General features: G+C 38.7%; 1 protein-coding gene, 1 long non-coding RNA gene and 2 other non-coding genes across 5 annotated transcripts; 3 read left to right on the forward strand and 1 right to left on the reverse strand.

Moving 5' to 3' along the window:
* The first annotated feature begins 23,206 nt into the window (after positions 1–23,206).
* LOC118484620 lies at positions 23,207–23,295 on the forward strand. The gene has a single exon (XR_004873726.1). It is a non-coding gene; the product is annotated as a small nucleolar RNA snoR14 (small nucleolar RNA).
* A 72-nt stretch (positions 23,296–23,367) lies between these two features.
* LOC118484617 lies at positions 23,368–23,462 on the forward strand. The gene has a single exon (XR_004873723.1). It is a non-coding gene; the product is annotated as a small nucleolar RNA Z101 (small nucleolar RNA).
* A 756-nt stretch (positions 23,463–24,218) lies between these two features.
* LOC110890723 lies at positions 24,219–25,795 on the forward strand. The gene is made up of 2 exons (XR_002564734.2): positions 24,219–24,537; positions 25,288–25,795. It is a non-coding gene; the product is annotated as an uncharacterized LOC110890723 (long non-coding RNA).
* Positions 25,796–27,245: 1,450 nt separating this feature from the next.
* LOC110890721 (purple acid phosphatase 23) lies at positions 27,246–32,849 on the reverse strand. Of its 2 annotated transcripts, none has more exons than XM_022138347.2 (8): positions 32,563–32,849; positions 31,879–32,070; positions 31,191–31,527; positions 30,022–30,239; positions 29,738–29,928; positions 29,295–29,576; positions 27,481–27,603; positions 27,246–27,402 (listed from the first exon to the last, which is right to left on the reverse strand). In XM_022138347.2, exons 1-8 carry the CDS (start codon positions 32,822–32,824, stop codon positions 27,379–27,381), a joined length of 1,629 nt encoding a protein of 542 aa, XP_021994039.1. In that variant the 5' UTR covers positions 32,825–32,849; the 3' UTR covers positions 27,246–27,378. The 2 variants fall into 2 exon arrangements, with proteins under 2 accessions (XP_021994039.1, XP_021994037.1); XM_022138345.2 differs by having other exon boundaries at positions 27,246–27,410.
* Positions 32,850–72,089: the final 39,240 nt, after the last annotated feature.

Below are 72,089 nucleotides of genomic sequence, written 5' to 3' on the forward strand. Positions count from 1 at the left end.
TAAGACAAAAACACACTTTTTCCAACATTAGTACTAAAAAAGGGTTAGTTTTATGCCTCATTTGATGTAATTTATATGTTACATTTTGCACACATCAAATACCCCCACACTTGAATCTTTACTTGTCCTAAAGCAAAACTCTTTAATATGTGGCTTACACACCCAAATGGAATAGTTAGGAGAGAAGTTTTGGGACTTATCTAGAGTGTCGGGAATCCAAGATCTTTATTGGGTTTTATTTTTATTCTACTTACAATCTTGTTCGTTATGATTTATTGAGAACGTTTTATGAGAGAAATTACTTATTTGGGCATAACATGCCTCTTTAAAATTCCATTTATATACAAGCTCACATACCTCATGAGAGATCACTCAATACTCGGCCGAAGATTTATTTTTGTGAAACACTCGAGACCGGCATGGAACTTACTTCTGCCATATGCTTGCATAGCAATCAAACCTCCCTCTTTTTAACTATAAACCTTCGTAAATATTAAGAGGACTTTGGAAAGGGTTAGGCTTGGGCTAAGGGTAGGTGGTTTTGGTTAGTGGTTAGTGAAAAGGGCTAAAAGCGTAAAAAACATCGGTTGTCGTAAAACTTTTTGTTTTTGTGACTTTTATTCGAACTACGCATTTTCAAACAAAGTTTCTTTGAGGAACTTGTTTGTTTATTGCTAGATTTTCATTTTTTTTATAAAGAACGTCACAAGATAACCGGGCTTTTTACTAAAATAAAAGGGTTGAAAAGAAAAAGGTTTTGGTGGGTGAAGGGTGTTTGTTTTGTGAGTTTTAAAATGAAAATGTTTAGACTCAAAGGGGTTAAACAGTGGGATTTTGGGTAGGTGATAAAAAAAATGAAAAATAATGGTGTTGAAAGGAAAATGGGTTAGTCCTAATGCCTCCATCATTTACTTACTTGGGTTTAAGTTGGTAAGGACCAGGAATGTAGTGTCGTGGCAAGTTCTAGAGTTGTAAGAACTAAGCGGCTATTCACACAAGAAACGAAAAAATGAGCATTTAGTTTAAAGATATATGCTTGTATGCTCAATAAAGGCTCAAAAATCACATGTGTTGGGAATGGGTTTATAATGTGATCAAGTATATATAATCAAAATTTAATTAGATTTGTCATGCCTTTTCATAATTTTCTTATGTTGGTTCTTTTTATCACGACGCTATCGGTTATAAATTTGTAAAAATATAACCTTTTTAGAACTTGTTATTCCCAAATTAAACCAAGGCAAGTAAAAAAATGAATTTTTTTTGAAAAAAAATTGGGGTGATTAGCGGTTCCAATAGAGTTTTGTGTAAGGCTTGTTGTCAGGACTTGCAAAATTCAAGGTTTTAGCATCCCCCCACATTTACATTACACATTGTCCTGAATGTGTCCCAAAAATAAGTTTTTAGATTGATTGAATGTGTAAAAAGGTGTTGAAAAACAAGGTTTGGTGTTACTGGGCGTCTGGCCACGGCCCCGTGTTGGTCCAGGCACGGCCCCGTGGTCAGGTCGCCAGTACCAAAATTTAACAGAAGGCTGGGCACGGGGTGTGTTCAGTGAGCACGACCCGTGTCCAGTTACCTGAACTGGACAACTTTTTGCAGAGACTTGGGCACGGGGCGTGTTGGGCTGAGCACGGCCCCTTGCTGAACACGCTGTAATGATGGAAAATTATCGGGAGGCTCTGTTTTCGTGCATGGGGTGTGGTTTTAAAGTTCCCTTGGTAACCTCCACCTTTTTGAGTGTGTTTAACCATTACAACATCACCAAACACCATTCATTAGTTTAAACCATCATTCATTAAAAAAGTGCTTAGTACATAGATCATAATAATTTAAAAATAAAGTAGCTAAAAATGAAAAACTACAAAGATTCTAAGATAGATAGGTCATAAAAAGCAGGAAATCACTAAGGATTTCTACCCTAAACGTTGTAGGAATGACAAAAACCCGGAAATGACTTTCCAGTACTTAAGGGATTTGTAGAACTCGAAGCCGGAGGATGTCCTTCAAATGTCATTAAGCCATTCCTCTATGTCCCTATAGAGAAAGAATGCGGGCTCATTTTCCACAATATCTTGTTGAGGAGGCGCAACGGCTACCGGAACCCCGTGTAGTATGTCTAGAGGAGGTTCCGGAGGCATGACATTCCATCCGGCCGGAATAATGACTTCCGGCATGACATTCCACCCTCTTTGTGTGACGATTGGCAACATAGGAGGTGAAGCAAGAATATTCAACCTTTGGTGCAAAAGGTTGACTTCTTGAAGGCAACCCTCTAACCCCACCGACAAATGGTTAATACGGTCAATTAAGGCTTCTTCCACTGATGTCATCTCATCAATAGCTTCTCGCAAGGCGTACACATAGTTAACCAGGGAGTCTTCCACCGATGTTCTTCTTCCCCTTCGATCGTTTCTTGAGTGAGCTGAGGATGTTCCGCTGTTCCGGCTCGACATTCTAAGAAAACAAGTCGAAAAGTTTAAAACAATGAAACAGTAACTCCGACCACGACCCCGTGTTCGCTGGGCACGGCCTTGTGGCCACCATTCTGCAGATTTTTGAAACAAAGAATCTTAGTGCTTTAAATTATTTTTCTGACTTTTGAGACATTTCTGAGCAAAAATAACTTAAAACAGTGTTATAAAACTTATTTTTTTAAAAGATTCCTTGGTTAAAAACCTAGCAAATATCACAATAAAGCTTGAAATCATGGAAGTTTCAAGCTTTAATGGAGGTTTTGAGGAGTTTTTGAAGAAGAAGGTAAGAGACAAAAGTGGTAAAGACAAGATGGTTGTTAAGAACCTTCTTTAGAATATACCTTGTAGGGTATATGTGAAGATCCCGCCAGATCTTTGTCTTTAGAATGGGTCCAAATGTGCAGGAATCATGCTGACTTTATAGAAAACGACAGCATGCTGACCACGGCCCCGTGGTCGGACATGACTCTGACCCATTTTGTCCGTATTCTGAACACGGGGCGTGTTGGCCTGGACACGACCCCGTGGTCAATTTTTAGGTGGGCACGGGGCGTGTTGACCTGGACACGACCCCGTGGCTAGAGAGCTTTATGAAGTTTCGTCTTATTTTAACGAATTTGTCCGGATTAGGCGGTTCCTTACTGGAGGGAACAACACCGAAGTGCCTAAGGTACCTATATTGCTCTTGATTTAAACATGAATGCAAGAGGTTATCGGAAAGGGTAAAACCTATGCTAAATACCGGTGGGCAAAACCGACCTTTATTCACCTTATCTGGGCTCTTGTTAAAGAAGGTGTACGTCGAATCACTCAGGTCTATGAGCGCACCGGTAGAGACCGATGGAGAGTCCTTCACGGCACAATCAACACAGGGACGACTATCTCTCATGTCCTCACAAGAGTTAGAGGTGTTTTCGGTATCGACGACGTTGTTAGAATCCGAATGCGACCCCAATAATTCTCCTTGATTGTCGTCTTGTGACGAATAACCTGTTTCCATCTCAAGCTCTTTTATTAATTGGAGAATTACTTCTTCGAGCTGACATTATTCTTCAAGAATCATGTCATCTAAAAATGATTGAGAGCATTCGGGGGAGAGATAGGGATCGTTTGTACTTTCGCCCATCTTAAGGTTATAGGGAAACGATGGGCCTAAACAGTGGGGAATGTAATTTAGAAAATCACATTCTAAATCCTTGTGAGATCCACCACATATTTGACACCATTCACTGTAAGAGGAGAGAAAGTAAAAATAATCAATATCACTCATAGTTTTGTCAGAAATTATCAACCGTCAGGATCTTACGGTTCTGTTTTCAGTAACTGGAGGGCGGACACGGGGGCGTGTTCGGTGGGCACGGCCCTGTGTTCAGCTACTGTCTGACTTAAAACAGGATTGCCAGTAACAAAGATTGGGCACGGGGGCGTGTTCAGTGGGCACGGCCCCGTGCTGAAGTCTGCAAAAGCTGAAAATTTAAGAAAAATCCTAAAAAAATAGAAAAAAAAATAAAAATGACTCAGCCGTTGATTCCTAACTTTCTTAAAATCCTTATGTCCCTGGCAACGGCGCCAAAAACTTGGTGTGTGCGAGGTGTGTTATGATTTTATTGATATTTTTAGCCCATTTTACGCATTAGTCAAGTTTTAAATTTATAAAACACGATATTCTACTAACACTAAACACACACATGGGCAAGTGCACCCATCGTGAGCGTAGTATAGCGTTGGTAAGATACCGAGGTCGTCCAAGGACATAAGAGCTTTTAGTACCGGTTTATCCTCAACGTCTAATCAATCTAAAATTTTTGAGAAAAGATTTTAAAACATGAAAATAAAAACAAAAAATGCAGAAATAAAAATAATCACTTGGATCTGACTCGCCTTTAATGTATCCTTTGATGATTTTCGCACTTTTGCACTTTTTAAGAGATTATCTTAGTTATAGTAGTAGGCTCCTCTTTTGAAGGTGACGTTACCCTCGATCCAGTGGTTTGAGTCAGCAAGGATACAATCCCAAAGGGTCGGAATATTAAAAGATAATTAATTAAATTATTAATGCGAAAAGTGGTAGGCCCATCATTTGAAGGTGACGTTACCCTCGGCTAAGTGGTTTGAGTCAGCAGGGATACAATCCCAAGTAGCCGGTTTAATGTATTAATAGTAGTTTACATATGAGGGGATCAAGCCATTCGCACCCCCGCCATCCAATACCAGTGGGTATTAAAGGAGGTCCTAGTAAGATTGACCAAGGTCCTTGCAGGATCCATACACTAAACAAGGCAAGAACCTTACTAAACCATTCCCTTAACCCCCGACCAGGTAGCCAACGTATCTCTATATAGACCGTAGAGATATGAATGGTGTAAATCTTTTACTTTATATAGATAGTAAAGTAATGCCAAGACACCACAGACAAATGATAAAGAAGTTTCACCTTCAACATAAGAAACTAGTTATTAAAGTCATTAATACAAAACCAAATAAAAGGTGACGAAAAGATTAAAAATCAAAAGTAATACATTAAAGACTTGTCTTCACCAAGTGATGTAAGAGACTTAGGCAAACATGGCCTTTGATTAACAAGAACTCTTACTATCAATCTTGGATCCCGAGACTACTACACACACTCTAAGGTGGATGATGGATGATGGTGGTGGATGTGGGTGTTGTAGTGGTGGTGAAGTGGTGGTGAAGTGGGAGAGTGGTGGTTTGCCAAGGGATGCCTTTGAAGTGAGCCAAGCACCTCTATTTATAGCCTGAACAGAAGTCCGGCCACGGCCCCGTGTCCGCTGGACACGCCCCCGTGGCAATCCTTTTCTCTTCCTTCATTAATTGCATTTGTCAGCATAAGGCTCAACACGGACCGTGTCCAGCGGGCACGTCCCCGTGTGCAGAAGCGTATCTGTACTACAAAGATTTTGCAAGATTCTGCGTATCTTAGCGTTGACCACGCCCCGTGCTGAGTTGGGTACACCCCCGTGGTGGGCGTAGAAGCTTCCACAGCTTTCTCTTTTCTGCAGGTAGCTGACCACGCCCCCGTGTCCAGTGGGCACGGCCCCGTGGTCAGTCTTCTGTTTCTTTTTTTTTGCCTTTGGGGATGCTGCTGAGGGGTCGGGCATGTCACGTTTATCCCCTTTCTTCGTATTTATGTTGGTTTTGGCTGTATATTTGTTCCTTTTGCTCGTTTAAGCTCATTTGGTCCTGTAAATTCAAAAGGAAGACAAAAACACACTTTTTCCAACATTAGTACTAAAAAAGGGTTAGTTTTATGCCTCATTTGATGTAATTTATATGTTACATTTTGCACACATCAATATCATCTATGAAGAAAATTACAAATTTATCCAGATACGGTTTACATATCTATTCATCATGTCCATAAATGTTGTTGGAGCATTTGTTAGGCCAAATGGCATAACTGTAAACTCGTAATGACCATATTTAGATCTGAAAGCAATTTTAGGAATGTCCTCTTCCTGTACTTGCAGTTGATGATATCCTGAGCGTAAATCAATCTTGGAGAAATATCGAGCTCTTTAGAGTTGATCAAATAGATCATCAATCCTTGGTAATTGGTACCGATTCTTAATTGTGACCTTATTCAATTCCCTATAATCGATACACATACGCATCGAACCATCCTTTTTCTTGACAAACAACACAGATTCTCCTCAGGGAGATGAACTTGGTTGTATGAAACCTTTTTCTAGCAATTCATCTAATTGCTTCTTTAATTATAGCATCTCCGTCGGTGCTAAATGATATGGTGCTTTAGCAATCGCTGCAGTTCCAAGTAACAGATGAATTCTGAACTCTACTTCTCGGTCTGGTGGTAGTCCAACTAGATCTTCTGGGAAAATGTCGGGGTATTCGGATACTACCGGAATTTCTTTCGGTTACTTGCCTCTAGTGTTAATGATTACTGAAATTATATACATTATGCCTTGCTTCCGTGCATAACTTGCAGCTTTCATCACAGAGATGAATTTCGTTGGCTTGGTTGGCTTGTCTCATCGGATCATAATCATTTATCCTGTTGGCATACGAACCTCAACAGTATTTTGATCACATAGGATTCGAGCAAGATTGGCTACCAGCCAATCCATTCCTAATACTACATCGAATTTGGCTAAGTTCATTGGTAGCAGGTTTGCGGCAAACTTATGTCCTAGTAATTCTATCTTCCCTCTTTGAAGTACTTCACGTATGTTGGTGGAGTTTCCTTCTGTTGTTTCTACCGTACAAGCTTGACTAAGCTTAGTTAATGGTTGATTAAGCGCTTGACAGAATGCAGTATTTATAAAACTTTGATTTGCACCAGACTCAAATAATACTTTGGCATAGACGTCATGAACAAGAAACGTAGCGACGATTACATCGGGAGTCATTGCTGCCTCCTACGCAGAAAGTACGAATGCTCGAGTGTTCTTATTGGCTTCGTCTGTTGTTTTTGCCTTGTTATTAATTGTGTTAATAAGTTTCGGGCAATTTGGCTTAATGTAACATGTCACTCCGCAGTTGAAACAGACAATAGTTTTCTTTCTACATTGTTCCTCTTTATGCCCAGGTGTTTTTAAGAAATTACAGTACCAAACACACTTTCCTGAGTGTTTCCTTTTACAGAATTTACAAAAAGATTGAGCAGAAAACTGCCCAACTCCTCTCCTTCTGTAGGTATTACCCAAGCTAAACTCTTGGGTAATTTTCTTGGCTAATTCTTTCTTCTTGTTTTCCTCTCTTGTGCGGATCAATCAGCCAGTCAAAGTGTTGGCCAGCTCAATGGTTTCCTCAGTAGTCTGAGGTCTAGCTGCCTTGACTATATCACAAATTTCACTAATTAATCCCCAAATATAATGAGAAATTGGTACAGGTTCTGGCGAAGCCAGAGTTGGTACCATTCTTGCATATTCGAAGAATTTTGTCGTATACTCACGACAATTCACATCGGCCATTCTATGATTTAGAAACTTATTAGCCATTTGTTCCTTTTCATGGGGAGGACAAAATTTCCTTTCTGTCATTTCCTTAAATTTCTTCCAATTCATGGCATAGGCCATGTCACATCCTTTTGCCTAAAGAATCGTGTTCCACCATTCTAATGCCTCATCTCTAAATATATTAGAAGCATACATTACCTTATCTTCTTCAGCACATTTGCTGATCTTAAGAACAACTTCAGTCTTTACCAACCATTGTAGAGCAACCATGGCTCCTTCACTGCCTGCGAATTCATTTGGCTTACAGGCTAGAAAATCTTTTTAAGTGCATTCGGAAGTCATTGCCTTCATTTTCTTTGGAAATGAAGCTTTGATAACCATATCGTTATCTCCATTGACACTATGGCTAAAATCATGACTACGGTTACATTTACTACTCACAACTTTATTATTTTCTATAGGCACAGGGTTTCTAACAACTTCAATAATTAGGGGTATGGCATCAGCTACTCCCTGAGCTATTATATTTTCTATGGCACTTTTATCCATAGAATTTTCATGATTGTTCTGAACAGATTGATTAACTTCATTCGACATCTGTATTATAAACATTTTCCAAATATTAATATCACAAAATAAATAATAGAATAATCAAAATATCATAAACGCAATAAGTTAGAGCAAATTGTCAAAATCGTCGATCATTGCGACTTTTACTATTTTTATATATATATTATGCTTCATATATTACATATACTACCACATGTATATTTATGTATATATATAATAGATTAGTTTTTTTTAATCCTGTACACAAAAACACAGAAATTACATTATACATATATATATTATAAGGTTATTATGGCTTCAAAAGTGATGTTCCCTCTCGTCGTACATCCAGACGAGATTCTCTCCCATAGTGCGAATCCGGTTGCCAGTGTCCATCAGCTCCTCTCCATAGTGACGAAGTTCTGCCACATTCTCGGGGTTCATTGGGTGATAAGCTAGGGGTTCAGGTTGGTAGTTTGGTTAAAATTGAAAAGGATCAGTCATTAGGTCTTGGAAAGCCCAGTCATTGGTCCACCACTCTTCAACTGGGTTTTGAAGTGGTTGTTGTGGCATCATGGGTTCAAGATTCATAGGTTCTAGTCTCCTGGGTATTGGTGAGTGAGGTGGCATATTAAGGTCGATTTCATTGGTTATTGGCCTGAACATTTCATAGTTTTCTAGGGTTGGTCTAATTCTTCCCATGTTAGTGGCATGGGAGCTGGGTTTGAACTTTCTCCTATAGTTGGGTTCCCGGCTGGTTCTCCAATTCGTTTGGCTTTTGTTGTTGTTGGGTTTTTCTTCTTCTTTTTGTCCCTTTTTACTTTCCAATCTAATCTTCTCTTTTTTGGAGGTGCTCTATTTATCGGCTAAGCCTGAAATATCATTGGTTCGTCTTTATCAACTTCGTATCCGGTTTGGGTACTGGCTTGATCTTCATCCCTATATGAGTTATTAACATATACGTGTTCGAAAGCTTCAGCCAAATCTCTATCGCTCATACCGTTAGCCAAAAATAATAAAGACAACGAACTCCGAAAATCGTATATATAATATTTTCTTAGCATCACAGTGGTCACAGAAGTTATATTCGTTTATTCCCTGACTAATAATTTGAAGTATTTTCACAATACCTAATTAGCTTAAACCAGTGGCTCTAATACCACATTCTGTCACAACCCTCGACCCCACCCTGGGCGGGAGCCGTGAGCAGATATAGTGGTACCGGTGTTTATTAAAACTTTCGCAGCGGAATTATCTTCAGGATCGGGTGTCAGGAAAAATATTAGAGTTTTCAAAACACCGTAGTTTTTATTTCATAAAATGTGGGATGAAACCCATATTTACATAAAGAATTTTCATAGGGATAAACCATTGATTGCAAAGCACATTTTATTCAGGTTTACATAACCACTTATTTAAGCCTTGTGTGCCTCCTAGCACTTTTCCTTTTCTTCACAGTAAATCACCTGAAACGCGTTTTTAAAACATTTTGTCAGCGAAAAATACTTGTGAGTTCATTCAATTTTGTACAAGAACATATTGTTATAATTTACAACAGTAAGAGTTTTTACATTTGTTTATAACTGACAATTACTCAAATCAATATTTGTCACTCGATGGCACTTCTTGTGACTGTGGTCATATCACTCATTGGCTAACCTGTTGTCCAATAGTGAAGATTATCAAGTACTGTATACAAAACCCCACATACCGGCAGTAATTTCAGAATACAAAAACTTAATCACTGTAAATACAACTTGGAAAAACATTTAGGGTTTTGCAAATCATTTGAGAAAAAGAGAATGACTCATATTGCAGATTTAAGGTTTACGGTAATAGCTTCCTGGTCTAATTCTTGGGTTCCTAATTAAACACACAATCCCACATGTATTAGTGTATTAACCCAATTCAAACTTTAACGATAATCACGAGATCAAAACCACAACGTGATGACAAAGTATAGCCTTATTCAGGCAACACTCAAACATCCGTTGAATTGTTTATAGATCGATCGGACAAGGTATCGTACCAGTGATTCGGGTTAGCACGCTGGCTATGGGCAGAGTTTTAGAACATCGGGTATAATAGCGGTATTACACAAGAATATTGAGAGAGAAAGAAAAGAAGTAAGCGAGTTGAACTGTGCAGGTCTTGCCCCTTAAATAGCTGATTTTAGGGCGCCTCGCTCCCTGCGACGGGTCAGGGATTCCCTGTCGCGGCCCTCGAGGGGGTCTAGCTAGGGCATAGGTGGCATGACTCATGGGGTAGGCTTGAAATGTGGACGACATGTTGCCCACACGTGTCTCCGGCGGCCATACCTCTCTTGCCCCGCGACGGGTTAGGGCAACCCTGTCGCGGCCCGCGAGAAGCAATAAAACCTTTTATTTTTGATTTTTCATGCTGGTTCTCGTCGTTCGCGTTTGGGGTTTCGATTACGAATGATTGTGGGACCTTTTTGAGGGTTGTTACATAGGTATTTGTAAAAAAAACTTTAAATAGAGAATTGTAGATAATTTTGGAGTTGAGAGGTAAGTTGGAGTCTATAAAATGGGTAAATGTTGGTTTATTTATAGGTTTTTTTTAAGTGCCACCCCTCCCCCTCAAGATCTATATTCTTTAAACGATGCCTCCATCACACCACGATACCCATCACCAAACCCATCCCCATCACGCACCCACCCCGAGCACCCTTAGGCCATGTGTAGTGAAGGTGTTAAAGCTTCCATGTTACATATTTTAGGAGGGAAAGGGCACTACTCTAAGATACCCTGATCCCTTCTAATCAGAGACATATTACTCCCTTCATCCCCTGCCCTAAAACAACCAGGTTGATGCCATCATTACTCTAAAATCTTATTTTCTTTTTTTTTTTTAATTTAAAAATAAATTAGGGATTTATACTTAAAATAAATAAAATATTTTAAATAAAAATAATTTAAACATTTAACTAAACTTTCATTAAAATAAAACAAAAGATACATAAATTCAACTCAAACATAAAAAATGTGATATTTTAAATAAAAAATAAAACAACTACGATTATTCTTCCTTGGTTTCCCAATAACATTCCAAACCATATTTCATAGCTAATTCACATTTTTGTTGTAGAATTACTTGCAACATTTTCCACAAACTTGGTCGTGCGGTTTCATAAACACTAACAAGTCATGGTCAAATTGCCTTTGCCTCATCACCTCGTGTCGTTCATCCAACAACGCTATAACTTTTTCTCCTTGTTATGTTTGTAGTTTCACCAACTTGTGAAGCATGACATATGAACAAGTTAGTTTAAAGTTTTTTTGTGTGTACACAACAAACACATTATGAAAGAAGTAACTTTTTCCTTGTTAAGTTTGTAGTTTCACAAACTTCTGATGAACAAGTTAGTTTAAAGTTAATTTTGTGTACATAACAAACGCATCATGAAAGATTAACTTTTTATTTAAATACGAGCGATTTAAAAAAGTTGAATGATTCAGTTTTGTTGAGTTTACTCAACAAATTAGTGTTCGAATAAACTTACCCTAGCTTTACATGTTATCAAATATTATTAAAGGAAAAAGGGCGCTCATACGTGTCCGTGAAGTGACATTGAGTCGCGTGTTGGAAGGGTTGCTTGGAGGAGGGCGTATGTGAAGGGAAAATCCTTTTGCAACAGCAGGGAGGGGAGGGAAGGAGAGATGGAGCGTCGTCCATGAAAAAGAGGAGAGAAAGAGGAGGAGAGAAAGAGAGAGAGGCGGTTAACAGACGTGAAGGGTGGTTAGGATACAAATCCCCCTATTCATTGTAAGATATTCATTGTTTAGTTTACTCTGGTTTATTATTATATTTTGTTTTCATTTTAACTTGTTATTGAAAACCAGTATCCACCGTAAGATACACATACACGAAGTTTGTGAGTGCTTTCGTTTTCTTGTCATGTTATCAACACTTATCACTTTATGTTTTTTTTTTTTCAACTATCCCGCATTAATTCAGTCTATGAACTTTTACGGAGTGTAAACTATTAAGTTATTTAACACAAAGGGCCCTTGTCCATTGCTATCAAAATGTGTAAAATAATATTCTTTTTTATTTGATTGAAAGTTTGAGTCTCGGGGTAAAGAAATGGTATATATTTTGGGTAGGATTAGATTGCATTTAATTAATTTTGTTTTGTTTTGGCGTGTGGTCATGAGCCAACGCAATATGGCTAGCAGTCTCGAACCCAAGCTTTAATCACTTTGAAGTTTAAACCTACCCACGTTTTATTGTAATTATAACTAGGTTTAAAGAATTCCGTCACTACGAGCGTGTTGCGAACGGAACTGCTGACAAGAATAAAAAGAAAATGTAGAAAAAAACGCTAAAAGATAACCGAAAGAAAATCAACAAAAAAAGTTGTATGGTAACGATGTTGTTCGTATGAAACTCATGGTCAGAGATGAGCAAATTGTTCTGGGTACCGGTACCAAATTTGCCGAACCGAAAGATCTTAAGTACCAATTCGGTACCGACTTTTGGCGTTCCTGATACCGGTTCACTACCGTTTTTTACCTTCATATACCGGTACCGTAACCGGTATTTTCGATATCGGTACCAATTCTGTATCGTTTGCCCCCGAGCTCATCCCTACCCCCAAAACTAAAAAAAGAAAAAATTAAAAGTTGAAGAAAATCAACAAAAAAAAAATTGTACGATACCGTTGTTCGTACGATAACCTGATCAGGGATGAGCAAATGGTACCGGGTAGCAGCACTGAATTTCCCGAACCAAAAGATTTTCAGTATCAATTCGGCACCAACTTTTGGCGTTTTCTGTATTAGTGGCGGTTTTTACCTTCATGTATTAATACCGAACAGGATCGTCCCGGTATTTTCGATACCAGTACTGGTTCGATATCGGTTGACACCAAGCTTATCACAACTCCTGATATAAAAAAAGATTAAAGTTAAAAAGGAAAGAAAATAACTATTATTATAATATTAAAATAATGAAAGTATTAAAAAAAACTATATACTATTATAATATTAAAATCACTATTTATTTCAATTCGTTTAGTAATATATAGTAATAATATATAGTAATAATAATAAAGTAATAATATATAATAATAATAATTCATACAAACCTACTTGCTAGTGGCCACCAGCTATAATTTATTTATTTATTATTTTTTTTGAAAAGTAAACTTCATTCACAAACCAACCGATCCAAACCGGGTCGACCAAAAAACTACAACTAAAACGAAATTACATATTTACAAAAGCACACCAATCTCTCCACTCAATCCTTTTGTGTTTTGATCTATTCGACCACCAAAGAAACCCCAAAGCCTTGGTCTCGCTAACTAAACTATCTATTCTCCCAGCTTTATTAGAAAACACCAAATTGTTTCTCGTCCTCCAAATGCACCAGCACGCAATCCTTAGAATACCTTTAACCGCAAGCTTCTTCTTCTCCGACCCGTTAATATTTAAATGAAAATCCAGTAAATCTTTAATAGAGAATGCAAAGATGCTAGGTATATTACACCACGTACTAATACCGTTCCACACATTAGACGCAACGAAGCAACCAATGAACAAATGTTCAGTTGTTTCTTCATCTGATCCGCACAGTCGACACAATGAGTCACCCACCTGAATGTTTCTTCTTCTCAAAGCTACACTCATAGCGATACTATCTAATTCCAATCTCCATGCGTGAATGTTGATTTTGGAAGGAATCCATTTACACCATTCCATTTTATAACCATTTAAACTAGGCGAATCCGCTCGAATAAGCTTTTTAACAGCTTTGACTGAAAACATACCTGCAGAATCCGAAACCCACTTCCATTTATCACAGCTGGCCGAGACCTGCATGTTGTTCAGAATTGACTCCAGCTGCGAAACGTCATTCTGCAGCCCAGAATTAACCAGCGCCGATTTCCATTTCCACGTGAATCTCTGATCAGCGTTAAGCTGAGAGAACCGGTCCGACACACGACATCTTTTCTCCGACTCCAATCTGAAAAGCTCCGGGTATAACAGTTTAAGAGGCTCCGGCGATGCCCAGCAATCTAACCAAAAGGCTATATCGTTACCATCTCCTAACTCTCCCATCATAAAACTACGAAGATTGGAGTCCCCAACTTTAGTTTTAATAAACACTTTCACAATTTTATTCCATACACCAAAAAAGGTCTTCTTAATTGGGAGGCATTCCCATCCAACCCGACTGAAATGAAACGCACCAATTACTCGTTTCCAAAGATTATTTTTTCCGTTTTGTATCGCCAACCCCATTTCGAAAGAAGCGAGATATTGACCTCATAAAGTTTATTCAGACCTAACCCTCCTTCTTTAACGTGACGAGACACCCGATCCCAATTAACCCAATGCATTTTCCTTCCGTCGGAAGAACCTCCCTATAGGAATTTTTTAATCACGCTCTCCAAATCCGAAATTACCTTTTTGGGGGCTTTATAAAGCGAAAAATAATAGCAGGGGAGACTTTCCAAAACCGCTCTAATGACAACCACCCTTCCACCAATAGATAAAAGATGGGACTTCCAACTCGCAAGTCTAGCTCGAAAGGCATCATAAACCGGTTTCCAATTGCTTATATGGTTCATATTAGCTCCCACCATAAGACCAAGGTACTTAAAAGGCGTAGAATCCGGCTTACATCCCACTTCGATAGCCATGTCTCCGATTTCCTCGTTACCAACTCCAATGCCGTAGAGATTAGATTTGTCGATATTAATTTTAAGGCCCGAACAAACGTAGAAACACCAGAGAATTCTTAATAAGTTAACCACTTCAGTTTTAGACCAATCACCCATAACGATGGCGTCGTTCGCGTACAAAAGGTGAGAAATAACCGGACCGTTATTAGGTAAAGCAATACCTTTTAACAATCCCGATCCTTTAGCCCGATTAATCATACAAGAAAGAGATTCCATCACTACTAAGAATAAAACAGGAGATAACGGATCCCCTTGTCTCATACCTTTTTCGCATCTGAATTTAAAAGTAGGAGCCCCATTAACCAATACGGACGAGCTAGCCGATTCTAGAATTCTCAAAATCCAATTGCACCATCTATTCGGAAAACCCATTTGATCGAGCACGTTAATCACAAAACTATTAATTCCATTGAACCATGTTAAAATCTTGTCTCAAGTGAGACTCTCAACCATAGTAGTCCTTTAAACTACATAAATGTGATAAATTCCTAACTAAGAAATAAGGTTATTAATGTTTTTTTTAAATAATAAAATGATATGTTATGGTGTATTTTGAAGTAAAATAGAGCGTTAAACTTTTTGATTTTGGACTCAAGTGGTTAAAACCACTAAAACACAGGAACTCAAAAAGTAATTTACTCTAAATATAAATATAAATTTTTTCTGGACGATGATAGGGGGGAAGGGGGGGGGGGTTAGAGGTGCACAAACCGGTTAATTTCCGTAACCGGTTATAGTTACTTTTGCTTTCTTTGTTTTAACCGGGCCGTTAATCACTTTAAGGGTGAGCGGAGTGGGAGGTAAACTCTATCGGCAAACGTGTTTACCGATCAGCAACACCACCGCCGATGGAGGTTACCGATCGGTGAGGGGAGTGGCCCAGTGAAGGTTTACCGATGAGAGGAAGGCACTTTGTCAGGTTTTGCCTCCTATTTTCATTTATTATGTTTAATAAAAATAATAGTTTACCTAATCCAAAATAGGTAAACCATCGCCAACGTTTTTGAGCATTAGGTAAACAAAATAGGTAAATCGACGTGGCACTGTTTGATTGGGTGAATGGAAAGTTTACCTATTCCAAATAGGTAACCGCTCCCTTCACCCTATCTGATTCGATTAATAACCAGATATTCTCGGTTAATTAATTGGTTTTTGTCTTTTATTTTTATTTTTTCGGTTAACCGGTCTACCGATTAATAACCGGTTCCTATATTAAATATCTATAATCGGTTACGAACGGGAAACTATGCACCTTTTTTTTGTTGTATTGCAATTTTTACACTTATTTTTTATACGTTACAATGTATGAGTCTGGTTAAATATAATACACTTTGATTACACAACATAAATTCAATTTACTTTACGCTTTGATCCAATCCCAATGTTTTTACAGGTTATATTGAGTTAGATCGGATATGTCAAACACACGTTTTCATATGGTTAACACATCATATAACGCTTAGACTAAACTATTCGATATTTGCAACCGGCCAACGATGCATCGCCCGTGGGTCATATTACTAGTTTCTCTAAAGAATTTGGGCATGTTTCTAAAATCTTTTCAAACGTCATATAAATTATGTGGAAAATCCCCCCACTTGTGGCCTACTGGTAGGAGACTTGGGTTTTTCAACGGAGACTCAAGTTCAATTCCCACTTGTGTCATATTGGGGTGAATATTGGGCAATGATGGTGACAAACCCACCGAGGGGGGTTCGATCCTGAGCCGCACCCCGGTTTTCATCCGGCTGTTACTTCAGCCAATGTTTTAAAAACCGGTAAATACCGGCCGGTATTACCGTTTCCAGATGTAAATCCGGTACGAAACAACCCGGTAAATAAGTGAAACGACATAAGGTTTGTACCGGCGGTAAAATCCGGTATACCGGTTTGAAACATAATACCGGTACCGGCCCAAGGTTATTTTAGTTTGGGTTGTTACTTATTTTTACTATATATATTACTTATCTTACGTAATTTTTATATATTATGATTATTTGTAACTAAAGGTTCTTATTTAACATTGTATGAAACGAAAATAGTTATCCTCTAGTTGATGAGGATGGTGATAATAGTGAATTTCATCTTTTATGCGATCGTGAACTTGATGTATTCAACTCTCAAATGGCTTAAACATATCGTACACTTTCATTTAAAAGAGCTTGTTGGAAAATTGAATGATTTTCGATTATCTTTTGGATAATTTTTATTGTAGATTTACTTTTGGATCATCTTTTAATATGTAATCATGCATTTTTTTATTAACTTTTGACGGTCTTATGAAAAAACCTCTTAATTTTCGTTAGTTTATTTAAACTCATTAACTATGATGTTATAATTTATGAAATTATAGAGTTAGGTAGTCAACCCGATTGAAACGCTCGATACAACCTGGTTTAACCGGTTGAACCATTTTTTAGACTATTCCGGTTTGATTTAAAAACCGGTTTTTAAAACATTGACTTCAGCGAGGCTTCTCGTGTGGAGGCAGTACGGTTTCCGGGGGAACGCCGTAACCAAGTCTGGCCAACCCAGCACGGGCCCAGTTAAGAGAATGTAAGTCTGGGTAGACTTAGCTAGGGCCGCCGATTAGACGGTGTGACATTGGTTCACTCAAAAAGAAAGTCACGGTTCAAAAAAAATTATGTGGAAACGGGTAACATATATATATTTTGTAAAGGGATGAAATGTCAACATAATATTTTAGAAGTTTAAAAGTCACAAAGAGAAATGGTAGTTATATTCAAGGAAGTATAAACTCCATATAATTTTATTCAACTACAATAAACTAAGAGAATTTAAAAATGAACACTCTTACTTTATTATTAACTAGATGTAAGATCCGTCGCGTTGCGGCTAGGGTCTTACATATTATGATACAATAAATCTACTTTATACGGCTAGGCTCTTACAAATTACGGCACAATGAATCTATATTATGTTTCTCTATCGACCCGCTCGTTGCGTTTTAAAACCACAAACCTAAGGATCAACTACACATCTTTGTATCAAGTTAGATATCCAAACGATCACATTGTGTTTTCAAATGTCTTGTGAAGGAAAATACAAATACTTGATGTTGATTAGAGATGAGCACGGTACATGTTCAGTATTGAACCGTACCGGTATCGAAAAACGGGAAAAGTGGGTACCGGTACCGAATATACCGGTTCGGTACCAGTACCGGTATTTTATCTGTAAATAACGGTACTGTTCCGATATTGGTACCAAAAAACCGGGATAATGGGTACCCGCACAATTAAAGAGAGTTGGCCCAAAACAATAACCCACACCACCTAGTTGTTTTGTAAAAAAAAAAAAAAAAAAACAATGTCCAAAAATATATGCTTAAAATACAACTTCTGATGCACCATAATGTTAAAAATTAAAGATTAACAAGCCTTAAATACCCACAAAATGAAAATAACTTCTAAAGCCAAATGTACAAAAATACCATGCACATTAAAACAATATTGCATGAGGTACAAACAACAATAGCAAAAGTCTATTGCAAATTGATAGTATATAAATGTGTAAATCCATAAGCTTTTGTAACATAGACTAAATATATATTACCATATTTCGTAGTGTGTTAGGAACGCTACCCATTTCTTTGTTTACGTATATTTATAAAACTGAACGGCTTTTTGAAAACCAACTTAAAAAATAACCAGTGGTGGTCCCACATTTACATATATTGTAAACCAATGGACCTTTACTAACATAACATTAATTTCTTTTTGTCCCTGTTCCTTTTCTGTTAACAAAGGTCCATTGGTTTACAATATGTGAAAAGGTGGGACCACCACTACTTATTTTTTGAGTTAGGATCATTGTCGGCCAACGGCTAATAGTTGGGATTATTAAATTTCATTATTCCTTATTTATTTTATCTAAACTTTTTATATTGTTTAAAACTTATTTATCTCATTACCCAAACAAATAAATCTGGAAACCTTGTATCTACCTTGTTTATGCACTGTTTTACTTTCTTTCTCATTATTCATACCGAAAATATACTACCGACTTTCGTTCGTTGATAAAGGCTTCAAGGTCTATCGTCGCTCCCTCTCACCATCCACCTCTAGCCAACACCATCCTTCCTATTTTATTAGTGTTTGTGAAAACATTCCATTCCTTAATGAACGAACACGAACAAGGTCTTGTTCGTGTTTATTCAATTCGTTTACAACCCTACTGGAAAGGTATTTCTTTTATTTAAATAATAATAATAATAATAATAATAATAATAATCACATGACTTCACAATTCACATAATTAGTTTACTAGGTTAGAACCCCGTGTAATACACGGGTTGGATAAATGTAATTTTTTATACCAAATAATAAAACAATATATCTTTAAAAATCCCGTTTATTACATGGGAAATAAATGTATTTTTTATATTAAATAATAGAAAAGTTATATCTTTAAGAACCCCGTGTATTGTACGGGTTGAGTAAATTTATTTTTCTATATTAAATAATGAAAAAAGTTACATTTTTAAGAACCTCGGGCTGAGTACATGTAATTTTATATACCAATCAATAAAAAATTTATATCTTGTTATATCTTTATATACCCTGTGTATTATACGGACTGAATAAATCTAATTTTAGATAGCACATAATAAAAAAAGTTATATTTTTAAAAACCCGGTGTATTACACGAGTTGTATAAAATGTGATTTTGTATAGTAAATAATAAAATATTATATTTTTAAAAAACCTCATTTATTACACGGGTTGAATGAATCTAATAAAAAAATATATATCTTTAAAAAAACTAACGGATATACTCAATATATGATGGATTGGGTGATTGTGGTGATGGGTCTTATAAATGTCACGTAAACATGGTGAATACCGCATTTGAGTTGAGAGTTGAACACGAAAATAAAAATATAGAACCAATAAACATTGATTAATGTTTTTGTTTACCCCTTATAAACATTTTTAAAATATGTTCTACCTTAACTACTTTAGTTTAATAAAATAAATAAATCATTTACATTATATTAATTTATATTTAGTGTACGTCTTTTGTTAGTTTCAGGATAAATAATTTTGAAATCTAATAATATTTCAAAATATTATATTATCTCCTATATGAATTGTTTAAATTTATATTAAATTAAATTTTATAATTATCTTTTAATTAATATTAATTATTTATAATTAAGTAGGATAGAGAGAAAAAAACTAAAAAATAGATGGCTTGACATGTGTCCACTCATTGGTTTCTTTATTATATAGTCAGTTGCGAAGTATAGAAGGGGCGGGGAGGGGCGGCCGACCCCCCGAACTTTTCGTTCAGTAGTGTTATATATACGGTTTTCGTATATAAATTTTTGGAGATATATGTTTTCGACCCCCCGGTTCTATAATTTTTTTTGGTTTATACATTTTCGACCCCCGTCATTCAGGTCAAGCTTCGCCACTGTATATAGTATAGGTATAGATGATCTTCTATACAAAACAATAATATTATTTTTTATATTATCTTATACAATATAATTTTTTATCATACAAAATATATTTAAGCTATACTACGTATTTATCTATTTATTTATATATTTTTTTTTTTGAAAAATTATCAGGGATTATCATTCACTCATAATTTAAGTGGTTACGGACTGAAAATTTGAAGTAAAAAATAAGCCTTTAACAACCTATTGTATTAATATTTTAAATAATAAATAATTATTGATCATAATAAGATTTTAATCCTATAGGAATTGTTTAAATTTATATTAAATTTAATTTTATAGTTATCTTTGAATTAATATTAATTATTTATAGTTAAGTAGGATAAAGAGAAAAAAAAACTAAAAAATAGATGGCTTCAATGAATGACATGTGTCCCAAAGTTGGTTTCTTTTATTATATAGTATAGATAGATATAGATGTACACTTCTACATCACTAGTTGTGTATATTCGGAGTCCTTATGGGCATTTAAGATTAGTTTACCACATGTGACGTTCACTAAATGTTTTAGTTTGTAGTAGTTGGTAATATATAATGGCAAACGTGAAAAGTAAACTGAAGTTAATGTGAAAACATTATGAATAAAAGTTTAATTGTTGAACAGTGACGGATTCAGGAATTATTTTTTGGGGGTGTGAACGAATGGTTCAACCAAATTTTCAAGGGGTACAGTCGGGACTTTTACCTCGAAAATACACTAAACTTTTTTTTTTTTCAAAGGGGGCGCCCACCCACCCAAGCCAAAGCTTGGGTCCTCCCTTGTTGTTGAACCACCAATGAGTTAAAAGTTTAAACTAAACCATAGTTAACCCTTTTAACATTATGCATAACGTTGCTCTTGACAATATGTACAAAATAAAGTTTGATGAGAAGAGACAAAGAGATACAAATGCGAATACATGTCATCATCATTATCATATTATTATTCTTGGAATGATAGTAAGATATAGGGGTGGACCTAGCATAGAACGTTGTCCCTTGACGCTCCAGCGGTAGTGTAAAATTAGTATAAATTTTAGAAAAAATTGACGTTTTTTTTATTTCGTTGTCTCTTTTTATAGAACCGTTGCCCCTTTAGGTTTTTTCTAGATCCGCCACTAGTAAGATATACATAATTACTCTAAAATATTATATAAAATAAAATTATTATTGGGACTAATCTTGTCATAACTCAAAAGTTGGAGGGTGATAAGTGGTTTAGTTTATTTTTGGTGGAAGATTAATTATTTATGGTAGTTTTATTTTATTATTACTTAGGTTTCGTAATTTTAGTCTAGATATGTTTCTTGGGCATCAAGGTTGTTTAGTATAAATAGGGGTTATATGTTTAGGGTTTATGTACCTTCAATCTTAATCAAAGTATTCTTTCTTGTTAAATCTTTTGTTGATTATATTGAAGAAGGCCTGATTTCCAACAATTATTAGGTTAGGACATTCTAGTTTCTTACTTCCTTTAATTGGTCGAAATAGTAAAAACAACATAAATGGTAGAAATCACTTGGGAGCAATGATGTGTGTGAAGCCATGGAGGAGGAGATTGTTATACAAAAGGCTTTTGTATCTGAATTTATGTTACATTGGAATAACATAAATCGTTTGACACCCTCTCTCACATAATATCCATTCGAAACAAATTCTCACTCCCACACAACAAATATACGAAGATAGTGAAGCATAGCGCTACAAATTTAGGCCATAGCGACACACTCTAGTTCTAGGCTAGTAGGCCGGTTTGACCTATCCGTTTGTGTCGAGAACAATTAGCATTGAGATATTATAACACACACTTGTTTTCGAAAAATAACTTGTTGATGGGGACTATATCAGATTCTATTGTCTAGTAGCACTTCACCATTCCTGGTTGACATAAACAGTGCCGACCATCAATTGGTCCAAGATACACGAAGTTTCTTAATAAACTGGGTTCGTTATCTAAAAAAATGTAAAAACATCAGTTACGTTTAATTTTTTTACAACATTTTAATACGAATATTTACTAAATACAGAGTTGTGTTCAAAATATCTATACCGAGTACTGGTACCGTACCGTATCGAAGTAGTAGCAACCAAACAACATCGTTACCGATACTAGTACTCGTTTTTATAGTTTTCGACTGACATGAAACACATCAATATCCTTTTGAGCAAATCACGACTTTGTACTTTGGGTTTTCTCTTTTGATTGCTATAACTAGTGCCGATATCATACCATTTGATATCCTTTTAAGTCTACCATGACTTTATCTTTTGGGTTTTTTTTTTATTTTTTTATCAGTTGCTATACCAAGTGTCAGTATCATAACAAATGTAACGAACTGAACATAGCGACTGAATTCACACTGCACAAACTGGTTAATTTCAATAACCAGTTCGGTTAACTTGTTATACCGGTTAATTTGACCTTTTGACTTTAACCGGTTAATGCTTTAACCGATTATTACTTTAATCGGTTCGGTCAATTAACCGGTTATTTTGCCTTTTTTTTGAATTTTTCGGTTAACCGGTTTACAAGTTACGAAACCCGGTTAATAACCGGTTCATATACTGAATATCTATAACCGATTATTAACCTACGATTAAAAATACCACTAACCAGCTACAATTTTAGTTAATAACTGATTATGATTAATTAACCGGTTATTTTGTGCACCTTACACTAGTAACCGAAGAATACCACTACTTTAATACCATAAGCACTAAAGAGTTTGAATGGGCCGTGGGCCATAATACGGCCCGACCAACATCTTTTAGACAAAAGGGTTTAAACTTTAAAGCGCGGCAACTCAACCAATCTCTTGCCTCTATTTATATCTCAGTATCTACAATTCACTCATTCATCTCTACACTCCACTTCTACAATTCAACTTTGTTTTTCCATCCGATTCTAATTGCTTTTTTTTTAACTAAAATTTTATCTTTTTTGATTTATTTCAATTTAGTTTTAACATATGTAGTCTGGGCTTCATTTTGTTTTATTTCAATTAGTTTATATCTCTACTCTTAGTTATTAGTTAATTTTTTTCAAACTTGAAAAAAAAAGAAGGCGAGGTGACGATAAAATTCAATGGTCTGTCAATCCACTGACAAATTTTGATTGATGTTAAACATTGAATCCCGACAGGTTCCGATCGCTTTTCTTTTTATCCAAAATTTTAGTTTCTTTTTTACAATTTTTTTTATTATGAAGTTGATTTTTATTTTTTAACCTGGCGTGTGATGAATCTCTAATAACAAATGGGTAATTTGCGTCTGAAAGTTTTTCATTGATGCTACATCACCTTGGAGAACTGATGCCTGCTACTCTGATCTAACTTTCAGTGTTAAACTGAATTGAGTTGTGTTTTTTTTTAAACTTTAAATATTTGAAATATGTATTGTTTCCTTGAATTATAAAGGTAAAGATAAGAAATCAAACATGGATGCTAACAAACTCAGTTGATTTATTTTTTAATTACTTGTTAAATTAACCTTGTAAACTTGTATGTGTTGAGTGGCACGTGAAACACTTGCGTATGTGGAACTTGCTATCTAGCTAAAAGGGACTTTTTATATACACGAGTTTTAAATATATCTTTTAAAACAACTAATTTCATTAGAAAAAAGTCAAAAACAACTAGCAAGAAGCGCCAATTTTTCCAAGTTAAAGACAACCCAATGTTCTAATATCTTATCCACAATCTGCGAAGTACTAGCATCTTGTTTGAGAAAACAATATCATTTCTAGCCTTCCAAATGCACCAACATGCCATAAGAATGATCCTATAAACAATGTTCTAATATCTCATCCACAATCTGCGAAGTACAAACATCTTGTTTGAGAAAACAATATTATTTCTAGCCTTCCAAATGCACCAACATGCTATAAGAATGATTCTATAAATAAACTTGGCCTTATAATGGCCCAATATTAACAAGCTATGAATCATCGTTAATTCCTAACCGAGAAAATATATGGAGGGGTGGTGTCACTAGCTACCAACTCCAAGCCACACTACATAAGGTATATTTATATAATATGAAAGTGAAAGGTCGGTGCTAATAAGACAAAACTCTTTCTCTTTTAACTCTTTTGGCACCTACCTTTTTTCTTTTGCTCAACTCCTTTCTTCCATCTTTCTACTCCTCTAACCCCTGAAGACCCACCTACCATCGACTCACCAGACACCGGGAGCTTCGAAGACCGTCTCTCACAGGTCTGCCTTCGTTACCGGAAATAAAACCAAAGAGATCAAACACAAGTCAAACTGAAAGTCATATCCGATAAAGATCGAAACTTCCGACGTAACTTTGGGACGACGGGTTTGATTGCAGATCAGATCGATTCTTTGGAGTCGCTAAAAGTCAGACAAGACTTAGAGCAAGTCATCACTCTGGGTACGATCATCTTTTAATCTTTATATATATATATATATATATTCACAATTCAATCCATTTATTTCATGAATCTTCAATCTTCCGTCTTCAAGCTTCTGATCATATGTTTGTGCTTCTTAATTTCTTGATCCAATGTAGCAATTTGTTTATGGATTAGGGTTTTTGTTATTACAGTACCCAATGTTTGAAACCCTAATTTAAAAAAATTTAGCCCATTTGTGTGTGCGTGTGTGTGTTAAATCAGATCTGTTTCAGCAAGATTCCGGTGAGCACGATCAGGTTAGCTTCCGACCGTCATTGTTGCTTATGTCTTTTGTTTTCGTCTTGATTTACGTTTTTGGAGAATGTTGATTTGTGTGTCAAATACCACTTACCAATGTAAATTCGGTTTTTATTTTTCATATAATTAACTTGCATAAACATATTTATATATTCTCAGTTGGGAATTTTCAAGGAACGAATAATTGGGTTGAAATGGATTATAAAATACATTGGTAATATAAATACTTAAATGATTTTACTTGACACAGGATGTATCTTTTTGACTTCTAAATTGTAGTGATGATTTGGGTCTGTATATATGCCATTTACATTGTCTAAGCCTGCGAGTCATCTGGTCCGAATCAGTTTGATGTTATGTGTGAATTTGTTACTAATTATATTTGTTATGTCAAGCTTAGTGTCGAATTGCATTACTGTTATTCAATGTTAAAGTTTATTCTAATTGGAAAGACGTAACTGTGTTTTTAGCTTATAGAAGAAGCATTAGTAAAGACCGGAAATGATATAGATTCTTCCATTAAGAGTCTCAATGACTTTACAAATAGGATGAAGCGGTGACAGAGTGTGGTGGTGACAATTATTCGAATTGCTCGCCGTCTACTGTGGTGGTGGAATTGACTTCTGTTAAAGATTTTGGGACATAGGGCCAGGTTGATGCGTGTAAGAAGTCCGTGTGGAATAGGTTTTGCTAATGGAGTCGTGGATGCGGTTAGTCCAGTTATAGGTGCGGCTTGGCCTGCGCTCAATAAGTCGACTGAACTGGCACTTAAGTTGTCATCGTCAGAGTCATCAAAAGTGCTTTCTGATGGTTCATTACCCGTTGCATTACATGTGGCAGTTTTACATGGTTGCATATGTATAAGTTTAAGATGTTTATGAATTACATTGTTCATATCTTGGTTAATAGATTGCTTACTAAGTGAATTGGCCGATTTTTAGGGGTTTACACCTTTATTTTAGATATGATGGTTGTAAACATGTTTTGTGTGTGCCTTTGTTACATTGTAGGTTCCAGGGAGTACCTCTCCATCACATAAACATGCAAACCATGTTTGTAGCTAACATTAGCTATACCTAATAGAAATGAAATATCCCGCCCCACCGCGACGGGTCAACCTCTGCAGGTGTCACTTCAAGGTATTTTTTGGTTTATTTCTTTCAAAGGTAAATTCACACGTCACGTGTGGCGCGCCACACATCAGTGTCATCATCGTTACGCGTGTGACGTGATGTCACCGCCGCAACGCGCGGCGCGGACAAAAATCTAGTATAGCATGAAGTAAAAAGGTTGTCGGTTATCTCCACATTCTCACTACAAAGCTTCTAAGGTGGGGAGCCTATTCATTTTTACCGTCCACATAAAAATATTGATTTTCTTTGGCACCAAACAATCCCATTTTGTCACAAACGTATCTAGTGAGTTAGGATCATTATGCTAATAATAATTATCTAGACCCAATAAATAGATAAGAGTAAATTACTTTTTTTAGTTCTTGTGTTTTAGTGATTTTAACCATTTGAGTCCAAAATCAAAATGTTTAACGTTCTGAATCCCTAGACGCTTTTTTTTTATAACCATTTGAGTCCAAATTTTAACTTTTTGAGTCCATTTTTTTCAACAAATTTGGACTCAAAACGTTATAAAATGAACAAAATTGGACTCAAATCATTACAAAATGAACGGTCAGAGACTCAGGGCGTTAAACTTTTTTACTTTGGACTCAACTGGTTAAAACCATTAAAACACATAGACTCAAAAAGTAATTTACTCAGTAAATAATAATAGATAAACCGATCACAATTCATCTCCAATTAGGATTAACCAATGCATAGCCATAATGTTAGCATCCCTTAGAGGCGTGAGGCGCAATCCACCCGCCTCCTTGTGAAACAAATACGTATGTGGAGTTTCCGATGGGTACAAATTTAAATTGTAAAGTTGCTGATCCGTCACACACGTTGATCTTGTGAAACAAATACTTGGGTTTTAAACATTTGACATGACTCGTTACGCTAAGTGAACTTTTAAAAATGAATCACATGGTTATGTTGTTTCTATTCAGTCATGTCACCTTCTTAGTGAAATTAAGTTCTATCAAAATAAGACACACGAATATCTTTACTATCCACATAATCATGCCACTTTCTCTAAGTATTTTCAAATTTTGAAATTACAGGACACAATTATGTCATTCTTATGCCCGGTCGTGACATAATACGTCCCATCTTGAAAGAAAAGGACACCACCATGTGAAGCATGATCAAATAGCCGTGTGATATTCAAATTTTCTAAAGATGTGACCCAAATATTGTTTTGGAATATTCAATCCCCTTTAGCATCGTCTAGACGTGAATCGTGTGTTAACGTGTGAAGCTTCATCCCGAGATAAAGACAAAGCGACGATAATGGATTAGAGTTTGGTGGAAACTTGTCAAAGCTTTTGTGTGTATTAAATTCACACTTCTTACATCAACAAATTTTGGGACAGTTGTTACAAAATATGAAGCCATATAAAGGCAGTGACAAACATCAAGAAACAACAAGTCGAACAATGCGACTCAAATCCAGCTGCAGTCGTGTGACTATGTTGCTACATCAAATTTCAACATCATTTGTTTGGGATCAAATATTTAGAAACAAGAACAGGGTTAAGGTATTACCTGTGGAGAAACCACACACAATTCAGGTTGTCGAACGATGTATATTTGATCACCCGTGCTGTTTTCCTTGTATATATCTTGGTTTCTGTGCCATGTCCATAGTGCATGTGTAGAATTCACAACCTGAAAACACGGTTTGATAGTGAGTTTTGTCGCGATCTGACTATCCGAAACCGATTATTTGATCCCTAAACAATAACACAGAATCTATTTACTATTAAAAAACTTGTCATTGTGACATCAACTTACAATAACAAAAAATTAAACAAGCCAAGCCGAAGCTTGTAGTTGTTGGTCGACCTGACATGACGTGTTACCTAGGAAAGTAAACGAGCCAAGCCGAAGCTTGAGATCGCCTCATTTATTATACAAATTAAATGATTATTTTATTTATATACGTAGATAATATAATTATTTACTGCATATTTTTAAATTATAGTTTTATATATAACAAAACTAGGTTAGAACCCTTGTATTACACGGGTTGAATAAATGTAATTTTATATATAAAATAAAAAACATTATATTTTTAAAAAAACTCATTTATTACACTTGTTGAGTAAATATAATTTTATATATTAAATAATAAAAACTATATCTTTAAGAACCTCGTTTATTGTGCGTTGAATAAATGTAATTTTATATACCACGCAATAAAAAAGTTATATTTTAAAAAAACCATGTGTATTCACGGGTGGAATTTGTTGTAGCGAATTTTGTTAACGAAGTCTCAATAAATTTAACCCATTATTTAAAACTCCGTAAATTTATAAATGATAAATAATATTAGTTAGAGTAAATTACGGTTTTGGCCCCTGTGGTTATATCACTTTTACCCTTTTAGCCAAAAAACAATTTTAACATCTGAGTCCTCAACGTCTTTTTTTCTAACCCTTTTGGCCCATAACACTAACCCATCCATTAAATGTTAGGGGCCAAAAGGGTTAGAAAAAGACGTTAGGGGCCAAAAAAATTAGAAAAAAAGACGTTGGGGGGCTCAGATGTTAAAAATTCTTTTGGGCTAAAAGAGTAAAAGTTATATAACTACAGGGGCCAAAATCGTAATTTACTCTATTAGTTAAATAAATAATATTATAATGAGAAGGAGATTAAACTAAATAATAATTATCTATAAGAAATTAAACTAAATAATATTTAGTAGGGGATTATCTATAATTAATTATAAAAGATTAAACAAAAATAATACTTATCTATAAAACATGGCCTAATATAATGACAAGTGTCCCCAACATGGTTTCTTTTATTATATAGTATAGATATAGATATATATTATGTAGTTATTTTTTCATAATTATACATGTAATAATACTTGCTACATAATATATATTTATTATACTAAATAAAATTTATTATATTTATAGAAATAATAGCCTACTTTAGGCTCGCAAGCCTAGTCAAGTTCGGGCTCGTATATTAAATGAGCTTCAATATAGGCTTGTGCTTGTTTAAGCTCAACTAGCGTGCCAATCTCAAGTAGCTCACGAGAGGCTCAACTCGTTTACGCCTCTACTATTTCCCAACCAGCCCATCTTGTCACCTCTAACTCTAGCTCCATGTCTCCATCCCTCAGTCAGTAGCCTATAAGTTGTGTTTGTAACAATATTTTTTTGCCCATTTTGTATTTTGCAAACTAACTAATGTGTTACGTTATGAAAATAATTTGACCCATTCGACCCGTTCAATTTTAAGTTAACTTTAACATTTGACCCGGTTGACCCATTATCAATATAATACAAATGGATTAAAATTTCTTAAGGTAATACATGGAGTTTTGTGGTTTTTGTATTTCTTACCTCGAGAATGCCATGTCCGAAGCTGCTTTCTCTATAAGCACTCCATTCGGGCTGTTTATCCCAGCAAAACTTGCCCTTTGCAGGGCCCGAGGTAAAATTTGTATGACATACCCCTCCAAATTCGGGTACATTATCACCAGGAGAAGGACATTTTCCGGGTTCATCTGCATGATCCACATCAATCTTCTCAATGTTACCACCGTCTCCAATCGTTATATACACGGGCCCACACGGGTCCAAACTGTAATTGTACACTCTATTCATCCGCTCATAGGCATGCACCTGAAAGACACAAAGATTGTAATTATTATTATAAATCTAATATGGTTTCGTGAATTTCTCCAAATAAATTTAATTTTTTTTTGGACAAAGGGTGTCACGGGTCGACCCTCGTTTTGACCCAACACGTCCATTTTGTCACCTCTAGTTCATATTAAACTTACATGACCAGAGAATACGATGTCAACCCGATATTGATACAAAAGTTGTTCCATTTCTAGCCTCATACACTCAAACTCCTGATAATGTGACGAGTAGCTATTATACCAAGGGGAATGCCACGCGGCTACTAACCAAGGTGTCACACTGCGGTTTAATCGACTCAAGTCCTTTTGAAGCCAATAATATTGTGCACCTAATAAAATCCATATACAGTTATATACTTATATTCCTATCGATTACAAGCATAGTAAACCGATTACAATATATACAAGTGTTGGTTATTTACCGGTTTTGTTGTAATCAACATATGCACCTAACATGATGAAATGCACGCCCCCAGCATCAAACGAGTAGTAGAAATTGGTGTTGGAGCCCGACTCGTTAGAGGGGACTGCAAACCGTTTTAGATATGATTCAAAAGTGACTCCGGCTGCCTGTGGCTCGATCTCATGGTTACCTTCAATGACCATCATAGGTACTCTAGAGATTAAAGGCTCCATGAACCTGGACTATTGTAGAAAAAAAATGTCAAAATATCATTCTTGTAATTTAATCAAATGTTATGATTCTGGTGACAATTATGTCACTTGTTTATAGATGCAATCCCGAGTTTATGTAAATAAACGGGCCAGTTGGATTATGTTTCATTGTTGATGGGTCGATTTGAGTTATATTTTATTGTTAACGAGTTAGATAGGTAAAATATAAAGTTTAATAATTTTATTAGTTTGAAAGTCGCCCAACGTATAATCAAGGTAAAAAAACATCTGAATTTGTTTATTAAAAATGGATAATAGTAATATGAAACTTTAAACAATGGATTAGAAAATCATTAGTGGGCCCACAGCCCACTCAGCCTGTTTTGACTTTGACTTGTCTCAAAACTAAACTCGTTTTGACTCGAACCGTTTAGGACCGAGCAGAGATGGTAATTTCAATTGGGTTATCTTTTATCTCTAACGGGTTATGGATCAAATGGTCAAATCAAAAAAATAATTAAAACGTCAACCATGTTGAAAGTCGCTCTCAAAGTCTATTTTTAATCCATAAATCCTCCTAACTCATTTTATTCAACGATTAAAATTATCATCATGATATTGTTTCTGCAATCATAAATAGAACATAAATTATTTATAAAAACTCTAAATCACGGAGGAACATATTTACGAGTCAACCCGACCCATTCGACATGCACTAATAAGTGTCATGTTTTAACCCTAACCCGTCATGACCCAACCCGCCCATCTTGCCACTTGATCAAGTTTAAGTTTAACCAGAGGTGTAAATCGTGTCGGGTTGGCGGGTTGAAATGTTCAACCCGAACCCGACGCATATTATTATTCATGTCACATATTTCAACCCTAACCCGCACACACATAAATTCAGGCCAACCCGAACACGACCCGTTTAACCCGTTTTTTTAATAGGTCACACATGTTGACAAGTTATATGTACCTTCCCCATCCATCCCAACGGGGTTGATAAGTTTCACGAATCGGGGCATCCGGGAATGCACAAGAGTAACAGGATGCACCTTCACCACCGGTTGTAAGGTACTGATTGGCGTAACTTAGATCACCAACCATTAGAACCAAATCGGGGTCGTTAATTATCAGATGATCAATTGTGGTGGTTGTGTTTGCTGTGAGGCCAAGATCCCCTACAACCGCAATTCTATGAGGGTATGAATCCGGGCCGGGCAACGGTAACACTTGAAAAACATGCTCGTTGCTCATAGCTGGAATGGAACTGTCTCCACATTTGTAGTAATATGTTGAACCAGGTTCAAGACCTTCATTACCACAAACAGTTTAAACAATAGGTGTAACCAAACACGATCCCTTAAACTCATTTATCTGAACGATTTTAATCAAGTTGTAAACATGTTAGACGGGTCATAAACAGGTTCACGCGTTGTAATAAGTTGGTCAAACAAATATTAAAAGGGTCAACCTGTTTAGTTAAATGGGCTGACATCTGTTTATTAAACAGGTCAACCCAAACACAGCCCGTTTAATTAAACTAAACAGGTCAGATATAACAACCAGCCCAATTCTAGATAAATTAACAACTCCCAATGTCAATAACACCAAATTAAATATTAAAGTAAGGAATAATGTTAGATTTGAATATAAATTCTTACCATCAATCTTAACATGATGAATGATTCCGGAACTGTAATTAAGCAATCCCTCAAACGGATACAACTGATTATAAACCATCGAAACCCCTTTTCGTTTCTTTGAATACTTCCCGCTTTTTTTCCCATACCACACCTCACTACCAACACTAGATGGATCAAGTGGAGTCACATTCTTTCCAATCTGTGCATCCCCTTCACAACACCACCAATATTAACCTCAATAACACCAATATTAACCTTAAAAACACCAAACAACACACCATTTTTTAGCTGTTGAAATCATACCAATTATCCATGAATTAACCTCAAAAACACCAAACAAATCAGGGAAAATTAATAATAAATATAAAATCCTACCTTTTTTAACGGTTGATATCATACCAGTTATCTATGAATTAAATTAACCTCAAAGACACCAAACAAATTGAGGAATCTTTTTTTTTTTTTTTTTTTTTTTTTTTTTTTTTTTTTTTTGAAGGGTTGAAATCATACCAGCTATTCATTAATAAACCTCAAAAATAACAAAATTAACCTAAAAACAGCAAACAAATTGGGGAAAATTAATAAATATATAAAATCAAACCAGTTTTTTTTTATTATTTTTAAATCATACTAGTTATCCATGAATTAACCTCAAAAACACCAAACAAACTGGGAAAATTAATAAAAATGTAAAAATCATACCAGTGATCCATGAAACCCACATGGAATTTTGGGAAGAAAGTGCCAATGCAATTTGTTCTGGGAAATTTGAAGTCACATTCTTCTTTAATCTGGGATGATCCATGGGTAGATCATCACTGCCCCGACGAAGAGACGGGTCGAACTTTCGGGTCACCGGTTTAAATGGTCCATCTAAGGTGGTGGGAATGTGACCTGAAACAGTTGATATTATTATTATTATTATTGTGATCAAGATAAGGTGGTTGAGAAGAGTACCCTTCATGTGTAAAAGGTTTATGTGTTTTGTGTTTGTGTTTGAATGTTCATGTGGGAGTTTAAACTATAAAGTTTGAAAAATGGAATATCTTTGAGTATATTCAATGATTATGCTAGAGGTTGAACTCAAGATTTCGATCCAAACATTAAATTCCGTATTTTGTTTTTAAACAAAACCACATTAAAATATTTAGAGGTGAGACCCGATACATGTAACTGTTAACATGCATTACGCTATAGTTTTTATAATTGGCGTGATAATTATTACGTCACTTGAAAACTATAGCGTAACTATCACTAGTTTGAATTTGTTGCAACTTAATTACATTATTAACGGAAATGTCATCACATACTTTTTTCTTAACTTTCGTACACTATGTAGCATAAAACATATTTGTATTTGATTTTAGCACGTTTTCTGTCTTTGAATGACTTTAGTACATTTTCTGTGTTTATGTAACTACAAGTTGAAAACCTCTCGTGTGTAAAGAAAAGCAAGGTTGAGCTACTTGACCCGTTAGTAAATATTTAAGAATATTAATAACCAGATATTGAACAATAAAGATAACAATATTAAGTAACAAGACGATATAATATCATACAATGCAATATATGTTTATATGAAAATGTATTTTTTTTACCCAATTATTATATATATATTGATTGTTGATAAAGCTCGATGAATAGTAACTTTATTTTTATAATAATATATAACTTTTATTATTATTTTTATTTAGTATATTATAATAGTTTATTATTATATTTGCTTTTAATAACATATTTTTAATTTTTTTCTCTTTCTAAAACCATACATTTTATTTTCCAGTTTTTAATAATTCCTTTTTCTTTTTTCACAATTAATTTGATACTTCTTTAATAATTTATGTATATAACTTTTTTCTAAAAAACTTAAGTATGTAGTTGTGCTTGATTTTTCCACTCGACGTTCCGTTAGAAGTTTTGTTAAAAACGAAGTTGTACTCAAAATAAAGTATTTATTTGGTATCACAAAACTGTACGATGATAAACTAAACCGTTCTAATGGTTTCACTTTCTAGACAACATGTTTTATTTTCAAATCACGTTTGTTTTACATTATCATTTGCTCGGTTTCGCCGAAACGCGGGACGTAAAAAAAACTAGTATATATTGTTAACGAATGATCATGAATAGTAACTTTATTTTTATAATAATATATAGTTTATTATTATTATTTTTTATTTAATTTAATATTTAATATATTTTTAATAGTTTAAGGATCATGAATAGTAACTTTATTTTTGTAATAATATATAGCTTTTTATTATTTTTTATTTAATATGTTATAATAGTTTATTATTATATTTACTTTTAATAACATATTTTTATTTTTTTTTCCTTTTATAAAACCGTATATTTCCTTTATCAATTTTTTTAATAATTCTTTTTTTTTTCTTTTTTTAGAACATATATTAATTTATGAATTAATTTGATACTTTTTTTTTCCTAATTCACGTTTATAATTTTTTTTCCTAAAAACTTAAGTACGTAGCTTTGCTTGATTTTTCCCTCGAGATTCCATTATAAGTTTTGTTAAAAACGAATTTGTCTTTAAAATAAAGTATTTATTTGGTATCATAAAACGCCACGATGATAAACTAAACCGTTCTAATGGTTTAGCTTTCTAAACAACATACTTTAATTTTAAATCACGTTTGTTTTACATTATCATTTACTCGGTTTCGCAGCAACGCACGGCGTAAAAAAAGTAGTCTATATATTAAAGTTCAAACAGTAACAACATTTCATATTATTTTATTTATTTTACTATTATATTATTTTAAGCATATTTTATTTTTTTGTAACTTTTTAAGTACGATGTTCGGTAAAATTTCGAATATGTCGTTGTAACGTGCTTATTTTATCTGCATCTTGATATACATTTTACTCAAACCTGAGATGTGAATAACAATGTACAAGTGAGCAAAACAACGTATATGTCATCAAAGTTATCTCAACTCTTATGCATTAGATTTTTTTATATAAAGTAATGTCGTTTAGCATTTTAGTTATTTTAATAATATGATATAATGCTTCATAAAACTTCAAATATACTGGTGCGACATTCTTACTCTTATTGATGTTTCGATCAAAGTTTTATTTGTCAAATATAATCATTTTTTTGCTATCTACCGTAAGGAACCGTACACATATAACATGGGTACCGGTACCGCCATTTGTTTTTTCCGCTTATTTTATTGACATAAAACAAGTGTTGATATATTCCTGGACATATGTCTTTCGGTTATCGAGTGCCGGTATCATACATATACTATAATAAACCGTGATACCAACCGAATATCCGATGCAACGCACGGAAATATCCACTAGTATATATATTGTTGATAAACTACGATGAATAGTAACTTTAGTTTTATAATAAATTTATAGTTTTTATTATTCTTTTATTTAATATATTATAATAGTTTATTATCATATTTACTTTTAATAACATATTTTTAATTTTTTTCCTTTTTATAACATATATTAATTTATCGATTAATCTGATACTTCTTCAATAATTTATGTTTATAACTTTTTTTCTAAAAACTTAAGTACATAGCTGTGTTTGATTTTTTTCCCCGACATTCTGTTATAATCTTTGTTAAAACGAAGTTGTACTCAAAATAAATTATTTATTTGGTATCATAACGGTACGATGATAAACTAAGCCGTTCTAATGGTTTGCCTTTCTAAATAATATGCTTTATTTTCAAATCACGTTTGTTTTATATTATCATTTGTTCGGTTTCATCGCAACGGGCGACGTCAATAAAAGCTAGGTCAAATTTAAGCCTCAAGGCATATACAAAATTACTTGGCTTAAAAGTCCACTAATCAAGTATGCCCTATAGGGCTAAATAAATCTCACAACCTCAAGTAGCTCTTGGTGAGCTTACTGGGTGTTCTTGATCCACTTACCCTCGATGCTTTAATCCGGATCCATAATGTTTTTTTAAACGAAAAATATTATTTTTACTCTACTTTACGTTAATAATTCTAAATTAGTCCAATGTTGAGGTTTAAATCTATGATCTTCCTTTAAGAGGCATGCGTTTCTATCAAATGGGCTAGCCCACGTTGACAAATCCGTAATGTTGTTATGGCTTTATTTTATTATAATTCTTTCATTTTGCACTTGACTACTTACCCAATGTCACTGTTTAATGAGTTAGATTTCGCGTTTATCTCATATAAATTCTATATGGTATGCTTATTTAACTATAATTTAATCGTGTTTATCTCATAAAAATTCTATATGATATGCTTATTCAACTAAAATATAATATTTGTTTATTTTAGTACTAGGCTAAAAACCCGTGTATTCCATGGGTTTCATTAATAAATTACTAAATAGGTATTGATAAGCCAGAAAAATATACAACATATTTTAAAAATAATAATTACATAAATGAAATATTCATAAATAGTTGAAAAAATAAGAATTTTTAACTATTTGACCCCCTAGAGATCAAACATAACTCAAATAGATATGTCTATAAAAAATGGTTGAAGTTGTCACATCTACGATACATATATAAACATACGTAAAGAGCAAAAATAAACCATGATATAAATCGAACTCGGAATAGAAAAAAATAATTTCTTGAATACTTTCGGCTATAAGAAGGGAAGGGGTACCCTCGGCTATGGGTGCTAGGCTTTGAAGCCGCATGTGAAACACTACCGCCACCCCCCTCAGGTAGGCGTGCGGCTAGGAAAGCTCGGCTACTCTTTTTCCGAAGGTGAAGTGGGGGTTTGTAACCTTTTAAGAGTCTGACCGTTACATCTATTAAAATATTTAATTTATTTATTTTAAACCATTATAAATACCTACCTCACCATTTTTATCTTTGCACCCTTCACAAACCATCAAACCTTCTACCGTATTCTCAAATACCCATGTTTATTTAATTTCTCACACGATGATCTCGGTATTTTCCTTCTACCCATCGATTCCAATAACGATATTTTCTCAAACGACAATAGCATTTAATTTTTTAGAGATCTCATCGATCAAGTTGAAGAGGAAGACACGACATCATCATCATCATCTACTAAAAGAGTCGTGAACCATGATTGGGGAAAAAGGTAATGAAGTTCTTATGAATGATTATTTGGGGAAGGAACCAAAATATAATGATGATATTTTTTGTTACCGCTTTCATATGTCGAAACACTTGTTCTTAAAAAAAATACGATGATGATATTTAGTCGTGACTCGTGAACCGTGAACCATCTGGTCACATGATATGTGGTTTTGGCATGCATATTGTGGTCCACCCAGTTCATTGACATCAATGTTCTCCAAACATCTCCAATATTTCTCAATGCGCGGAATGGAACCACGCCTAAATATCCATTTAGTGTCAATGGGCACTTGTACAGACGTGGGTACTATCTAACCAAGGGGATCTACCCTACCTGGTCAACGATTATGAAAACGTTTCCACATCCAACCGATCCGGTTGAAAAGAAGGTCAAGAAATTGCAAGAAAGGGCAAGAAAAGATGTGGAGCGCGCTTTTGGTGTTCTAAAGGGAAAATGAGGCATACTTAGTCGACCCATACGGGCCATGAATGTAGAGAAGATGTCACACCCCCAAAATACCACATGCGGGAACACCGCGGGATGTGTGACGTACCAGGATTCGAGCCACCAATCACATTGAACCATGCATTGTATTTAAACAAACATATCCTTAATTGTCAATTGTAAATACCAATCATAAGATTAAACCAAAAGAGTTGTGTAGCGGAAGCATATAGTAAATTGTTAAACAACTGTTTCATAGTAAGTATTCAAAACCAATGTATCAATATATGTATATCCAAGAGCCTTGATCCATGACCACTCCAGCACTCCCAGATAGCAAGTCCATGTTACGAATTCTAACGACCTGCAAGCATGCAGACAAGTGTGTCAGACGACGCTGGTGAGTTCAAAGTTTTGTTAACGTGTTTAGTTACCAGATGTATGTTTAAGACAGTTCGACGTTTTGTTTTGATGTTGATATTACTCGATTACCGTATGTGGCGACTAGCTGTGAATGCCCAACCCCAATGCCTCCAATTAGATATTGGTCATGATGCCAAGGTATCAAACAACCTTGAATAGATGTAAGGGGTCTTATATATACACGATGTGAATGCCCAACCCCAATGCCTTTAACTAGGCATTGGTCATGATGTCCAGGTAATTAGTTCACGCCCGTCCTTTCGGCCCGGTGTGAGGGTGCCAAACCTAATAGCGTTATCAACTAAATACCTCGTTGCTTCTTCAGCAACACGGTAGATGTACGGGGTCTTACATGATTTATACTGTGTTCAATAACCAACATCCCGAATTAACAGTTTACCCAGTGTTCCCTTCAGATACGTTTACCAGATGTCCCAACCACCGGGACGCATGCTTAGAAAAGTGAAGTGAACTCACCTTGGTTGCTCGGTATGATTATGTACTTCTACGCGTTAAATGTTAAGTCCGTTACATGCGACCTAATATATAATAAACGTAAGTACATGCATGTAGGGTCATGCAATACCCTAGTGTTTCCAAACAACTCAAGTTTTAAGTGAATCAAATTAACAAGCCGTCATACAGTAGCACCCACGTAATGATATATCTATACATGTGCTAAAAATTATGCCATCATATATATATATATATATTTACAACCGAATGTTTTACTGGCATTCCCAAACCCCATAATCTTCATGTACTTAAATTACCAATTCATAGAATAATATTGTACACCTAATATATATACCCTCAATTCACACATGCTGCACATACAATTCAATATATACCTGATCGGCCCAAAGAGAAAGGGGACTTCGGCCCACTCAAATTCTCGTCCCCTTTGTTTACAAATTCAGAACATCAGAATTCATATATCCAAAATACCTACATTCATAGATGACCTCCAATTCCATTTGTTAATACATATTGGCCCATGTGCAACAAGAGTATTATATATTTCTTTTTTTTCAATTACCATGCATTTCAAAATCAACTCTCAGGTTGTATTTGTTGGCATAAACAGGTCCACATGCCCATATATCTAAAATTCTACACGTGTATATGCAAGTTTGCATTTAAAATCCCATCATGAATTTGAATATTTTATATTACACACATGGTGTGCAGCCCCCATTAAGAAATCATGTGTTACCTCAATTTAATACTACCCTACCCTAATCATCACCTGATGATTGGAATATTATCATCATCATATATATCATAAATCAACTCACATGACCAAACCGATTGATACAAATTTCTAAATCATAATCATGTATATTTACTCATTTACCCAACACCTGCACATGTGTTCATAGCTTATCATATTCTCAATTGCTCAATTAACAGATAATCGTTATTCCTTCTACAGGTTCGGCTAGTACTAACATCGGCCTAACCTAAGTTGTATTAAGACTTGATTAACATTCTAGAGCACAAAGCATCTTGATTCAGATTTATACCAACAGTGTAATCATGCAAACCTTAACTATTCAGCACGTTTCACACGGATTCACGTTCATCGTTGCACTCGATAACACGTCATACGTACTCGTGAACAATCAAAAGGAATCATACTATGGATGGTTACACTAACCGAGAGTTTGTAGAGTCGTTAGTCGAATCAAACGGATGATGATGCTTCCGGCGAAGAGACTCGATCAATAAAGGCGATGCTTCAAGTTGGGATCACTGCCGTCGATAGTGTGAGGGGAGAGGAACTAGGGTTTTCTGCCTAGTGTGCTTGCAAGATTGTGAAGGGCATTCACAATTCATGGGTACGTATACGTTCCTGAATATGAACCGGGCCTCTCTTGGGCTTTAAAGAGTTTTGGGCCGAGGACTCCTAAGTACTAAAAGAGAAGGTTTTGGCCCATGAACGAAGTGTGAACAAAGTTCGACTTGAATGTGGTTTGCGCGGCCCAAGATTATGAAGCATGAACGTACGTGTTAAGTCAACACCCTAAACGACTCCATCTACCCACTAAACAACTACTAAGTTTTATTTAACAACCAAACACATCAGTACTTTAATCAATCACATACCATGCACATGTTACCATGCAAAGCGAATTATGAAAACAAAATTACGAAACAAGCGATGCATAGAAAAAGGGCCTTGAGATTTCGGGTTGTCACATCATCCCCAACTTGAAAGAAATTTTGTCCCGAAATTTGATAAGCAAATACAGAGAAGTGAAACGATAGAAACTCAAATTAAACTATATGCAACACCACACACATAATAATCAAGCATTACACACAATCACCAATCAACCAGATAACTACACAGGCACTACGTAAACCAAATTGTAGAAACAGAATCGTGAAATCAGTCGGGTGTCACAGAAGATTAGGAGAACGATGTATGCTTGTATGATATTACACAACATGATTCTTAAGGATGACGGGTATACATTCTCACCAGTCCACATAAGGGATCCTTTAGTTCAACCCGTTTTGGACAATGATACCCTTGGTGAGATTATGGATCCACATACGCATTTCCGACTTCGCATGATCTTGTGGCACATATTTCAATTCAAGATCTATCGTATCTTGAAGATTTAGACGAGGAATAGTTTATTTTTATTTTGTATTATGTTCTATAATTTATTTTTTTAGTTGGATTTTTTTTTATTTTGTAATCTATTTTATTTATCTGAATTTGATTTATGTTTATTTGGTATTTAATTGTTTAATTTGTTTAATGTTAAAAAAAAGATACTTTAGGGTATGTTTCACCAGTTTTTTTGGTTTTAAGATACTTTGTGTATCTTCCCTCAATTATTATAATAGAAAAAAATACAATAAAATATGTTAGAATCATATGATAAAAACTATGCTATTAATTAACCTAGATGGATATAAACTAAATATGTGTGAATTTGTTTTTCTAACTAATTTAAATTAATTAATATCGACACATGCCAAGATTTGTTTTTAGATATATCTTTTTGTTTAACCAAAATAATGTAAGATCATCATTAATCTTAAAATTCGTTTTAAAAGATTACTTCTCACTATTGATATATTTAACATTTTCTTTATTTTAATATCATTGGAGATAAAGTTAAAAATTATTATTTGTTATTTAATAAAGAGATTTTTTTTAAATAATGGCAAGGGGTATGAGAAAGTGACATGTGTCGCAAAAGATTTTCGTTTATTAGTATACAAAGAATTTTTGAAGGGGTGATTCTTTATTGTTCTTTTTATTTTCATTCTCAACATTACTTCTTGGGTAAATTACACTTTTCGTCCTTTATGTTTGTATCGAATTGCAATAGATAGTCTTTAACTTCGATAATTACAGTTACAATCCTTTATTTGAAAAACTCATTATACTCTACGTCCTTTGACACTAACCAAGTTAAAATTTTCAGTTAAGTATGCAATGTGCCTTGCACATGAGAGTAGGTTAGTAATTTTACTACTATATTTAAAATATATATCTTCTTTTTCCTTTTAATTTTACAACCACACAATCAAAATCCTTACCCCCTTTTGGTTGTCGTTTCCATTACCTACGATTATCATCGATTCTCCACAATTCGTGTCAATGTTACAAAATTCAAGCTCTGGCGTCATTCATCGGAAAGTTAACCAGTCCGATACGACGGCGATTCTGTATTCCTCCAGTACAACCGACAGAATCAAAGGTGTGGAGTTATCTCACCGGAATTTCAACCGGCGATTCTGTCACACCCCCAAAATTCCATACGCGGAGTACCACCGCTTGGAGGCGTGACTGACCAGGATCAAGCCACCAATTATATCAAACATAGCATTTAATAATAATCATAGACATAATTGATGTTCAAAACCAAACATTGTATATGTAGCGGAAACATTAAATGTAAAACCCAAAACATAAGTATCCATGTGTGAATGTAAAAGTGTTTAATAAGCATTCACGTGTTCTTGTCCACAACGACCCGCTTCTCCTCTGGTGCAAGCTCCAAGTATACCTAAGGTCCTGCAAGGCATGCAGCAAATAATCAACAAACTAGTTGAGCGAGTTCACATAAAGTAAGTTCATAACATAGTGCATAAGTATAACTAGTGGGGGCTTCCCATACTAGTGTGTACTAAAGGTGGGGGCTTCCCAAACCATTGTGCTTATATTACCGGTGGGGGCTTCCCACGTTTATCCTTACTAATGAGGGCTTCTCATTAGTGGTACTTACTAGACTAACTTCCAACCATGTGTTCTTCTTCACCGAGAACAGGAATACGTACAGGGTCACGTAGGCTTTACGTGACGTGCCCTTCCCCGAGGACAGTGGTACGCGTGGGGGGCTACGTAGGCTTTACGCAGCGTGTCCTTCCGACCCGGAAGACAGTGGAAGGTATTGGGTTACGTAGGCTTTACGTAACGTGTCCTCCCGACCCGGGAGACAAATGGCAAATACTGGGTTACGTAGGCTTTACGTAACGTGTCCTGACTATCCTGAGGACGATGGTCTATAGTCTAGTGAATGCGTAAGTACGAGTAACTCTTTCAATATCAACATATCCAACCCAATTCCCAACCCGGGAATCCCATGCCTTGGCTGTGTGAACTCACCTTGGTTTGCTCGGCAGATACACAAAGAGAAAGGGTCCTTGAACTAATAGTGGTCAACCACGTCCTAACAGGGTTACCACACGAGTCAGGTTTTGACTAAGGTAATATACGTATGCATCACATAAGTTAACACGTTACTGTCACGTATAATTCATGGCAACAATTGATAGTTAAGCAATACATACAATTTGTACGATTTAAACAAGTAAGCCCAATGCGTTCGGCCCAAACAATTAGACATCACCCGGCTTGTGCGATTCAAATCTGTTTGTGCGACTGGCCTTGGGCTTGCACGGCCCAAACAATTGTAACAGCGTAACATGTGCGACAAGCCTATTACTCAGCCCAATTCACTCATTCGGCCCAACTGTTAATGAACATAAAGCTTTGTGCGATCTAGTTCGTGTTGTGCGACAGTTGGATTGTGCGATCAGGGACATGGGCTTTGTGGCCCAACAGTCAACAATAGTTCGGTATAAGTGTATGGCCCAACATCTTGTGCGATCCGCACCAGCTTGTGCGATCCACAGATGTTGTGCGATCAGACAATGATTAAAAGTATTGTGCGTTTGGGGCCTTATGCGACTAGATCAGTTGTGCGATTGGCTTGTTTGTACGTGTGGAACCTTGGGCGGTCCAGCCCAACACAACACAGCGTAACAGGCCCAAATAATCAGACCTTGTGCGATCCAGGAACCTTGTACGGGTGGGCTCCCTTGTGCGATCGGTCGGTCTTGTGTGATTGATCCAATTGTGCGATTAGTTCAATCATTCCATGAATCAAGCTATTCGGTTACAATTAAATTATCAGTTACATAGTTTCCATACTTAGCATTCTATCAATCAACACGATTTCATCCAATCGTTTAACATGATATCGATCAAACAGTGCAAATCATTCCTAAATCCACATGAACCCTAACAAAGTATGAACAACAAACTCATGAACACGAATCCGGCTATCAACAACATAACCCATTCACAAACCAATTAATCAGTTAACAATCCGAATTACATATCATAACAACAGATTTAACATCTATTCGGTTGTTCTTAGTTGTAACATCCGATTTATTATAAGGTGCACATGTGAGCCGATTTTATCAAGATCCATCACACAATATTCATCCAAATCACAACATGCAATACATAGTAATCATAACATCATCTAACAAGATATCAAAACACTAACCGATATTAAAGAGGGTGGACAAGGATTGATCCAACTTGTGCTCTTAGTGCCGTCGGCTTCCAAGCAAAACGAGAGAGAAAGGGACGAGAGAGAGGAGAGCTAGGGTTATGTGTGTGTATTGTGAGGATCGTAACAATGAGGAAAAACCAAGTCCCTAAAGGTGTTTGAACGTATACAAGGGATGGGCCGGCCCCTTAGCTCGGGCTGCCCTTGAGTCCGTTTACGAGTGATATGGCCCAATGGCCTTGTGCGGTCGAGTGGATGTGTGATGTTGTGCGATCGGGTTAATACATACATACATACGTTACATCATGCACTCAATAACGAAACATTCATTAATCACACATGTCACATAACATTTAATAAATATTCGCTTAATCAATCAAGTTCATGTAGTCGTGTCATGTTCATAAACGTTACACAAAAATAGGTCTAAAGTTCGAGTTGTCACATTATCCCCAACTAATTGGAAATTTCGTCCCGAAATTTGGTATGCACTCACTGAGGAAGCTAGGTAAGTTCAATCGTTCACTGGTTTTCCTGGGGTGTCACATCCTCCCCCCGTTGATCTGGAATTTCGTCCCGAAATTCCGAAGTAGTAGCTTCAGCCTCTGTAGTGGTTGCATTGGTTTCGAATAACTGGGGGTACTTTTCTGTCATCCTGTCTTCGCGTTCCCAGGTGTACTCTGGGCCACGTTTGGAGTTCTAACGAACTCGAACAAGAGGGATTCTCTTGTGGTTGAGGACCTTCACATCCCGGTCCGTGATTTCTACTGGTTCCTCGACGAACTGCAACCGCTCGTCGATAGTGAGTTCCTTAAAAGGAATGATGAGGGTTTCATCTGATAGGCACTTCTTTAAGTTCGATACATGAAAAACATTGTGAACTACCCCGAGTTCAGCTGGTAGGTTCAACTTGTATGCTACTTTGCCAATCTTTTCTATGATTTCGAATGGTCCGACGTACCACGGATTCAGTTTGCCCCGTTTGCCAAAACGAACCACACCCTTCCAGGGTGAGACTTTCAATAAAACCCGGTCCCCGACCTGAAATTCCAATGGCTTTCTACGCTTGTCCGCGTAGGCTTTCTGACGGTCGCGTGCTGCCGCCATGCGTTGTCGTATCTGTGCAATCTTTTCTGTGGCGTCCACTACGATCTCTGGACCCGTGATCTGACTATCCCCCACCTCTGCCCAGCAGAGGGGTGACCGGCATTTACGCCCGTACAATGCCTCGAATGGAGCGGCTTGGATGCTGGTGTGATAACTGTTATTGTAAGAAAACTCCACCAAAGGGAGGTGCTTTTCCCAGCCGTTGCCGAAATCGATGACGCATGCCCTAAGCATGTCTTCAAGAGTTTGGATCGTTCGCTCAGACTGCCCATCCGTCTGAGGGTGGTATGCTGTGCTCATGTCTAAACGTGAGCCGAAAGATTTGTGCATCGCTTGCCATAGCTCTGACGTGAATCGTGCATCGCGATCCGAAATGATAGATGTGGGCACCCCGTGCCTCGAAACAACTTCTTTAAGATAGACGTCTGCGAGAGTGGAGAACTTGTCTGTTTCCTTTATAGCCAGGAAGTGTGCAGACTTGGTGAGTCGATCCACGATCACCCATATGGTATCATTCCCACGCTGGGATCTAGGTAGGCCTGTAACGAAATCCATGGAAATTTCTTCCCATTTCCATTGCGGTATCTTAGGCTGCTGAAGTAGGCCAGCTGGTTTCTGATATTCAACCTTAACTCTCGCACAGGTCAAGCATTTTCCAACGTACGTAGCAATGTGGGCCTTCATGCTAGGCCACCAATAAGTAGTGCTGATGTCGTGGTACATTTTATCCGACCCTGGATGTACCGAGTAGCGAGACTTGTGAGCTTCATCCATTACAAGTTCGCGTAGACCGCCATAAAGTGGGACCCAAATACACCCCGTTACATAGTAGGCGCCGTCTGCCTTCTGTTCTAATCGTTGGCGTGAGCCGCGTAGGGCTTCAGCCTTGACGTTTTCTGGTTTCAATGCTTCTGCCTGAGCATCCCGTATCTGTGCAGGAAGGCTAGACTGAATCGTAAGCTGTAGCGCTCGCACGCGCCGAGGTAAAGTGTCTTTCCGACTGAGGGCATCAGCCACAACATTGGATTTGCCTGGATGGTACTTGATGGCGCATTCATAATCGTTCAGTAGTTCAACCCATCGTCGTTGACGCATGTTCAAATCCTTCTGCTTAAGGATATGCTCGAGACTCCTGTGATCGGTGTAAATCGTGCACCTGGTACCGTACAGGTAGTGTCGCCATATCTTAAGCGCGAAAACAACAGCTCCCAGCTCTAAGTCGTGCGTCATGTAGTTGCGTTCATGAACCTTGAGTTGACGAGAGGCGTAAGCGATAACCTTGTTGCGCTGTATTAACACACATCCAAGTCCCCGAATGGATGCATCACAATATACCACGAAGTCATCTGTGCCTTCTGGCAGAGAGAGGATAGGTGCGCTGCAAAGTCTATCCTTTAGGTGCTGGAAAGCAGTCTCCTGGGGCTCTCCCCAACGGTAGGTAACACCCTTCTGTGTCAGTAACGTAAGCGGCTGAGCAATCTTCGAAAAGTCTTTAATAAACCGTCTGTAATAACCCGCCAAACCCAAAAATTGGCGTATTTCCGTTGGCGTACGCGGTGCAGGCCAGTTTCTGATCGAGTCTACCTTGGATGGATCGACATGGATCCCATCCTTGTTTACTACGTGGCCTAAGAAATGGACTTCACGAAGCCAGAAGTCGCATTTCGAAAACTTAACGTGTAGTTGTTCCTTCCGAAGGAGTTCCAAAATAAGGCGTAGATGCTGCTCGCGTTCCTCCTGACTCTTGGAGTAAATCAGAATGTCGTCGATGAATACTATGACGAACTCGTCAAGATAGGGTTTGCACACCCTGCTCATAAGGTCCATAAATACGGCAGGTGCGTTCAATAACACCAAACCACCCATCATGTCAAACATAAAGTGTAATAGTTAAAATAATTCATAAAACCCAAAACGATTGATGTTGAAGTCAAACTTTGTTTGAGTAGCGGAAACATAATAATGAAAACACAAAATAAGTTATAAGTTCAAATATCGTTCATTGCGTCACCCTGACCAATCATGTGCACGCGGCCCCGGCGTCATGGTTTCCATTGCTTCCCCCGACGCTATCCCCGTTGTCGTCCCTGTTTCCATGGTCGTGACTCTGAGTCTGGCCCTGGTTTAATTGAGGGCAATCGCGTTTAAAATGACCCTCAGCCCCACACTGGAAACATCCCCCGCTTCCACGCTGTGGCTGCTGCTGCTGTGTGTTCTGTGGAGCTGGTAGTTGCAGTTGCTGGTCCTGTGAGGATTGAGGTGGTCGTTGTGGTTCTTGAGTTACAGGACGTGAGCTTCGACAATCCTTAGCTTCATGACCAATCTTGAGACATCTCTGACATCGTTCCTTGCGACACCTTCCACTGTGGTGCCTGTTACACTTGTTACATAGTGGGTGTACTCCCCGGTATCCACCCTGCTCCTGACTGCCAGATGATTGCTGACTCGGATTCTGGTAGTCATTCGTCCTGCGCTGCTGTGCTTGAGACTGAATGGAAGCTGATCCCCTGCTGGAATCCCCATCCCATTTTCTTTTGTTGTCACTTGGAGTAGCAGAAGCAGTGACAACAGTAGTGGTAGCACTGATGCGTTTTGGCAGCTTGTTCTGATCCACTGCCTGATCTGTGAGACGATGAGCAAGACGAGTGACTTGCTGGATAGTACCAAGGTTGACTGCGGTCAAATGACTCTGAATTTCGGGCACCAGACCCCTGAGATACAGTTCGATGCGTTTGGTGGGAGGGTCTACCATAGTAGGACAAAATGTGGCTAATTCATTCGATCTCTTCGTATAAGCTTCAATTTCAGACCCCACCATTTGTAGGTTGAGGAATTCTACCTCTAGTTTGTGGATGTCTTCTCGACTGCAAAACTCTTCCTTAATTAGGTCCTTGAACTCGTTCCAGGGAGTGGCATTAGCAGCTGCCAGCCCTAACATCTGAACCTGTGCTTCCCACCAGGTTAATGCAGCACCTTCGAGTGTTCCAGTAGCAAACTTTACTCTACGTGACTCAGGGCAATCATGCACCTCGAAGTCAGTTTCGAGCCTCTCGAACCAATGGAGGAGTCCAACCGCTCCCTCCGTGCCGCTGAAGGTACTTGGATGACAGTCCATAAAGTTCTTGAAAGTGCAGACAGGTTGCTGCGCGTGTTGACCTGCTTGAGCAGCTGCAAGTGCCGCAGCAACTTGAGCTTGAACGAGAGCCTCTAGCTGGGCTTGTGTCATGTTGACCCATCCAGACATGATCTTCATTGTAGAAATAGCGTAAGTGAGAGTGGTTCGCGAGTAGGGCGATGACAGAAAAGTGTAAGCACGTAGGTATTCTCATGTAATAGCATCATGTGTATCTAAGCGTAATGCGAGCAAAGTTCTAAGCAGTTCTAGCAAACAGGCAATAAACATAAACCTTATTACCTAGGATGTCGAGTCTTGCACGTGGAGCGAAGCGTCGTTGTGGATCGTTGAGAGCACTGTTCTGGTTATAGTCTGGTTTTAATAAAAACGTTTTCCCATATTAAAACCAAGTTCTCTATAACCAATGGCTCTGATACCAATCTGTCACACCCCCAAAATTCCATACGCGGAGTACCACCGCTTGGAGGCGTGACTGACCAGGATCAAGCCACCAATTATATCAAACATAGCATTTAATAATAATCATAGACATAATTGATGTTCAAAACCAAACATTGTATATGTAGCGGAAGCATTAAATGTAAAACCCAAAACATAAGTATCCATGTGTGAATGTAAAAGTGTTTAATAAGCATTCACGTGTTCTTGTCCACAACGACCTGCTTCTCCTCTGGTGCAAGCTCCAAGTATACCTAAGGTCCTGCAAGGCATGCAGCAAATAATCAACAAACTAGTTGAGCGAGTTCACAGAAAGTAAGTTCATAACATAGTGCATAAGTATAACTAGTGGGGGCTTCCCATACTAGTGTGTACTAAAGGTGGGGGCTTCCCAAACCATTGTGCTTATATTACTGGTGGGGGTGATGTATTGCAAAATACATACTTTTATCGTGTATAGTTTGTATATTTTATCGTTATTTTTAGTTTAGTTTAGGTTAGAATTGCGTGCTATTGATCTTTCTTGCGTTTTTCAGGTTGTGATACACAAAAATGCTGGAATTGGAGCAAAACCGAGCTGAAATGTCGAATGTCGAGTCTTGGAATCAATACACAAAGTGTTAGAATAAATTGCAAGGATTTTGGAGAGTTAAACAAGCTTTTGGAACAAACATTCTGTGAAAAAGTCCCACTCGCGTAGCGCGAGGGGGACACATCAATCTGTCGCGCTACACCACTGCAAATCTTGACTTTTCGTTGACCTTGGAGGGCTCGCGTAGCGCGAGCACACACACATCAAGCCGTCGCGCTACGCGACGGGTGTAACTGTCGATCCTGATTTGCTGGTTGCTAGGGTTACGTATAAAAGCTTATTTTATCATCATTAATGAAAAAACACACGAATCAAGAACCCTAGGACGAAATTCTCAGCAGATTTTGAAGGTTTTCGAAGCATTCGAGCGTACAAGAATCATAGGATCGAAGCACGGAGCGTAGGAAAGAAGATAACTCGGGTCTTACCTCCCGTTTTTCACTATTTTCACGTTTTGTTACTTTAACCATGAATTCTTGTTTTGAAACTTATTTGTTTTCGTTAGACATGATGTTTCTTGGCTAGATCTTCGTAACTACCTAGACTTGATGATGTTTTGATTAATGTTTTGGATCTTTTAACGGTTTTTATTTGTTTGATTATGGATTGATTTTTAAAGTAACGTGTTCTAGAATTTTTGACTTGGTGCACATGCGTATTTACCTTTGATTGTGGATTACTTGCTGTTTCACATAGATCTTAGTGACGGTCTTTATCACAACATAGGTCTGTGTTGATTATTTGCATCCTTGCGGGTTCGGGTAATCTTTGGGTAAATCGGCCGATAGCCTTAGAAACAGTAACTAAAATATAATTAGAAGTAAATATTCTGCTTAGCTTGTCGCTGAGAGGCTCGAGTTAGTTATTAGGTCGCAGTGCAATATATAGCTAAATTAGATTTTGAGAGAAGTCGAGGTTAGTTCCCTAATTGCAGTTGTGTCTAGTAAGCCAAATCAGAACCTAGAACTGCCTTAGATTATCGCGCTGAGAGGTAGGTAGTCATATTAGGGCACTTTTAGAATCGTTAGAGGACTGAGAGGAAATCTAACAGTCGGTAATCATAACAGCCTTGTAGGGTTTCCTAGGTTTCTTCCTGAGAAGGGTCGGGAAGTCTTAGCATTGAAATACCTTAAGGTTTAGTATTTAACGATCCCGGCTCCATACAACAATAAACCCGTTAGAAGTCCATTCATTGTCAAACCGGATTCATGTCTAGGTAGTCTTTAATCTCATCTGAGTCAAAACCTTAGTTCTTCGTGCGCGCTTTAGTTAATTTTAATTTAATCACAATTTTAGGATTTTAGCAAAACCCCCCCCAAACACAATATTTGTTAGTCGTGTCAGTATTTAGTCGTAACTGAGTCGTTAACGTAATTCGTAGAGTCCTTGTGGGTTCGACATCCGGACTTACTTTTCTGTGCTAGAGTCGACCGGTACACTTGCCGGTGAGTAGTTTAGTCTGGTTTAGGAGTCTAGATTTTTATTACTTGAATCGTAATTTAGGGTAATTTTAGTTTAATTAGTTGAACTACTTTTTCTACATCAAGTTTTTGGCGCCGTTGCCGGGGACTTCTTGGCAATTGCGTTAACTGCTTTGTTTGGATTTCAACTGATTTCGTTACGTGCTTTTTGTATGTTTGTGAGTCGTAGGAGTCCAAGTACTTTTAGTGTCTTTTTCATTTTTCTTTCAGTCTTTTATTGGAGTTGACTTACTTGTTTTATTCTTGGTTTTGCAGTTCATGCCCCACACACGTTCGCAGGGACCAGTGAAGCCACCAATTGACAAGTCTTCCGTCTCCACACCAATCCCTCAGGTTCGAAAACCCCCAACTTCATCTTCAGCCCTTTCTGACTCTACACTTCCATCTAAACCACCGAACTTCGACTTTACCCCTAAGTCATCACCCCACAATTCCCCACCACCCTCCCGTCACCCTAGTCCACCACCAGTTCACCAAATGGCCGAAAACCAAACTGTCCACCAGCGTTCCACCGCGGGTTTTACCGCAAACTCACCCATCACCCTCCCTGAAATCACCAATGATAAGTCTTGGCAAATTCCTTCATACATCATGACTGCCATCAACAACTCTTGTCAGTTTCACGGTCGTGATGATGAAGACGCGCCAGCACATATCAACCGTCTCACCCGTCTGTGTAGCACCTTCGGTATCGAAGGTGTGAATCTTGATGCCCGTTATCTCCAAGTCTTCCCCTTTTCGCTTGCTGGCCGCGCAGCCACCTGGCTTGATTCGCAGCCGGCAGGTACTTACACCACTTGGGCCGGACTTAGAGATGCCTTCCTTGCTAAGTATTTCCCACCTGCGAAGGCCTCCCGCCTTCGAGATCAGATCCATTCCTTCAGAATGGAGCCTGACGAACCTTATCACTTAGCATGGGAGAGGTTTCAAACATTGCTCTCGCGTTGTTCCCAACATGGACTGTCGGATTGGGCCTTAGTAGAAAAATTTTATAATGGTCTTACCCCTGAGTGCAAGGCCCGATTCGACACATCCGCAGGAGGCCACCTAATGGGAAAGAAAACTGTGGCTGACTGCAACGACCTCTTTGAGAGTTTCGCTCATGCTGATATAGATCATAGTGCTACCGGCAGGAATTCCAATCCTGTGGTTACCTCCTCATCCTCTCGAGGAGTGAATCAAGTCGTTTCAGACTCAAAGGTAATATCTCAGCTTGACTATATCACCAAAGAGTTGCTAGAAATTAAGAAGAAGGTAGATAGATGCGAGGTTTGTAGAGGGGGACATGACACCATAGATTGCCCAACCATCACACTAGAGCAGGTCGAGTATTTAGCAGGTCAAAATAGGGGTCCAACTAACCCGTTCAACAATAGTAACTCTAATTGGCGTGCTAATAATTATCGCTCCTCAGGTAACCCCCCTGGTTTTCCGTCAGGTCAATACCAAAGTAGGGGGCCAGGTTTTTACTCTAGTGGGGGGTCGGGTCAAACAGGTCAATTTGCTAGTTCAGGTTCAGGTGGTCAGTTTAGGGGTGAGGGGTCAAACCAAGAGGTTCAACCCAAGAGTGAGGGGTCAGGGGGTAGTTTGTCTAGGATAGAGGACCTTCTTTCCCAATTATTGGTTAAGGACCAAGCTACCCAACGTACCTTAGAGGACCACGCCACTCTCCTAAAGAACAATCATTCTAGTTTCCTAGACCTTCAAAGACAAGTTGGGGATATTGCACGCCAGTTGCAAGAACGACCTCCCGGTCACTTTTCGGGCAACACAAAGCCCAACCCATCTGGTTCTTTGAAGGCAATTTCAACCCGTAGTGGTAGGACCTTAGGAGAGGTAGTGAGACCCGAGACCGTAGAGATAGAAGAGGAAGAGCCTGTAGATGAAGAGATTGAGATGGAGGCGCCCGGTAAAGTGCAACCTAGGTTAATCCCAGCAAGTACCGCACACACCGGAGCGCCCTCGAGTGAGAAGAGTGTAGGAAAGAAACCCGTCCAAGTTGTTCCTTCACCGACTGTTGATATTTCCCGTGCTCCTTTTCCGTCCCGCCTTAGAAATCAAACCTATTCCAAAGAGTACGGAAAATTTTTAGAGATCTTCAAGCAGCTTAGGATAAACCTTCCTTTCATAGAAGCCCTTCAATCCATGCCCAAGTATGCAAAATTCCTTAAGGACCTTCTGAAGCGTAAGGATAGGTTAGGAGAGGTTTCCAACATCCCCCTTAGTGGAGGATGTTCAGCCGTAGTGTTGAACAAGGTTCCGGAAAAATTGACGGATCCGGGCCTTTTTACCATCCCGTGTTTGTTTGGGAGTGATACCGAGTGTAGGGCCCTAGCCGACCTAGGAGCGAGTATTAACTTGATGCCATATTCTATGTATGAGAGGTTGGGGCTAGGAGAGTTGTCACCTACACGCATGTCTTTGTCGCTAGCCGATAGGTCCATCAAGTATCCACGAGGTATCATAGAAAACCTTCTAGTCAAAGTGGATAAGTTTGTCTTCCCGGTAGACTTTGTAGTTCTTGACATGGAAGCAGACGAAAAGGTTCCCATCATTCTTGGACGACCATTCTTGTGTACCGCCAAGGCCATCATCGATGTCTTTGACGGGAAGATCACACTTCAAGTCGGTGAGGAGAGGGTCACGTTCGAGATAGCACGCTCCATGGAACACCCTAGTGGTTCCGATGATCTTAGTAGTCCCTGCCATTCGGTCTATTTCATAGAGTCTTTCTTATCATGTGTTGACCATTGCTTTGACTATATTAGTGGAGCCGACCTGGTTGAGAGTAGGATAGAGGAAATAGTTGAGAAAGTGGACGAGGTTGCTAGTGAGAGTGAAGAGGTAGTCGAGGACGAAGGGGTCCCCGAAGTGTTAGAATTGAGTGAAATAAAGAGTGAAAGTGAGAGTACACCCGTAGAGAAGCCCGCCCCTTTAGAGCTTAAAGTCCTCCCGTCCCACTTAGAGTATGCTTTCCTAGGCGAGGGGTCCGAGTTTCCCGTCATTATTTCGTCTAAGTTAGAGGAGGGAGAAAAGGGTAGACTCTTAGAGGTGTTGAGAGTGAATAGGGAAGCTATTGCATGGCGCCTTTCGGATATCAAGGGCATAAGCCCCGCTTATTGCACCCACCGAATACTCATGGAAGATGACTATAAGCCGGTGGTGCAGCCTCAAAGGCGCCTTAATCCGAACATGCAAGAGGTTGTTAAGAAAGAGGTTCTTAAGTTGTTAGATGCCGGGGTAATTTACCCCATTTCCGATTCACCATGGGTTAGCCCGACCCAAGTCGTCCCAAAAAAAGGTGGGATGACGGTGATCATGAATGAAAAGAACGAGTTAATCCCATCCCGTACCGTTACCGGTTGGCGTGTATGCATAGATTATCGAAAATTAAACGACGCCACCCGGAAAGATCACTTCCCCTTACCATTCATTGACCAAATGTTGGAGCGTCTAGCGGGTCAACAATTCTATTGTTTTCTCGATGGATTTTCGGGTTATTTTCAGATCCCCATCGCCCCGGAGGATCAAGATAAAACGACATTCACATGCCCTTACGGCACTTATGCGTATCGCCGCATGCCTTTCGGGTTATGCAACGCTCCGGCTACCTTCCAAAGATGCATGGTTGCCATCTTCCAAGACATGCTTGAGACTTCCATGGAGGTCTTTATGGATGACTTCTCGGTTTATGGCACCACGTTCGACCAATGCCTTTCCAACCTAGATAGGATGCTTAAGAGATGCATAGAGACGAACCTTATGTTGAATTGGGAGAAGTGTCACTTTATGGTGACGGAGGGGATAGTGCTAGGACACAAGGTGTCGAGAGAGGGAATAGAGGTGGATAGGGCCAAGATAGATACAATAAGTAGATTGCATCCACCTACTAGTGTTAAGTCCGTTAGGAGTTTCCTAGGTCATGCGGGCTTTTATAGGCGTTTCATAAAGGATTTTTCCAAAATCACACGCCCGATGACTAGGCTTTTAGAGAAGGATGTACCTTTTGTCTTCGACAAGGAGTGCATCAAGGCGTTTGACTTCTTGAAAGAGAAACTCGTTAGTGCCCCAATACTTGTGTCGCCCGATTGGAGTTTACCTTTCGAGCTCATGTGTGACGCAAGCGATTATGCTGTAGGTGCGGTTCTAGGTCAAAGAGTTGATAAACACTTTCATCCGATTTACTACGCGAGCAAAACTCTGAACGATGCTCAAGAGAACTATACCACGACGGAAAAGGAACTCTTAGCCGTAGTGTTTGCGTTTGACAAGTTTCGCTCATATCTCGTGCTTTCTAAAACCACCGTGTTCACCGATCACTCCGCTTTGCGCTTTCTGTTCCAAAAGAAAGATGCGAAGCCACGTCTTATTAGGTGGATTCTTTTGCTCTCCGAGTTCGATATAGAAATTAAGGATAAAAAGGGAGCGGAAAATGTGGCCGCCGACCACTTGTCACGGTTAGAGGACCCTAAGAGAGAGGAAGTTCGTGAGGATACCATAGGAGATACCTTTCCCCACGAAACCATAGATTTTGTGAGTGCCGAGGTAGAGGGTTTGCCATGGTTTTCGGATTTGGCAAATTATTTGGCAACCGGAGATCTTGTGAGGGGGATGTCGTTCCAACAAAAGAAAAAGCTTCTTAGGGAGGCTAGGAAGTACATTTGGGATGATCCTTACCTCTTTAGGATAGGAGGAGATAGAGTGCTTAGAAGGTGTGTCGCTAAGGAAGAGGGTTTAGACATCCTTAGGCATGTGCATGAAGGTTTAGCTGGGGGTCATCACGGAGCACATGTGACGGCACAAAAAGTTTTCGATAGTGGGTTTTATTGGCCGACGGTAGTTAAGGATGCCGTAGAGTTTGTAAGGACTTGTGATCGTTGCCAACGTACCGGCAACATCTCATCCAAGGATGAAATGCCTCAAAATCCAATCCAAGTATTGGAAGTCTTTGACGTTTGGGGCATTGATTTCATGGGACCTTTCCCGTCTTCTAGCGGGAATAGGTACATCCTCGTGGCCATTGACTACGTTTCTAAGTGGGTTGAAGCTCAAGCTTTGCCCACCAATGATGCCCGAGTGGTGGTGAGATTCCTCAAGAAGCTGTTTACACGTTTCGGGATACCTAAAGCTATAATAAGTGACCGTGGCACGCATTTTTGCAATTCCGCCATGGAAAAGGCACTTGCGCGTTACGGTGTCACTCATCGTCTTTCCACCGCATATCACCCGCAAACTAGTGGCCAAGTAGAGAATGCAAACCGAGGGGTGAAGAGAATCCTAGAGAAAACGGTAGGGAAAAGTAGAAAGGATTGGTCGGAAAAGCTCGACGACGCTTTGTGGGCATTCCGCACCGCCTATAAGACACCGTTAGGCACCACACCCTTTATGATCGTATATGGCAAAGCTTGCCATCTCCCGGTTGAATTAGAACATAGGGCGTTGTGGGCGTTGAAAACCGTGAACCTTGACCTTACCGAAGCCGCAAGGAGGAGATTCTTCCAAATTCACGAGTTGGAAGCTTTGAGGGATGCCGCATATGAAAGATCTTGGAGCATCAAGGAAAAATCAAAGGCATTGCATGATCGAAGGTTGCGAGGTTTGAAGGAGTTTAAGGTAGGTGACAAGGTACTTTTGTTCAATTCCCGTTTGAAATTGATAGCAGGTAAACTGAAATCGAGGTGGAATGGACCGTACGTGGTTAAACAAGTGTTTCCGTACGGCACGGTTGAGCTTTACGATGAAGTCGATAAGGGAGTTTGGAAGGTGAATGGCCACCGTTTGAAACATTACTTGGGAGGTCCAATTGATGCTACCGAAGAGGAAGAAATTCCTCTAGAGGACCCACCCACTTTCGCCGAACAGTAATTGCGTAAGGTTTCGTTTGTAGAGTTTGTACCGTTTGTAAATTGCGTATTTCTTGTGTTTTTCGTAGTTTTTGTTTTTGTGTTTTGTGTGTTTGAGAAATTTTGCAGAAAACGTGCCTTGACGAGCTGGAAATTTGAAGAAAACGAGATCTCAGGTAAGTCCCATACTTAGAAAAAATTTTGGGATGGCTTGGAAATGGATTGGTAAAACCACAAAATTTTTCTAAGGCATGAAATCCAAATTTTCACGAACATTCTGTCCAAAATGCCCAGTCGCGTAGCGCGACTAGTACACCCCATCACACTCGCGCTACGCGAGCCCTACGGGGTTCATTATCACCTTTGAACCTTTGACCTGTTGAACCTTTGAACCCTCTCCAGCTTGAACCATCCTTTCGCGTAGCGCCACACCTGGCACAATATCACTCGCGCTACGCGAGTGACCTGTTACACACGGAAAAAAAAAATATATAAAATACAAAACCCTAGTTTCTAAAACTCAACCTTATCCGTCCCCATCTCTTCCACACCCGGCGAATTTCAACCTCCACTCACCAAACCACCACCGATTGCCACCCATCCCCAAACTTTCCCCACCTCCGATTTCCCAACCGTCCCCCACAGCCGTTCAACCCTCACCTTTACCCTTCACCACCAACCTCCGATTTCACCCGATACTCACCATACCCCCTCCTGTCAACACCCGTTTACCACCCGTCCAATACACCACCGATCACCCTCCACAACCGTCACCGCTCCTGTCAACACCCGTTTACCGCCGTTGCAACCTCAACCACATCAACCACGTCAGCTTATTATCACCAAATTCCAAATCTTTCATTCACTTTTTCACACTTCAGGTATGTTTCCGCTTACTTTCTCATTCATTTCGGTGTTGGTAGTCTGATGTGCGTCTTTTCGTATTGTATTTTGTCTTGTCCGGGTCTTGTGTTGGTTGGCGTCCATGTAAACCGAGTAATGGTGTTTGGTGTGTGTTTGAGTCATGTTTAGTCGTTTTCTTGTTTTGTTTATCCAGTAGGGTATATCGTCAAGTCTAATATGAGGGTTTAATGTTTGGTGTGTGCTTGTTCGATATTGCACGGGTGCGGGTGGATAGGGTTAGTTTTGAAATGTTAATTGATTTGAGAGGCGTCAGATTGGGAGGTTGATAGTCTATACGGGAGGGGTGGTTTTGCCCGCATTTTTATTGATCGTGCTATTTGAACGCCGACACTTGTGAGGATAAAATGCAACTCAAGTGTGGGGATGTGACGCGCGACATTTCGCAAAAATTTCAGATTTTTCATTAACACCACGCGCGCCGCATCCATTGCTTCCGCACTTTTGGATTGCCTAACTTTCGGCACTTGGGATTGCTCGAGGGCGAGCAAGGTGCCGGAAGGGGGTAAATGTTGCGTCTTTTGCGTCAAGTTTGCGTCTTGTGAGTTGTTAGTGTCGTCTTTAGTTCGTCGAGTCATTTCAGAGTCTTGTCCAGTGTCATTTTGCGCAATGTACATCGGTTGACAATCGGATTACTTTGCTCGTCTTCAATCTCCATTCGGGCGAAGTTGATCCGGTTTTTGACCCGATATGCGTAAAAGTCGCTTGCATCGGATAATGGCCGCGAAAGAAATGCTATACGGCCATTGTTCGACTGTACAAAAATATAAAATACCAAAAAAACCCAAAAAAAAATTAAAAAATCCCAAAAATCAAAAAAAAATAGTTTGTTATTACTGATGATCTGCTTGTTTTGTCTTGAAGATATGGCGAGTAGTTCGCGAGCAGGTCGCGCCAGGAAAAGGGCCGCGGGCCAGACTGCACCGGGACAGGATCCGGTAGTTGTCGAAACGCCAATCATTCAAATAGCACCCGATGATCCGAATCTACGAAAAATCACATATGATAAGTATAGTTTTATCCCGGATTGTAAGATGCACAGAGAGGACCATCCGATCCTCAAGTTCGAAGAGGATACGTACGAATGGGATAAGTTCAATAAGTTTAAGAAAATGGGTTTGCTTCAGCATAGGATAATACACTGGGAATGGTTGGGTGAGATAGGAGCTGAGCAGGAGGTTAGAGATTTGTTAGGAGAGAGGTTAATAGCTGCGATGAACTGCATTGAGCCACAGTACGAAGAGCTTGTGCTAGAATTCCACAGTACGTGGTATCATAAGGAAGGTAAGTTTGAGCAGGGAAATGCTTTATCATTCAGTTCTGGTAGGAAGGTGTACGAGATGAACGTACCTCGGTTCGCGGTTATTTCGGGCTTATATACTGAGGATGAGGTTAGGAGGCCCGAGTTCTCGACCTGTCTGAGGGGTGCGTATGTGGAGAATAGGAGGTTTAGTGTGGGGAAAAGAGAGTTGAAGGCGTTCTGGGAGTCGATATCGGATACGAAGTTTGGCCAGACAAATCTGATTACTACGGTTAGGAATCCGATATATAGGTATGTGCTGAGGTTGTTGGCGACTACGTTGGTAGGTAGGAAATCAGGGGAGAATAAGGCCAACTGGATTGAGTTGTTTGTGTTGATGTGTAGGGTGCAGAGGCGAGAGTTTAACTTAGCCACCGTGTTGGTAGACTCGATTAGTCGAGGTAGGAGAGGTGGAAATAGAGCTAGGTTGGATATGGGCCCCTACATTACTAGGATTGCATCACATTTGGGGGTTTTAGATGTATATCGACCTGAGTTCTTACATAGGGGGCCGACTACTGCGATCTTTGGGTTAGAGGACCTGCAGAAGGCAGGAATAGCATCGTGGACGGCACCGTACGGCTGGGAGCCGATTAAAGAGGGCCCACCTGTTCAGCCACGACAGAGAGGACCGGTAGAGGTAGTTGAGCCTCAGCAGGAGGCAGGACCGTCGGGTGTTCAGCAGCCGCCACAGTCACCGGTACAGCCGGCACAGCAGGCTGAGAGGAGAGTTCCATTACCAGTTCCCCTTACTTTAGAGTCATTCTCTGGCTATGTGGAGCAGAGATTTGATAGACTGGAGCGCATGATTGAGCTACTACACAGGGAACGTGGTGCACCGGCAGGTTCTGTTTCTACTTATCAGGTTTATGAGGCGAGTAGCCACGAGACAGACAGTGGCTAGAGACTGTGGATGGAGTACAGGAGGATGAGCAGCAGCTGATGATATCTTTTGATGTTTATTTTTCTTTATTGCTGTTTTCATCCTAGTTTGTTTGGTCTGTACTTGATATTGATACACGTTAAACTGGTTGGGTAGGATGGGTTGGTTTGAAGAACAACTTATGCTGTTATTTTGATAGATATATATATGATGGCATGTTGGTAGGTTGTTCGTTGTTTGATAGGTGATTATGTTAGCCGCTTTCGTTCGCGTGTCCGAGGTTGAGTTGTTTGCTGAGCGCGTTTCGAATTGGAGGGCTTATGTGGAAATGACTGGCACTTTGACAGTCTCACATATCAGCTAAGTCGTTTCCCTTTTGTTGTTGTATTTTTTTTATTTATTTCGTTAGTTCGTTATTTATTTAGTAGTTAGTCAGTTTGAGTCGTATTTTCGTTCTTGCATTAGGGACAATGCAATCTCTAAGTGTGGGGATGGGAACACATGTAAATAATCGAGTCTTAAAAAAAAAAAAAAAAAAAATTGAAAAATCAGAAAATGTCTTTCGAAATAAAAAGAAGTTTGCATTTTTAACGGGAAATGATAGAAAAAACAAATGATTGCTCGGGTTGAATAATAATAATATGAGATCATAATAAAGCAAGCTTGCGTCTAGTTAGGGATATGTGGGTAGGCCCGGGTTTTGGTTTTAAATCCCTTTGAGTTAATATACCTTAATTGTCGGTTTGCTAGTGGGTTCTCGCCTGGGAAATATGGGAAGCTAAAACTGGCAAAAATAGTATAAGGGGTGCCGTTATAAGCTAAGATGGTTAGAGTTTTTTGTCATATCTCGCTGAAAAAAAAAATAAAAATGAGCTAGAAACTAAATGAAAGTAACACAGGTCTATGTATTCCGAGTTGGGGATAGCGACTCTACAGCCGGTTTACCTCTGGGATGTGTGAAATCGACTTGCCGAATAAAAGTACCGAAACCTATGTAATCTGTGATTGGGGATAGCGACTCTACAGTCGGAATACCGCTGGGTTAGGGAAAACATCGTCTAGACTCATGAAAAAAAAAAAAAAAAAAGCGAGCTAGAAAAAAAAAAAGATTGAAAAAAAAAAAATTAGATTTGATGTCAAACTCTTTTTATCTTGGTATAAAACGGTTAGGAATTGGTCAAATGATCGTTCTTTTAGCCCTATAAGCTTGAGTTGGGAGTAGGTGGACTGTTGATTCTAGCGTGAGACCCTAGGTAGACTGACCGCACTTGAACTAAATGTACATGATAAGGGTTTAGGATCGAATTCGGGTTTAAAGTGGATCAACATATCTGCAATCGCTGCTAACGCAAGTCTTGGTTTTAATTAAAGTATACCTATGATTTTCAGCCCGAGTGTTTGTTTGTTTATGATTCCGTTGCATAATTCTTTTTCGGGGACGAAAAAAGAGTAAGTGTGGGGATATTTGATGTATTGCAAAATACATACTTTTATCGTGTATAGTTTGTATATTTTATCGTTATTTTTAGTTTAGTTTAGGTTAGAATTGCGTGCTATTGATCTTTCTTGCGTTTTTCAGGTTGTGATACACAAAAATGCTGGAATTGGAGCAAAACCGAGCTGAAATGTCGAATGTCGAGTCTTGGAATCAATACACAAAGTGTTAGAATAAATTGCAAGGATTTTGGAGAGTTAAACAAGCTTTTGGAACAAACATTCTGTGAAAAAGTCCCACTCGCGTAGCGCGAGGGGGACACATCAATCTGTCGCGCTACACCACTGCAAATCTTGACTTTTCGTTGACCTTGGAGGGCTCGCGTAGCGCGAGCACACACACATCAAGCCGTCGCGCTACGCGACGGGTGTAACTGTCGATCCTGATTTGCTGGTTGCTAGGGTTACGTATAAAAGCTTATTTTATCATCATTAATGAAAAAACACACGAATCAAGAACCCTAGGACGAAATTCTCAGCAGATTTTGAAGGTTTTCGAAGCATTCGAGCGTACAAGAATCATAGGATCGAAGCACGGAGCGTAGGAAAGAAGATAACTCGGGTCTTACCTCCCGTTTTTCACTATTTTCACGTTTTGTTACTTTAACCATGAATTCTTGTTTTGAAACTTATTTGTTTTCGTTAGACATGATGTTTCTTGGCTAGATCTTCGTAACTACCTAGACTTGATGATGTTTTGATTAATGTTTTGGATCTTTTAACGGTTTTTATTTGTTTGATTATGGATTGATTTTTAAAGTAACGTGTTCTAGAATTTTTGACTTGGTGCACATGCGTATTTACCTTTGATTGTGGATTACTTGCTGTTTCACATAGATCTTAGTGACGGTCTTTATCACAACATAGGTCTGTGTTGATTATTTGCATCCTTGCGGGTTCGGGTAATCTTTGGGTAAATCGGCCGATAGCCTTAGAAACAGTAACTAAAATATAATTAGAAGTAAATATTCTGCTTAGCTTGTCGCTGAGAGGCTCGAGTTAGTTATTAGGTCGCAGTGCAATATATAGCTAAATTAGATTTTGAGAGAAGTCGAGGTTAGTTCCCTAATTGCAGTTGTGTCTAGTAAGCCAAATCAGAACCTAGAACTGCCTTAGATTATCGCGCTGAGAGGTAGGTAGTCATATTAGGGCACTTTTAGAATCGTTAGAGGACTGAGAGGAAATCTAACAGTCGGTAATCATAACAGCCTTGTAGGGTTTCCTAGGTTTCTTCCTGAGAAGGGTCGGGAAGTCTTAGCATTGAAATACCTTAAGGTTTAGTATTTAACGATCCCGGCTCCATACAACAATAAACCCGTTAGAAGTCCATTCATTGTCAAACCGGATTCATGTCTAGGTAGTCTTTAATCTCATCTGAGTCAAAACCTTAGTTCTTCGTGCGCGCTTTAGTTAATTTTAATTTAATCACAATTTTAGGATTTTAGCAAAACCCCCCCCCAAACACAATATTTGTTAGTCGTGTCAGTATTTAGTCGTAACTGAGTCGTTAACGTAATTCGTAGAGTCCTTGTGGGTTCGACATCCGGACTTACTTTTCTGTGCTAGAGTCGACCGGTACACTTGCCGGTGAGTAGTTTAGTCTGGTTTAGGAGTCTAGATTTTTATTACTTGAATCGTAATTTAGGGTAATTTTAGTTTAATTAGTTGAACTACTTTTTCTACATCAGGGGGCTTCCCACGTTTATCCTTACTAATGAGGGCTTCTCATTAGTGGTACTTACTAGACTAACTTCCAACCATGTGTTCTTCTTCACCGAGAACAGGAATACGTACAGGGTCACGTAGGCTTTACGTGACGTGCCCTTCCCCGAGGACAGTGGTACGCGTGGGGGGCTACGTAGGCTTTACGCAGCGTGTCCTTCCGACCCGGAAGACAGTGGAAGGTATTGGGTTACGTAGGCTTTACGTAACGTGTCCTCCCGACCCGGGAGACAAATGGCAAATACTGGGTTACGTAGGCTTTACGTAACGTGTCCTGACTATCCTGAGGACGATGGTCTATAGTCTAGTGAATGCGTAAGTACGAGTAACTCTTTCAATATCAACATATCCAACCCAATTCCCAACCCGGGAATCCCATGCCTTGGCTGTGTGAACTCACCTTGGTTTGCTCGGCAGATACACAAAGAGAAAGGGTCCTTGAACTAATAGTGGTCAACCACGTCCTAACAGGGTTACCACACGAGTCAGGTTTTGACTAAGGTAATATACGTATGCATCACATAAGTTAACACGTTACTGTCACGTATAATTCATGGCAACAATTGATAGTTAAGCAATACATACAATTTGTACGATTTAAACAAGTAAGCCCAATGCGTTCGGCCCAAACAATTAGACATCACCCGGCTTGTGCGATTCAAATCTGTTTGTGCGACTGGCCTTGGGCTTGCACGGCCCAAACAATTGTAACAGCGTAACATGTGCGACAAGCCTATTACTCAGCCCAATTCACTCATTCGGCCCAACTGTTAATGAACATAAAGCTTTGTGCGATCTAGTTCGTGTTGTGCGACAGTTGGATTGTGCGATCAGGGACATGGGCTTTGTGGCCCAACAGTCAACAATAGTTCGGTATAAGTGTATGGCCCAACATCTTGTGCGATCCGCACCAGCTTGTGCGATCCACAGATGTTGTGCGATCAGACAATGATTAAAAGTATTGTGCGTTTGGGGCCTTATGCGACTAGATCAGTTGTGCGATTGGCTTGTTTGTACGTGTGGAACCTTGGGCGGTCCAGCCCAACACAACACAGCGTAACAGGCCCAAATAATCAGACCTTGTGCGATCCAGGAACCTTGTACGGGTGGGCTCCCTTGTGCGATCGGTCGGTCTTGTGTGATTGATCCAATTGTGCGATTAGTTCAATCATTCCATGAATCAAGCTATTCGGTTACAATTAAATTATCAGTTACATAGTTTCCATACTTAGCATTCTATCAATCAACACGATTTCATCCAATCGTTTAACATGATATCGATCAAACAGTGCAAATCATTCCTAAATCCACATGAACCCTAACAAAGTATGAACAACAAACTCATGAACACGAATCCGGCTATCAACAACATAACCCATTCACAAACCAATTAATCAGTTAACAATCCGAATTACATATCATAACAACAGATTTAACATCTATTTGGTTGTTCTTAGTTGTAACATCCGATTTATTATAAGGTGCACATGTGAGCCGATTTTATCAAGATCCATCACACAATATTCATCCAAATCACAACATGCAATACATAGTAATCATAACATCATCTAACAAGATATCAAAACACTAACCGATATTAAAGAGGGTGGACAAGGATTGATCCAACTTGTGCTCTTAGTGCCGTCGGCTTCCAAGCAAAACGAGAGAGAAAGGGACGAGAGAGAGGAGAGCTAGGGTTACGTGTGTGTATTGTGAGGATCGTAACAATGAGGAAAAACCAAGTCCCTAAAGGTGTTTGAACGTATACAAGGGATGGGCCGGCCCCTTAGCTCGGGCTGCCCTTGAGTCCGTTTACGAGTGATATGGCCCAATGGCCTTGTGCGGTCTAGTGGATGTGTGATGTTGTGCGATCGGGTTAATACATACATACATACGTTACATCATGCACTCAATAACGAAACATTCATTAATCACACATGTCACATAACATTTAATAAATATTCGCTTAATCAATCAAGTTCATGTAGTCGTGTCATGTTCATAAACGTTACACAAAAATAGGTCTAAAGTTCGAGTTGTCACATTATCCCCAACTAATTGGAAATTTCGTCCCGAAATTTGGTATGCACTCACTGAGGAAGCTAGGTAAGTTCAATCGTTCACTGGTTTTCCTGGGGTGTCACATCCTCCCCCCGTTGATCTGGAATTTCGTCCCGAAATTCCGAAGTAGTAGCTTCAGCCTCTGTAGTGGTTGCATTGGTTTCGAATAACTGGGGGTACTTTTCTGTCATCCTGTCTTCGCGTTCCCAGGTGTACTCTGGGCCACGTTTGGAGTTCTAACGAACTCGAACAAGAGGGATTCTCTTGTGGTTGAGGACCTTCACATCCCGGTCCGTGATTTCTACTGGTTCCTCGACGAACTGCAACCGCTCGTCGATAGTGAGTTCCTTAAAAGGAATGATGAGGGTTTCATCTGATAGGCACTTCTTTAAGTTCGATACATGAAAAACATTGTGAACTACCCCGAGTTCAGCTGGTAGGTTCAACTTGTATGCTACTTTGCCAATCTTTTCTATGATTTCGAATGGTCCGACGTACCACGGATTCAGTTTGCCCCGTTTGCCAAAACGAACCACACCCTTCCAGGGTGAGACTTTCAATAAAACCCGGTCCCCGACCTGAAATTCCAATGGCTTTCTACGCTTGTCCGCGTAGGCTTTCTGACGGTCGCGTGCTGCCGCCATGCGTTGTCGTATCTGTGCAATCTTTTCTGTGGCGTCCACTACGATCTCTGGACCCGTGATCTGACTATCCCCCACCTCTGCCCAGCAGAGGGGTGACCGGCATTTACGCCCGTACAATGCCTCGAATGGAGTGGCTTGGATGCTGGTGTGATAACTGTTATTGTAAGAAAACTCCACCAAAGGGAGGTGTTTTTCCCAGCCGTTGCCGAAATCGATGACGCATGCCCTAAGCATGTCTTCAAGAGTTTGGATCGTTCGCTCAGACTGCCCATCCGTCTGAGGGTGGTATGTTGTGCTCATGTCTAAACGTGAGCCGAAAGATTTGTGCATCGCTTGCCATAGCTCTGACGTGAATCGTGCATCGCGATCCGAAATGATAGATGTGGGCACCCCGTGCCTCGAAACAACTTCTTTAAGATAGACGTCTGCGAGAGTGGAGAACTTGTCCGTTTCCTTTATAGCCAGGAAGTGTGCAGACTTGGTGAGTCGATCCACGATCACCCATATGGTATCATTCCCACGCTGGGATCTAGGTAGGCCTGTAACGAAATCCATGGAAATTTCTTCCCATTTCCATTGCGGTATCTTAGGCTGCTGAAGTAGGCCAGCTGGTTTCTGATATTCAACCTTAACTCTCGCACAGGTCAAGCATTTTCCAACGTACGTAGCAATGTGGGCCTTCATGCTAGGCCACCAATAAGTAGTGCTGATGTCGTGGTACATTTTATCCGACCCTGGATGTACCGAGTAGCGAGACTTGTGAGCTTCATCCATTACAAGTTCGCGTAGACCGCCATAAAGTGGGACCCAAATACACCCCGTTACATAGTAGGCGCCGTCTGCCTTCTGTTCTAATCGTTGGCGTGAGCCGCGTAGGGCTTCAGCCTTGACGTTTTCTGGTTTCAATGCTTCTGCCTGAGCATCCCGTATCTGTGCAGGAAGGCTAGACTGAATCGTAAGCTGTAGCGCTCGCACGCGCCGAGGTAAAGTGTCTTTCCGACTGAGGGCATCAGCCACAACATTGGATTTGCCTGGATGGTACTTGATGGCGCATTCATAATCGTTCAGTAGTTCAACCCATCGTCGTTGACGCATGTTCAAATCCTTCTGCTTAAGGATATGCTCGAGACTCCTGTGATCGGTGTAAATCGTGCACCTGGTACCGTACAGGTAGTGTCGCCATATCTTAAGCGCGAAAACAACAGCTCCCAGCTCTAAGTCGTGCGTCATGTAGTTGCGTTCATGAACCTTGAGTTGACGAGAGGCGTAAGCGATAACCTTGTCGCGCTGTATTAACACACATCCAAGTCCCCGAATGGATGCATCACAATATACCACGAAGTCATCTGTGCCTTCTGGCAGAGAGAGGATAGGTGCGCTGCAAAGTCTATCCTTTAGGTGCTGGAAAGCAGTCTCCTGGGGCTCTCCCCAACGGTAGGTAACACCCTTCTGTGTCAGTAACGTAAGCGGCTGAGCAATCTTCGAAAAGTCTTTAATAAACCGTCTGTAATAACCGGCCAAACCCAAAAATTGGCGTATTTCCGTTGGCGTACGCGGTGCAGGCCAGTTTCTGATCGAGTCTACCTTGGATGGATCGACATGGATCCCATCCTTGTTTACTACGTGGCCTAAGAAATGGACTTCACGAAGCCAGAAGTCGCATTTCGAAAACTTAACGTGTAGTTGTTCCTTCCGAAGGAGTTCCAAAATAAGGCGTAGATGCTGCTCGCATTCCTCCTGACTCTTGGAGTAAATCAGAATGTCGTCGATGAATACTATGACGAACTCGTCAAGATAGGGTTTGCACACCCTGCTCATAAGGTCCATAAATACGGCAGGTGCGTTCAATAACACCAAACCACCCATCATGTCAAACATAAAGTGTAATAGTTAAAATAATTCATAAAACCCAAAACGATTGATGTTCAAGTCAAACTTTGTTTGAGTAGCGGAAACATAATAATGAAAACCCAAAATAAGTTATAAGTTCAAATATCGTTCATTGCGTCACCCTGACCAATCATGTGCACGCGGCCCCGGCGTCATGGTTTCCATTGCTTCCCCCGACGCTATCCCCGTTGTCGTCCCTGTTTCCATGGTCGTGACTCTGAGTCTGGCCCTGGTTTAATTGAGGGCAATCGCGTTTAAAATGACCCTCAGCCCCACACTGGAAACATCCCCCGCTTCCACGCTGTGGCTGCTGCTGCTGTGTGTTCTGTGGAGCTGGTAGTTGCAGTTGCTGGTCCTGTGAGGATTGAGGTGGTCGTTGTGGTTCTTGAGTTACAGGACGTGAGCTTCGACAATCCTTAGCTTCATGACCAATCTTGAGACATCTCTGACATCGTTCCTTGCGACACCTTCCACTGTGGTGCCTGTTACACTTGTTACATAGTGGGTGTACTCCCCGGTATCCACCCTGCTCCTGACTGCCAGATGATTGCTGACTCGGATTCTGGTAGTCATTCGTCCTGCGCTGCTGTGCTTGAGACTGAATGGAAGCTGATCCCCTGCTGGAATCCCCATCCCATTTTCTTTTGTTGTCACTGGGAGTAGCAGAAGCAGTGACAACAGTAGTGGTAATGAAGTTCTTATGAATGATTATTTGGGGAAGGAACCAAAATATAATGATGATATTTTTTGTTACCGCTTTCATATGTCGAAACACTTGTTCTTAAAAAAAATACGATGATGATATTTAGTCGTGACTCGTGAACCGTGAACCATCTGGTCACATGATATGTGGTTTTGGCATGCATATTGTGGTCCACCCAGTTCATTGACATCAATGTTCTCCAAACATCTCCAATATTTCTCAATGCGCGGAATGGAACCACGCCTAAATATCCATTTAGTGTCAATGGGCACTTGTACAGACGTGGGTACTATCTAACCAAGGGGATCTACCCTACCTGGTCAACGATTATGAAAACGTTTCCACATCCAACCGATCCGGTTGAAAAGAAGGTCAAGAAATTGCAAGAAAGGGCAAGAAAAGATGTGGAGCGCGCTTTTGGTGTTCTAAAGGGAAAATGAGGCATACTTAGTCGACCCATACGGGCCATGAATGTAGAGAAGATGTCACACCCCCAAAATACCACATGCGGGAACACCGCGGGATGTGTGACGTACCAGGATTCGAGCCACCAATCACATTGAACCATGCATTGTATTTAAACAAACATATCCTTAATTGTCAATTGTAAATACCAATCATAAGACTAAACCAAAAGAGTTGTGTAGCGGAAGCATATAGTAAATTGTTAAACAACTGTTTCATAGTAAGTATTCAAAACCAATGTATCAATATATGTATATCCAAGAGCCTTGATCCATGACCACTCCAGCACTCCCAGATAGCAAGTCCATGTCACGAATTCTAACGACCTGCAAGCATGCAGACAAGTGTGTCAGACGACGCTGGTGAGTTCAAAGTTTTGTTAACGTGTTTAGTTACCAGATGTATGTTTAAGACAGTTCGACGTTTTGTTTTGATGTTGATATTACTCGATTACCGTATGTGGCGACTAGCTGTGAATGCCCAACCCCAATGTCTCCAATTAGATATTGGTCATGATGCCAAGGTATCAAACAACCTTGAATAGATGTAAGGGGTCTTATATATACACGATGTGAATGCCCAACCCCAATGCCTTTAACTAGGCATTGGTCATGATGTCCAGGTAATTAGTTCACGCCCGTCCTTTCGGCCCGGTGTGAGGGTGCCAAACCTAATAGCGTTATCAACTAAATACCTCGTTGCTTCTTCAGCAACACGGTAGATGTACGGGGTCTTACATGATTTATACTGTGTTCAATAACCAACATCCCGAATTAACAGTTTACCCAGTGTTCCCTTCAGATACGTTTACCAGATGTCCCAACCACCGGGACGCATGCTTAGAAAAGTGAAGTGAACTCACCTTGGTTGCTCGGTATGATTATGTACTTCTACGCGTTAAATGTTAAGTCCGTTACATGCGACCTAATATATAATAAACGTAAGTACATGCATGTAGGGTCATGCAATACCCTAGTGTTTCCAAACAACTCAAGTTTTAAGTGAATCAAATTAACAAGCCGTCATACAGTAGCACCCACGTAATGATATATCTATACATGTGCTAAAAATTATGCCATCATATATATATATATATATATTTACAACCGAATGTTTTACTGGCATTCCCAAACCCCATAATCTTCATGTACTTAAATTACCAATTCATAGAATAATATTGTACACCTAATATATATACCCTCAATTCACACATGCTGCACATACAATTCAATATATACCTGATCGGCCCAAAGAGAAAGGGGACTTCGGCCCACTCAAATTCTCGTCCCCTTTGTTTACAAATTCAGAACATCAGAATTCATATATCCAAAATACCTACATTCATAGATGACCTCCAATTCCATTTGTTAATACATATTGGCCCATGTGCAACAAGAGTATTATATATTTCTTTTTTTTCAATTACCATGCATTTCAAAATCAACTCTCAGGTTGTATTTGTTGGCATAAACAGGTCCACATGCCCATATATCTAAAATTCTACACGTGTATATGCAAGTTTGCATTTAAAATCCCATCATGAATTTGAATATTTTATATTACACACATGGTGTGCAGCCCCCATTAAGAAATCATGTGTTACCTCAATTTAATACTACCCTACCCTAATCATCACCTGATGATTGGAATATTATCATCATCATATATATCATAAATCAACTCACATGACCAAACCGATTGATACAAATTTCTAAATCATAATCATGTATATTTACTCATTTACCCAACACCTGCACATGTGTTCATAGCTTATCATATTCTCAATTGCTCAATTAACAGATAATCGTTATTCCTTCTACAGGTTCGGCTAGTACTAACATCGGCCTAACCTAAGTTGTATTAAGACTTGATTAACATTCTAGAGCACAAAGCATCTTGATTCAGATTTATACCAACAGTGTAATCATGCAAACCTTAACTATTCAGCACGTTTCACACGGATTCACGTTCATCGTTGCACTCGATAACACGTCATACGTACTCGTGAACAATCAAAAGGAATCATACTATGGATGGTTACACTAACCGAGAGTTTGTAGAGTCGTTAGTCGAATCAAACGGATGATGATGCTTCCGGCGAAGAGACTCGATCAATAAAGGCGATGCTTCAAGTTGGGATCACTGCCGTCGATAGTGTGAGGGGAGAGGAACTAGGGTTTTCTGCCTAGTGTGCTTGCAAGATTGTGAAGGGCATTCACAATTCATGGGTACGTATACGTTCCTGAATATGAACCGGGCCTCTCTTGGGCTTTAAAGAGTTTTGGGCCGAGGACTCCTAAGTACTAAAAGAGAAGGTTTTGGCCCATGAACGAAGTGTGAACAAAGTTCGACTTGAATGTGGTTTGCGCGGCCCAAGATTATGAAGCATGAACGTACGTGTTAAGTCAACACCCTAAACGACTCCATCTACCCACTAAACAACTACTAAGTTTTATTTAACAACCAAACACATCAGTACTTTAATCAATCACATACCATGCACATGTTACCATGCAAAGCGAATTATGAAAACAAAATTACGAAACAAGCGATGCATAGAAAAAGGGCCTTGAGATTTCGGGTTGTCACATCATCCCCAACTTGAAAGAAATTTTGTCCCGAAATTTGATAAGCAAATACAGAGAAGTGAAACGATAGAAACTCAAATTAAACTATATGCAACACCACACACATAATAATCAAGCATTACACACAATCACCAATCAACCAGATAACTACACAGGCACTACGTAAACCAAATTGTAGAAACAGAATCGTGAAATCAGTCGGGTGTCACAGAAGATTAGGAGAACGATGTATGCTTGTATGATATTACACAACATGATTCTTAAGGATGACGGGTATACATTCTCACCAGTCCACATAAGGGATCCTTTAGTTCAACCCGTTTTGGACAATGATACCCTTGGTGAGATTATGGATCCACATACGCATTTCCGACTTCGCATGATCTTGTGGCACATATTTCAATTCAAGATCTATCGTATCTTGAAGATTTAGACGAGGAATAGTTTATTTTTATTTTGTATTATGTTCTATAATTTATTTTTTTAGTTGGATTTTTTTTATTTTGTAATCTATTTTATTTATCTGAATTTGATTTATGTTTATTTGGTATTTAATTGTTTAATTTGTTTAATGTTAAAAAAAGATACTTTAGGGTATGTTTCACCAGTTTTTTTGGTTTTAAGATACTTTGTGTATCTTCCCTCAATTATTATAATAGAAAAAAATACAATAAAATATGTTAGAATCATATGATAAAAACTATGCTATTAATTAACCTAGATGGATATAAACTAAATATGTGTGAATTTGTTTTTCTAACTAATTTAAATTAATTAATATCGACACATGCCAAGATTTGTTTTTAGATATATCTTTTTGTTTAACCAAAATAATGTAAGATCATCATTAATCTTAAAATTCGTTTTAAAAGATTACTTCTCACTATTGATATATTTAACATTTTCTTTATTTTAATATCATTGGAGATAAAGTTAAAAATTATTATTTGTTATTTAATAAAGAGATTTTTTTTAAATAATGGCAAGGGGTATGAGAAAGTGACATGTGTCGCAAAAGATTTTCGTTTATTAGTATAGAAAGAATTTTTGAAGAGGTGATTCTTTATTGTTCTTTTTATTTTCATTCTCAACATTACTTCTTGGGTAAATTACACTTTTCGTCCTTTATGTTTGTATCGAATTGCAATAGATAGTCTTTAACTTCGATAATTACA

The sequence above is a fragment of the Helianthus annuus genome, chromosome 11, assembly GCF_002127325.2.
Source record: "Helianthus annuus cultivar XRQ/B chromosome 11, HanXRQr2.0-SUNRISE, whole genome shotgun sequence".
Lineage (NCBI taxonomy): Eukaryota > Viridiplantae > Streptophyta > Magnoliopsida > Asterales > Asteraceae > Helianthus > Helianthus annuus.

Coding starts and splice junctions, on each gene's coding strand:
- LOC110890721 (XM_022138345.2), bottom strand. CDS start 32,824: ATGAAGGGTACTCTTCTCAACCACCTTATCTTGATCACAATAATAATA. Junction 32,071..32,562: donor GTGGGTTTCATGGATCACTG/GTATGATTTTTA, acceptor GGTGTTGTGAAG/GGGATGCACAGATTGGAAAG. Junction 27,411..27,480: donor TGTGTGTGGTTTCTCCACAG/GTAATACCTTAA, acceptor AATTTGATGTAG/CAACATAGTCACACGACTGC.